The sequence below is a fragment of the Bidens hawaiensis genome, unplaced genomic scaffold (assembly GCF_021521415.1).
Source record: "Bidens hawaiensis isolate Kalapana, Puna unplaced genomic scaffold, B.hawaiensis_p1.1 tig00041263_1, whole genome shotgun sequence".
Classification (NCBI taxonomy): domain Eukaryota; kingdom Viridiplantae; phylum Streptophyta; class Magnoliopsida; order Asterales; family Asteraceae; genus Bidens; species Bidens hawaiensis.
The window spans coordinates 52,507-124,595 of NW_027497310.1; the positions used below are offsets into that span (position 1 = coordinate 52,507).

The 72,089-nt window shown below is 35.7% G+C and overlaps 5 protein-coding genes across 6 annotated transcripts; 3 read left to right on the forward strand and 2 right to left on the reverse strand.

Annotated features, from left to right (window-relative positions):
• Positions 1–2,908: 2,908 nt before the first annotated feature.
• Positions 2,909–3,848, forward strand: LOC143592814 (uncharacterized). The gene is made up of 2 exons (XM_077072632.1): positions 2,909–3,114; positions 3,541–3,848. Exons 1-2 carry the CDS (start codon positions 2,914–2,916, stop codon positions 3,724–3,726), a joined length of 387 nt encoding a protein of 128 aa, XP_076928747.1. The 5' UTR covers positions 2,909–2,913; the 3' UTR covers positions 3,727–3,848.
• Positions 3,849–4,451: 603 nt separating this feature from the next.
• LOC143592810 (protein FORGETTER 1-like) lies at positions 4,452–13,748 on the reverse strand. The gene is made up of 31 exons (XM_077072629.1): positions 13,674–13,748; positions 12,846–12,911; positions 12,607–12,780; positions 12,398–12,528; positions 12,230–12,306; positions 11,959–12,140; positions 11,195–11,272; positions 10,178–10,310; positions 9,984–10,044; positions 9,829–9,910; positions 9,600–9,728; positions 9,361–9,504; positions 9,187–9,289; positions 8,926–9,099; positions 8,748–8,835; positions 8,573–8,666; positions 8,388–8,485; positions 8,164–8,299; positions 7,977–8,083; positions 7,779–7,874; positions 6,525–6,612; positions 6,314–6,428; positions 6,121–6,232; positions 5,926–6,049; positions 5,758–5,835; positions 5,571–5,689; positions 5,433–5,483; positions 5,251–5,353; positions 5,029–5,157; positions 4,822–4,930; positions 4,452–4,735 (listed from the first exon to the last, which is right to left on the reverse strand). The coding sequence occupies exons 1-31, from the start codon at positions 13,746–13,748 to the stop codon at positions 4,704–4,706; spliced, it is 3,288 nt and encodes a 1,095-aa protein (XP_076928744.1). The 3' UTR covers positions 4,452–4,703.
• A 3,862-nt stretch (positions 13,749–17,610) lies between these two features.
• Positions 17,611–20,560, reverse strand: LOC143592815 (polyadenylate-binding protein-interacting protein 5-like). The gene is made up of 3 exons (XM_077072633.1): positions 20,461–20,560; positions 18,776–19,175; positions 17,611–17,980 (listed from the first exon to the last, which is right to left on the reverse strand). The coding sequence occupies exons 2-3, from the start codon at positions 19,154–19,156 to the stop codon at positions 17,825–17,827; spliced, it is 537 nt and encodes a 178-aa protein (XP_076928748.1). The 5' UTR covers positions 19,157–19,175; positions 20,461–20,560; the 3' UTR covers positions 17,611–17,824.
• Positions 20,561–23,367: 2,807 nt separating this feature from the next.
• On the forward strand, positions 23,368–28,972 carry LOC143592816 (E3 ubiquitin-protein ligase At1g63170-like). 2 transcript variants are annotated; one of them, XM_077072634.1, is made up of 4 exons: positions 23,368–23,867; positions 26,028–26,153; positions 27,498–27,789; positions 28,680–28,972. In XM_077072634.1, the coding sequence occupies exons 1-4, from the start codon at positions 23,368–23,370 to the stop codon at positions 28,872–28,874; spliced, it is 1,113 nt and encodes a 370-aa protein (XP_076928749.1). In that variant the 3' UTR covers positions 28,875–28,972. The 2 variants fall into 2 exon arrangements, with proteins under 2 accessions (XP_076928749.1, XP_076928750.1); XM_077072635.1 differs by having other exon boundaries at positions 23,368–23,837.
• Positions 28,973–33,075: 4,103 nt separating this feature from the next.
• LOC143592817 (protein TRIGALACTOSYLDIACYLGLYCEROL 3, chloroplastic-like) lies at positions 33,076–37,490 on the forward strand. The gene is made up of 10 exons (XM_077072636.1): positions 33,076–33,306; positions 34,143–34,259; positions 34,348–34,443; positions 34,767–34,844; positions 34,941–35,002; positions 35,081–35,156; positions 35,289–35,396; positions 36,242–36,417; positions 36,481–36,565; positions 37,277–37,490. The coding sequence occupies exons 1-10, from the start codon at positions 33,133–33,135 to the stop codon at positions 37,313–37,315; spliced, it is 1,011 nt and encodes a 336-aa protein (XP_076928751.1). The 5' UTR covers positions 33,076–33,132; the 3' UTR covers positions 37,316–37,490.
• The last annotated feature ends 34,599 nt before the right edge of the window (positions 37,491–72,089 follow it).

Genomic DNA, 72,089 nt, shown 5'->3' on the forward strand with positions numbered 1-72,089 from the left:
TTGCGTCTTTTCGTCATTGTGTCTTTTCGTCGTTGTATATTTCTGTTTGTTATTGTGTTTTTTTTCATCATTGTGTCTTTCAAATCATCATTATGTTTTTTTTAAATATTAATAATATGGTTGTGTAATAATAATACTTAAATATAATGATAAAATAACAACAAATTATCTAATACATAAAACACAATGATGAATACATATTACACAATTACATGAAACGTAATACACAATGAAGAATACAGTGGCGGAGCCACATGTGATTCACCGGGTTTGGCCGAACCCGGTAAATTTTCGGTTTCATATATAACCTATAGGTACGATTTAACGAATGAACTCATTCTTTTCTGGCGAGCAAACCCAACATCATTTAAAAAAAAGTATTCTAGCCCATTGATTATGAAAAAAAAAATGGTTAAAAAGGTTTTCTAGTAATGAATAATATTCTATAAAATATAAAAACTTCTCAAAAAACTACCAAACAATAACAAACGTTATTAATCAAACAATAATAACCCATCTATGTTATATAGATTATAAAAAAGCCTAACATTATTAATAATATGGGTTAATAAGCCTTACCCAATTAACATAAACATAATACTAAAATAAAAACTAAATAGAAAAATAGTCAAAAAAACAACTGGGCAATTTTTTTATATCAATCAGGTTCAGACTATAGCCTCTTTCACCAGTTCAAGCCGAAAACAACGATGATGTACATTTTTTATGATAGTGATATTATGCTTTATTTATTTAGTCGAATGACCGACCCGACTCATCCGGGCCCAGAAAATTTGACGCCGGAAAAAGATCAAGCACCTAAAAATTTCGAACCCATAAGAGAAAATTTCTTACTCCGCCACTGGAGGAATACATATAACACAATCATCATAAACGTAAAACACAATGGTGAATACACATAACACAATAACCTGAAACGTAAAACACAATGGAAACTACATATTACACAATGACATGAGCGTAATACACAATGACTAAAACACAATAATAAGTAGTAAGACAAATGATGAGCACAAAGACATAATAACAAACAAAAAAGACAAATGACGTAATTTTTGTTTTAATTGCTATCTTTAATATGAGTATCAATTGATAACACGATTACCAAAATCTATAACACAATGCATAGAAAAACCTAATTAAAAATTATAATGAACAATCAATAACACAATAAAAACCCACTAGTTTTTTTTTATTATTTTTATATAACAATATAGTACTCATATTAAAGATAAAAAAAACGCTTGTTATTATGGTGAATTTTTTTTAAAAAATAATGTTGCATGAAAAAGTTATGGATGTTTTAAAATTGTGAAGGAATTGACATGTGTCTTGCATGTGAAAAAAGAAAGTAAACAAAAGTGAGTTATTACCTTTAAACCCTTTTCATCAATTTACTTTCTTAAATTAATCTCCAACATTCAAATCTAACATCAACAGATTAGATTCCTTCTCACCCTTCACCTTTCTTATTTTTGTTGTCCTTTGTAATTTAACTTTACCCAACGTGTTTTTAAATATAATCTAACGTGAGCCTAGCTTCTCAGCCCATTAGTTAGCCCAACAATAAAGAATATTTTGTTAGTTCTTAGCCCATAATATATAAAGTACGTATTGTATACCCACACATAAACCAAATCCGAAGTCTAAACCAGCAATGATTCGATGACAGGAGTCAGAACCGGGAGGTTGGACCAGGAACTAGACCCTCGGTTGGTTTGGTTCGAAGGTTTTGAACCATTCAAATATGGATCGTACAAGTGGGCGGACCGAATTAGTTAGCGGATTGGAATTGATTTCGTTTTTTAGTTTACTTTTTAAAATTTTTATTTTAGGTTTGCGGGTTAATGTTCGTTCAACAGACGGATCATACTGATTTTGTGGGTTCATCGGGCAGATAAGTTAGTTAAAACTTTTTTTAGGTTAGAAGGTGAGCCTTGACCTTTTGATTAAAAGCTCAAGGCTTTAACGAGTTGGTATACCAACTTGTTTTCGTTAAGTAACTATGTAACTATTTTAGCATATGATTATCGAGTAAATTACGGTTTTGTTCTGTGTAGTTTGGACTCGTTAATCATTTTTTTTCAAAAAGCTATCCTTTTGCATATCAGTGGTTTACAAGAATTTCAGTATTTTCTTTAACTTTGAAAAATGGCATACACGCTCCTTGATACTTTAATGGCGGTAACAGTCGTGGCCATTTAAATGGATGGCTTGAAGTTCTTCAACACCAAAGGAAGCTATTTAAAACAAATGTATGAAACCCAACGTCAACGTACGGTCGTCCACTTTTGAAAGCCATTTGAGGGTATTTTTAGAGGGTTTTTAAGATTTAAAAGAAAAAGAATGGTGTTTTTTAGTATTGTGATTAACTAGCACATTTAGTACCTACTTATACTACTAACACAAAGGGGCAAAAAATCAAAAACTATGAAATAACATATATAAAGCAATTACGTAGCGTTCAAAAAATCTTCGATGGCTAGAGCCGGTTCCTAAACTGGTAACTTGTGCAGAATCCTAAACCGACGGGTTAGGTCAATTTGAAACAGGTTTCACCAAACTAGAGGTGCACAAATCAGATATTTCAGAAACTGGTTCGGGGTATGGTCAACATAAGTCTAGAACTGGGTTGAGTAGGAACCGGGTTTTGAACAGTTTTGGCAGGGACGGATCTGGTTTTGACTGATAAAGGTGGAACCGATTCAAAGAAAGATTTTTTTGAGAAACCGAAACCTGGTTTGTAGTTCGTACCCGCAGGTTGGGTGGGTCAAATACACCAGTTTTTTCCCACCTCTATACAAAACCGATTTCAACCAGTTTTGATTCTCGGACCATTACCCATACATCGATTCCGATTCCAATTCCACCGACGAACACCATCAGATTCAGATGTCGATACTGTGGGAGAAAAGCTCCACTTGGCGATGGCTAGTCAGGAAGACCCGAGACTCGAAGCCATTTTTCTTTGGTTTTGCGACGACGTGTGCCGTGGTCCCTTGTGTGGTCGGCTATTACGTCATGCAACTCACCAATTCAAGCAACGATCACCTCGAGGCCCAACTCCGCCGTCACGCTCGCAACGATACCCTTGTTAGTATTACTATTACTACTTTTATTATTTCAATTGATATATGGATTGTGTCCTTGTAAACTTTATTAGGGTTTAGATAGCTTATGCAGCAGATGCCAGTTTAACAGTTCAGTTATTATTATTAGAAAGATATTATGTTAGCAATTGCATTGCTTAAACTTTAGGGCTTGATTATGCGTCAGGCGCGCTTTTTAAAACCAAGCTTTAGGGTTTAGATGACTTGACTTATGCAGGCCAGTTTAACTGTAGGGATCACTTATTATAAGATATGTTAGCAATTGCATAACTTAAACTTTAGGGCTGGATTATGCATCAGACACGCTTTTTAAAACCAAACTTTAGGGTTTAGAGGATGCATCTTCTAGTTAAGACATGAGCACATAGATTAGAGCATAACCAAATGAATTTATATATATGTGAAACAGTTGATGGGAAAAGTGAATAAAGAGAGGCTAGGAGAGTTTCTCGGGGAGTTGGAGAGGAAGGAAGATACGAATGATAGGTATGTTGCTGCTTTGAAGGGGGAAACGCTAACTAGAAATCCATACGTCAGGGTTCAACCTGTACCTGCTAGTGCGCCTAAAGTGGAAGATAGAATAAAAAGCAGTTAGGGAAGATCTGGTGATAATACAGTTTTATCAGAATGCCCTGTAATTGATGAATTTGCAACAAGAAAGATGAAATGTTTTGATGTACCTGGAAGATGATATGAATTGAAGTTTTCCTTGTGTAATTTGCTTCTGTCTTGCCTTTTCTTTGGAGAAATTAAATTTAGGATCTTTTTGAATTCAGAAAAAGTAGATAAACTGTTGAAACTGGCAAAGCAAGTCGACCGGTTTGAGATTTATGATATTTGTTTCACGGTTTGATTTTGTGTTTAGCAGATTAACGGTTCATTTGGAATTTTGAACTGACCGTCTAAAATATAAAATGATGTTTTAACCTTTTTATAGTTATGTACTCTTCATTTTTGGCTGGGAGAATTTCCTAGGGAGTTGTAGAGGAAGGAAGATATGAATGATAGGTAAGTTGCTGCTTTGAAAGTGGAAACTTTAACTAGAAATCCATAGATCAGTGTTTAGCCTGTTGGCGTCTAAAGTTGATGATGGAATAAAAAGCAGTTATGGAAGATTTGATGAGAATACATTTTTTATCATAACTAGTAAACGGCCTGCGCGTTGCGGCAGGAGCGTTGGTACACATTAATTCATGCGTCGTGATGGGACGTTGATAAAACATAAAGTTACTAAAATTTGTACGCACATTTATGACCACAGTTACACAAGCATGTGCTTTAGTTGGAAAGCTTGCAATTTGTAAAGCGTTCACTAACTTCAACACAAGTAAAACTATCACAGGAATTTGCTTGCAGATAATATAGAACATTCATATAGGTAGATCTTACACATTTGACGCCTATATATAGCAATCCCCGCTCAGTAAGCATAATTACCAAAAACACTGAAACCGGGCACAAAACAATGGGGCCAAAATATCAAGCATACTGCAAAACACTTTCCTGTTTGGGAAATAATTACCATTAGGCATCATTAATATTAACAAAAAGGCCTAACAACTGAATTCCATGTTACTCGTCCATGTCTTGAGCGCATGCTAGATCTGTCATATATAAAAGTCACCGTTCATATTCATAGCCACGTCATCAAGTGTGTGTGTGTGTGTGTGAGAGAGAGAGAGAGAGAGACCTTTTAGAACAGATCCTACTTCTGCATTTGGAACAAGGAGTCCAACAATTTTTTCATTATCCGTTGTCTCGACACGCGCAACACGTGTTCTTTTATAGCTTGGGCGCACCTATATCCAATTTTAAAACAATTTACATCAACTCTAAATGATAATGACTAGTAATAATCTATACTTAACAGTTATAACTACGAGAAAACTTTTTATACCTGTTTAGATAGAGCCTTCTGAATAGCCCCCCAAATCGGGAGAATCAAGCCGCCAAGTACATTTACTTCCTGTGAACTTCTGCCAACAGTACAGAATCTTCCAAGCTTACAGTTTGGGCCATGCATGCACTGCCAGGTCAGCAGATACTTGGTTAAGCTAGTCACATGATTTATTTAAACAAGTTGGGATAATACATTAATATTAAATTAATCGTATATTACCAGCTTGGTTGAAGTTTCATAGTCAGCCTTCCATCCTCTTTGCGCCTTTTCTAGTGACGTCATCTTGCTGTACTTAGCCTTCAGCTCAATTATAGGCATCTCCCTGTAAGGTGAAACATACGCCAAACCATTAAAGAAAAAAGTATATAATCTAGAGAGGGACTGAAACTTAATTTCTATACCTGAGCGTTTCCCCAGTAGCAGGACGGTAGATCTTGAATGTTCCAGAAGAACTGAAAGACAGTTGAAGATACATATATTATATTTGTGCAACACTATTAAAATGTTAATTTTCTATGCCTAATAGTCAAGTTTGATACCTTTGGATTGCTAAAAGAAAGTGGCGTCTCCCAAGCCATTCTCTCTGAGATTCATAGAATCCATTAGCAAAGGAACCTGGCCCGCCTTCTTGTTTCTCATTAAGCAATGCAGATGCAGCCTAATAAAATATAAATATATCACAAAAATTTAAAAAATAAAAATAAACTCGGTGAATGAAAACCGTACCTCCCAAGTAATACCACGACCCACGATAAAAGTATATAGTACAGTGGACGCTCCAGACATATGATCTGTATAAACAGTCTGCAAAAAAGATGAAAATTAGCATGGCATATACATTAGTTACATTGTGTGAATAATAATAATAATAATAACTATTATAACAAGTAAAACCTTTGGAGTTCCTTGTAGCTCAACAGAGTTGCCTTTCAAATCAAAAATCCCATTATCTATATGTCCTTCATCCCGTGCTTTAGAAACAAGATGATCAAGAATGCTAACAAACAATTCAAATAGCCTGAAAATAATAATAATAATAATATTAATTATCACAAAATAAAACAGAAATTGAATATTAAAAGACATAACCTGTTTTGGATATCTGGTGGCAATCCTAAAAGCCGATTAAGAAAACGTGCAACATCATGCATATCTGAATCAACTATGCGCCCATATAACTTCCCAGAATCCTTGTTATGTCCTGCACAAATCAATATAACAAGATATATTAATATTATGGGAATAAAACTAAAACTAAGAGACATGTAAAGAACCAACCCACCTGCCACTTTAATAATGCCAATAGAAGCAAGAGCAGTTTTGGCCTTTTCAATAAAATCTTCGATTGTATCAGGATTTCCAGATGAACAGTCTGGTAGCACAACCGGAAAAGAAGCCTGAGAAACAAAGTTATGGCTGGTTAAACCCGGGGGGGCATCAGCTGAAATGGTTTGACCAGGAAAAAAGTCAAAGGGGGATAAAAGATTGAGAACCTTCTCCAGGATTCCCTTATACATTATAAACAATGCCCTCTTCCCATACAAACTATCATAATTATACGCGCTAAGTGATGGTCCAGCCCTGAAAATAAATGACAATTAAATTATTATTCAATATTAATCTTAGTTATATAATCCAAAAAAGGGTGAATTTCATATATACCCATAGAAACCTGATGAAATATCATATATAACCCAACTTAAACTTAAAATGTCATATACACCTCTATAAACTAATTAGAATATCATATTTACCCATTTCATTAAAAACAATTCATAATATAACCATTTAACCCTCATTTCTCTCAACTTAAATTTTTCAAATTTACCCATTTGTAATCTTAAAATTTATTATTTATCTTTTTCTGAAAGTACAGTTACACCCGTAAGTGTTCAACTACAAGTTTTTATTTATTAGTTTAAAGAATCACGTTATATTTCAGAACTTCTTGCGTGAGTGTTAAAAGACAGACTTAAATGTTTATATATATGTTAACAATTAAGAAAGTTCAGTTCTTTTAATTTGGTTTAAATACATGAGTTCAGAGTTGCATAGCAAACCTGGAAATAGATATATTTCTTAACTTTGTCAAACACATTTACTAGAATCAACAAAGAAGTTTCGGTATTTCAATAGTGCATGTTAACTTAATAAAAAGTCAGAAGATAAAACTATTTTTCCAGAAACTCACGATTGAAAGAAAGAACCACGATAATTACAGTTGTATGTGAATAGAGTTTTTTGTTAAGCAAGGGTCATCATCATCATCATCGTACTCAGTGTATCCCACCAATAGCAAAGCTATGGTAGGGTCTGAGGAGGGTAAGATGTAGACAGCCTTACCTCTACTCCATAGGAATAGAGAGGCTGCTTCCAGTGAGACCCCCGGCTCAATAGTGGTTTTGCATCAAGCCTTGGACATAAGGCACATAACACTCAACCATCAGACCCCAGCCGATTGGTCATGTACCCTTGTCTTTCGGTTATCAACGCCACCACATGATGCCTGATTAACCTTCCGCCGCTTTAACGCTATTTTCACGAAATTAGTAAAATAACGTCAAAATTAGTGCAATTTCACTTTTGCCCACCCAAAGGCCCACACATACATACATTATATGCGCGCACCGCAAACAGGGTAAACAAAAAATAATCATAAACAAAAAATTCAATATATGACAATTTATTAGGATATATATGAAATTCACCAAAATAGAAATAAAAAGAAAAAGAAAAAAAAAACTCACCGTCGATCACCCTGTGTTAAAGCTCCAAGTGATGCTAGTCGCTTTGCTACGACAGAAGCAAATCTTAGTTCACCGCCAAGATTTGTGAACAGTAACCTATGAAGTGTTATTTTTACAATTAAATGAAAACTTGATACAATAATATTATCATATCATGCTATTAAGTTATAAAATAGTAAATAGAATGACATATCGTACCTGTACTGAGGTGCAGAAGCTTGATTTGAACGGTGAGTCCTCCCAAATTGCTGAATTGCACGATCAGCACTCCAAGGTAATTCTAAAGTTACATGAACCCTTCTTTTCTGGTACAAAACATTAAAAGTATGAAAGTTGGTATTGATATTAATTACTGTAGGCCCTTTGTGTGTATTTAGTTATTTACCTGATTTAGTGCTCTTCTATCAGCCTGTAAAGAAACGCCTGCTGATCCAGCTTCAGAAATAATGGCAACCAATTTCTTACCACCCATGAAAAGTTGCTTTTCATGCATGTTGACCATTTCCATACTTACATCCTTTCTAAATGAATATAAAAGAGTGCATCAACTGCTGAATGTAAAAGTTACATATTATGTTATCAGCAATCATTAATCAAGCATAAACTCACGTGTTTCGTGCCTGATAAGTGACTCCTTTACCATTGGGAGCCCTGACAAGCATACCTTGCCTCCCTGTTATTTCTGCAACATTATCAGGACCTCCAAGCTGAAAAGTAAATATTAAATAATATTCATGATAACATGATTCATATATAAAAAGACTAAGTATAGCAAAACCTCGATAAATAAATACCTGATCAACTAGTTCATCCAGTGGATTGTTTGGAAGGTCAAAACTACGGATTTTGTCCAAAAGCCTTGACTTACGCTCCAAGGCTGATTCATATCTAACATATTCCAACACATAAGATATGTTAAAACATTCAAGGTGACAATTTACAGCAAATCGTACGCTTATATTACCATACATTTTTTGTAATTCGGCTACAAATGGATGTCTTGTCTGGTGGTGGTCCGCAGACTCGGCATCAGATTCCTGTTCATAGCCAGAATCATCTACTCGGTTGAACATCAATTAAAAATATCATTAGTTATTAGTTAAAAGAATCTTATTCCAAATAATGCATCAAATGATTATAATCTTACTATCTGAATCTTCATCAATCTCATCATTACTTGGAATTTCCCAATCTGACTCGTCACTGCTGTCATCTTCACTTGCAGATTCCCGTTTTGCAGCTTTTCTAAGCCTACCTTTAATTGAAGCATCAGAATTTGCTGAGTGCCTCTTACGCTTAACTTCCTTAACGTTATCTTCTACTACAGGTGATATAATGCAAATCCCATTAGTAAAACTTAAAAAAATAAAATTACAAATATGCCACATGACAAAAAGCAGATTAACACCTGGTGGAGGAGATGCAATTTTTTCAGGCAGAGGATAGTTTTCTTCAACAAACTTAAGTAACAGCTCACGTGGTCCAGATATGAAATCATCAAGCTCAGTCCCCTTTAATAATAAAATGTGCATTATTCATTTAACATGCAAAATAATAGTATAAAGTATAAAGCAAAACTCACATATTTTGATATTGCATCCTCTGTTCGTGCCTCCCCGGTAGTCTGAAGACCAATGACCACACACTTATTCTCCATTAATGCCTGCTTAGAAAGGCTTACAACAGCAGGCACCTTTGCTGACATGCATAGATACCTAAAGAAACGCTACAATATAACACAACATATAAACCAATTAAAGAACTACCAAGGAAACATTCTGGTACAAATACGAAACAAGTTTGAACTGCCAAGTGGCAAACCTGATGGCTCCCCCAGTATAGCCTCCACAGTTGACTAAGACTGCGCTTGTCAAGACTAGTAAGTTCACTTGCAGATAGCAATTCAGTCCTCAGTTCAGTCCAAAATTCAGCAGATTTTGAGTATATCTCCTGCATATCATCAAATATTACAAGAAAGTTAGCACTTAGTGCTAGCAAATACATGCAAAGTAGTAATAATAATAATAATAATAAAATCACTATGTGATACCGTCATTTTAGCCTCCAGTGGGACCTCAACAACTTCAAATTCGGATCCTTTATAACTGAGAGTGCGACATAAGTACATCCCTCTGAAAGGTAAAATAACCTAATTGGTAAGTAATCGTTTACAAAAGATATTTATGGTGTATGATAACTACTAACCTTGCTTTCATTTCCATTGCAACAAGTTCAAGTGCCCCTACTCCTCCTTTTTCCAAAGCAACTGCATGGAGATTTAGATGGAAGAAAAGATGCAAGTTTAATATGAAGCTTTATCATGAACAAGCACAATTTTAAAAATCAGCATTTAGCCAACTATCAGACAAGTATTTGATCATATTAAATGACATTTGTACCTAAAAAATCACGAAAATTCTCAAAAGAAGTTCCAACTCCCCATAGACCAAGCCGGACCATATAACCTAGATTTCTAGGTTCTGATGCACCAGTAGCAGAACAATAAACAGCACGTGCTTCAGGAAGTTGTTCCTGTTAAAATTGAGACAAAAGAAAATTATATCACTAAATTATGTAAAAATATTAGTTCAAGAGGTAATGTGCAACAAATAAAGCTAAAAAAAGCCAAAGTGAGCAGAAATGGGGCTTCTTGGAACATTTAAAGAACAATGTCACTACATGATGTGAAAATATAAATGCAGTGCTACTTTTGTATTCTATTGCTTAGGGATCAATTATGCAAATTTAACTTGATATTGAATATTAACAAAGTATAATTGTGATATCTTAGTGAGACACAACCTTACGTGTTAATAGCATTTGCAGTGAACCTGCGATATGCCTTAAAACTTGTCCTTTTCTAGCACATGTGATGTTACTCTTCTTTTTTTCATTTGTAGAACTGAATTTTGCAGCAATTTGTTTCCATTGAGTGTCAACCATTATGAGATTGAAAACAAAGTTATCATTCCATTGCATGCATATTTAGTAAATACATCAGTACATTCAACATCAAGGTAATACAGATTGGAGTTTAACCATGTCATGTATTTCGCTTGATATCTTCAAATAAATACATTTTTTTTTCATTTTATGCCTGAGTCTAAAACCAGAGAGCTAACTTGTTACTTGACTAAGGTATCAAAAATATATACCTAATTCCGTTGGAAATTAAATAGCATTAAAAGACAAAATCCACTAAAAATTGTTTATTTTTTCTATGGTACTTGGAATATCTACTTACACCTTCTCTTTAGCATACAATTCATTAATCTTTTCCATTACTAGAGGGTGCCATAATAACCCCCCTGGAGTCTAGACAACACAAAAATTAGTTAACAATAATAACAAACAACACTTTCAATATCTTCTATGAACATAAACAGGTTATTTAATGATTTAGTGTGAAAACAAACCTGAAGTTCAACAACAGCTGCACCCGTTTGCGTTGGTCTTCCTCCAGTTTCAGGTACCAGATTTTTTGCCTTGTGGCACTGCAATCAAGCAAATGATCTCAAGAATGTAAGATTTATCGAAAAGCACTCAAGCATTACACATTTTCCTCATTTTTTCTCCTTTGTTGGTAAGAAAATCTCTTTCAAATTCCAGTTATGTTACCGAATGAACAATCAAACTGCTTTTATCATATATAAAAAACCGTGTATAACCACAATTTTCATTCTTAAAATATAAGAATAGATTATATCAAATAGATTTTTAGCAATGAACCTACATATTAGAAGATTTTTAGCAATGAGCCTAGATATTAGAAGATTTTGCTGTTTATTGATCCAAAAAATAACCAGAAAACCGTTTTGTTAGTTGACCAGCAATCAGGTTTTAATGTTAAATCCCTCAAAGCAGACAGACAACTTGCTAAACGTGCGCAATTCCAAATTTCCATTGAATGACTACTGGATTATACATCCTTAAGCAAGTTAAATTAGTTATCAACTACTCACACAAACAGCCCTACTAACTCAAATATAAAGTGTTTATTAGACCATTAGTAATATTAGTGTTGTAATCAGAGTTACATATGGGGGTGCTTATATAAGCACAATTTTTCATATAGCATTGTGCTTATATAAGCACCCCCTCATGTAACAGTAACTATATCACAAGATATAACCAGTTGTCTAATAGTGTTCACCTGTAAAAGAAAAAAAATATCGCGTACCTCATCAAATACAATCAGTCCATCAAATTTTAATCCACACCACTGCACAAGCTGCTTCAACCGAGAGCGACCCGTATCAGAAGAAGCTATAAGACTACTATAAGTCAAAAAAATAACACCTTCATAAATCCCAACTGTCTTAGAATCAAGCTTAGAATATTTGAGTTTGTTCAAAGCATGCACTGCAAAAAACAAAACAAATAACACATCCTTAAGTAAAGATAAGCTTTTATACAAAGAATAATCAAAACCTACAAGTTCACATTAATACCTTCAATACATGTTGCTCCAACATCATCCAAATCTCTTCTTGCATCAAATTTCAAGTCTGAACCAACCGAAATCCACCTGAAATCATCACAATTAACATTACCAACATGACAAACAGAGCATAAACGTATCAATATCAAACACATGCAAGCATCAACAAATAGCTTACAACGCTTTTCTCCTCCCATGCTGCCAATTTTCCCAGATAAGGGCTGCTACTGAACGCCCTTTACCAACACCGGCTCCGTCACCGATAAAAAACCCTGCCCTTGTGCCATTATCAAGATGATGAAGATGCCTCTGTGAAGAAAACAGATTATAACACAAGCACAAACTCAAAAAATGATTACAAGTTGAAACTTAGATTAAGAAAGCAACCTGGCAGGCATAAACTAGCGTCTCAATCTGCAAGCATGATAATATATTTGAAGTTTCAAAATAATCCTTTGTTTTAAGATCATATGTCGGTTCAGGCGGCTGCACTGCAGATAAAGAAGAGGTTTCCACAATAGGATCTGGATGCGGTGGACCAATCGACATCTTCAGTGGACGCTGCATTCCAATAGAGAATTAACATAAGCCAAATAATAATTTCAGGTTAATGTTTAATAACTCACATAGTCAGTAAATGTTTCTCCCACAACACCTCCACCATCTTCCTCCCGTTCCACTTCAATTGCTACCTGGAACAATTTAACTCACCAAGTGAAACAACAATATAATGAAAATCAAAAACTATTTTCAAAAATTAAAATCCTAAGTAAGGATAATAGTAGCCTGTGGTGGATGAGCATTTTTAACCGAATACCTGTCCCATACTGGTCCAGACCAAAACAGAATCGGTATCGGTACCGGTATTCGTTTTTTCATGTTTTTAGTATCAGTATTATTTGTTTTCAGTACTTTCAATGATACCAGTACTGATCGGTACATAACCAGGAAAAAAAAACTGGTACAGTATTCGGTACGAAACCTATCTCATCCAGAGCTGTAACCAAACCGAAAGTTCAACGAACAGTTTGTGAACCGTTTAGCGGGAAGTTCGTTTGTTTAATAAATGAACGAAAATGAACAGCGGGTGTGCTTGTGAACATTCGTTAATGTGTTCAGTTATGTTTATTTGCGTTTGTTTGTTTATCTTCGTTAGTTAAAAGTTTGCTTTATAATTTTATAATAATATTTTGTTTGTAATAACAAGCCTAACATTTAAACTTTATAATTTTATTGTTTATGTTTTATTCAGCTCATTTCGTTAATGACTTGTTTTATAAAAAGTATTGCCTTGACTAACAGCAACTCTAACTTGTGCTTCGCTAGTATTATCATAATAAAACCGATGATTGGGGAATGATTATTATTAACAACAAACTATCATTTTCAAAAATTAACAAACCCTAGCTGATAAAACCACACAAAATGAATAAACCAGAAACCTAAAGGTGTACCTCGTTGACTTCCTCAGGAGGCGGTGGATGATCTTCTTCTTGTTTGTGTAGTGTATGTGTATGATTATGGTCCATTTGGTGGTGGTGGTGGTGGTGGCTATAGGGTTTCTGATGTACGTGAGAGATAAATGGTTAGTGGAATAGTGGCGTTGATTTGGGAAATGAGGAGAAATCGGAAGGGCGGACAGGCTGGGCGGGATTTGTGTGTCATCAAATTGGCGCCACTCTGCCTTGTTAATGCGCCCAAATTTATATATGTATGTATGTATTTTCTCACAGGGGTTTGAGAAGTTTCCATACGGTTTTGTACACGTTATAAATAAAGCCTAAAAAATTATAATAAACACTACAAACAAAAATTGTTATTAACAAACTCCAAACTCTAAAAGGAAATGAACCCGCAATGTTATACTACTCGGGGCTATTTGTCAATTACTGAACCATTAAGGTAGCGTTTGGTATGCAGAAATGGGAGGTGAAATGGAATGGGCCAAGAAAAATGTGTTTGGTTGGCTAAAGGAATGGAATTACCCATTATCTTGTCCATTTCATTCCCTCTATAACACCTCAAATTCATTCCATCCATCCCACTTATTCTTTTTTCCATTCCATCCCCTCTTTTATCCTACTATCTCCACCACCCTCCCACTATTACCATCGATCACCATCACCACCAACGCCACTTCCACCATCGCCTCACACCACCACCACCACCACCACCCTCGCCGCCGCCGACCACCGTCGTCGCCTCCGACCACCGGCGTTGCCGTCGACTACCGCCACCACATTAACCATCCACAACCACCACCTCCACCCACCATCACCTCAACCTACCCACCACGTCCCACTACCACCACCGCTAATACCCACCACCGTGCCTACCGTTACCGCCAACCACCTACCACAGCCAACTACCGTCACTGACCACCGTCAACCACCATCACCAATCGCCTCCCACTCTCGCCACCGCCGCCCACCACCACTACCGCCATCATCACCGCTTACCTCCAATTATATTTTATTCCCTCTGTTTTTTTTTTCCTGACTAACAACATTTTTCATTTTTAGTTTTCTAGATGGTAACCAAACAAGGCAATGGAATGGTAATGATCAATTCCATTCATTTGTTCATTCCATTCCCTTGTCAATTTCATTCATTCGTCCATTCCATTACCCCATACTAAACAGACCCTAAGTGTTGAACCGGTAAGAGGTCTGAATGATTAAGAGGCTCTGAATCTACTTTTTTTAATACTAACAATTAGTTTTGTAAAAAGTTATTGCTACAGTTAGGAATTTACCATCATATACGTACATATCAGAATTTTTAAATCAATAGTCCCTTAATATGTTCTATTAAAACTAGGGATGAGCCCGGTACCGGTACCGAACTAATCCCAAAATTTACAAATTCTTGGTACCGGTATCGAAATATTTGGTTCGGTACCGGTATTGAAGGTAAAATTTCGGGAAATACCGGTACCATACCGTACCAATCCCGAAACTCAAAACTTTTGTACCGATTACGGTATGTTCAATGCTGGTACCGGTTAGGTACCGATACCGCATTTGCTCATACCTAATTAAAACACCTTGGTAGGTTTTGAATTCAAGTTTGATAGACAATGAAAAAATGTTGTGTTAAAGACATTAAGAAATATTTTAATTAGTTATGTTAATTTTGTTATTACATAACTTGCTGTACGATTAAATGTTATTTTTGTAATCTATTTTTAGTAGTTGTAGAGTAAAATACATAAAGTTTGTAGAGTCCGCGAGACAAAGTTGAACAAGTCTAATAAGAAACTAAACCAAATATCACAATTATGTGTTTGTGACAAATCAAAACGTAAGTTAGAATGAGCGTAAATGATGTCTTTACATGATACAGCTAAATTCATAAGTATATGTGGAGAAGATAACACGCTTTTTATATACGCAGGTTGCTTAATTCGGACCCACCAATGCATACAAAACTAGTATATTTGGAGATAGTGATCTCAGTAGGTATCCTTATAGCATCAAATTTGCAACATGAATTAGATACTTCGTGTCTACACTTGTGAAGTTGTGATGATCTTATTGAACTTGCTTAACTTTTGTGCATTTGAGTCAAAGACGTGTATGAGACGAGTGCATATTTTTGGTGTTACATAATAAATTCAGAAAAGTTAAATCTTAAGACAATTTTAGTCACGTACAATTAACACCATGACAAAAAGTTTGATTAAAAGTTTAAAACTAATACATCCCATCAAATAACCCAATATAGAAAGTTTCTTCAAATCAAACAAACCATTTACATAGAGTTTATCGGTATTACCGACACTACGTTGTTGTTTACTAAAGTCGCTCTTCAAACAATATTTATCTGTCAATAAACAAGAAAAAAGATTATTAATTCCAGAACCAAAGGAAGTGATCCAATCAAAAGCAACTTTCTTTAGCAGCCAATTTGGATAACTAATAGGTCATTGACCTACTTGATCATCACCATTCTACTCTTAGTGAAAACTCACCTATGGGTATGAAAACCCCTTGCATAACTTGAGTGCCCTTTGTTTATAAGTGTTTATTTATTAATTTATTTGACTTGTTCTGTTTTTCTTTAATTAAGAAACATTTTTATTATCATGTGGAAATGCCCTTAAATATTAAGGCAAAGAAAACCAAAAACTTAAAACAACTGTTTAGTTTCATAGTATCTTTTATACCAATGAAATATTTAAAAAATTATATTACTGTTTATCCGTTTTGCATAAAGAGATTAATGATTACTAGACTAGTATATGGAAGAAAGTTTGCATGGAGTACTTAATAAAATACCCTTAACATATACATGTGAATGTAAGAGTGATGCAAAGCGGAAACGATGAAACGAGTAGAGAACGATTTCTTAAAAAGAAACGTCTAAGTGAATAAAAAGCACTACAAGAGGCCCATTTATATAGGATTTCTAATTTTGGTAAGTATGCCAAAAATTTGAAATTACAAAACGAGAATAGGAAATTATATATAAAAATGGTAAATTATAGCCTCAATTATTTTGTGACAACTAGAAAACGCGTCAACTTATTTATGGAATGTTTTGAATGTTGTGTATCATGAGCATAAACGTCATATGGGATGAAATCAAAGGCTTAGATGATGGATTTTGGGCTGACAACTGGGCCAAAACGCCTATGAAGTTTGCCATGAGGTCCGGCTGTCGAGACCTTCTGTTGATAGCTTATAGGCCTCGTAATTCCACTCGTAGTTCAACTTACGCCTGTTTTAAGTCTAGGACCTTTCGGCCCTGTTTACCTCCATCAAATTGGTCCATGTAACCCTGTTTACCTCCATCAAATTGGTCCATGTAAGAGTCTGCCAGCTCTTGAATCAACTTTTCATCAAAAGGAAAAAATAAATTCCAAACTCTCTAACTAAAAGGTTTTAGTTTCGACATTGCATTAGTATAAACAGAGAAGACAAGACACTTCTCATATACTCACATAGCCTCACCTGATCACACCAATGAATAGGAAACTACCATATACCTAGTATGACATAATATCTTAGTTGAACTGTGTACTTGTTTGTGCATTTTGGTCAAAGATTTGTTGTACACAGAATAAAACAAATACTACCATATCACATAGGTATCGATAACTGATACATTCAAAGCGACGATCAGTACACAAACCTAGGATAACATATCTTAGATTGAACTCGCATACTTCATTCATTACTTGTGTGTGCATTCCGGTCAAAGATTTTGTTTCACACACAAATAAAAAAAATGAATCGCATGAAATTTTATGTTGCAAAAACTTGAAGTGATGGGACAGTTTCATCAAAACAAGCACATCCTCCTATCAAAACAACCAAATATGGGAATCTATCGATTGTTAAGATCCAGTAACGCGTAAATAGACTTGTTAAAGAGGTCTATTTATCACCTAACCAACCCGACTTCAATTGGAATGAAATCGACATGGGTTACTTACAAACCGAGAATTTTCTTACCAATTTCCAACACAAGCATCAGTCTCCCAATCTATACAAACAATCAAAACAACTCTATATGTTTCTCTACTTGTATAACCGAGAGCCATCCCAAAATATACACAGAAACGCTTAAAGGCCATAGAAAACAAAGCATTTGCAGGTTTTTACTTGGGCGAGGGTGAGTGGTTCCACCAACTGCCTTCAGCAACCACCACCTTCTTCAGTTTTTGAGATCCACCCTCACTAGATGATCCAGCTTCTGACACATCACCAATGTCCAAAGAATCTGGAAGATTCTCTGTAAAGTCATCGCTATGCAGCTGCACAATTACAGTTAATTCGTTGACAAATAGGACAAGAATACAGCATGTAGGGGTGTGCATGAAACCAAAATAACCGAACCGTAACCGGTATAACTAACATGCCCAAACTGAAATAATGCAGCCCAATAAAAAACCTACAGTTCGGTTTTTAATGAATTTTTTTCAAACGTACTTTTCGGTTTGGTTTGCTATAACCAAAAACCAAACTGAAACAACAAACCATAACCGAAAAAATCTATTTTAAGTCATTTACAACAAATTAATAAAAGATGTGGCCCAAATTATTTAAGTCCAGATGTCTAGTAAAAATTAATTTATGATTCACAAAAAAACCTTAGGCCCAATGGTAAAACTGAAACCATACCAAACCCAACAAAAAACGACGGTTAGGCTTTTATGATTTAAAGAAGAACACAATTTTGGTTCTGTTTTGCTATAACAAAAACCAAACTGGACCGTCACCAAGAAAGTAAAATAAAGAAACTAATAAATTGGGTAGCTTAAAAATGTGAAGTCCAAATGTCTAATAATCAGTTATTACTAATTAGCAAAACAAAAAAAAATTAAGTCCAAATTCATTATTTTGGGCAAAGTTTTTATGGCCCAAACTTTTCGAGCCCAAACGATAAAAACCAAAACCGAACCCATTGTAAAAACTGAAAAAAATCAAAACAGAACGGTTTTTTAAAATAAAAGCAGAAACAGAATTTTCGGTGTTCAGTTCGGTTAAAGCACAAAACCGAACAGTGTGACTGTGTGAGAGTGTGCATGGTCAGAAACATTAGCTCTTACCTCAAGCTGACTCAGCATTTCAACAGCAGCTTCTATATCACCTCTGCAAGCAGTGTACACACTAGAAAGAGACTCTTCAGAAACACCAGGAAAAACCATCTGAAGATATGCCAGATTCATGTCATGATCAATATCAGCCTGTTTTCCAGCTAACTCTGCAGTATGTGACGAGGAACCATAAGAACCAAAACCAGAATGGTTCTTAAGTTTCAAGCTTTCAGGACTCTCGGTCACAGCATCATGATTCTCAGAATATCTTGGTGACTGATTTAGTGTAGTAATTCCATGATCATAGCTTTTGGTTTCATCAGTCGGTCCTCTTCTAGAAAGTGGAATGTATGAAGTAGCATATGGATTCAATGTTGATGATCTTGCCTTCATTCTCTTAGCTCACAAATGACTTCCCGTGTACAAGAAAAAGAGAAAAGAAGTCATGAAACACAGATTCAACATAAGTTATAACAATTTAGTAGAATATAAATTCAACTATGATGTCACATTAATATAACAAAATAGCTCTAATGTGTCTTGACATCAACATTCAATACGTTTCCTAATTCATAACATATATGAGTTAAAGAAAGCCATTACCTAGGCCAGTAAACGAACCAAACTGACACGAACGTGGTTTGTTCGTGTTTGTTCATTTAACCTTATATGAACAAACAAACGAGCCTGAACAACAAATGAGCATGAGCAAACAAACAGGTTTTCTTGTTCATGCTAGTTCGTTAAGAAAATGAACAAATTGTATCCACTTATGTGTGTTCGTTAATATTCTAAATGAACATGAATGAACAAACATATATGAGCGAAAATTAGCAAACGATTGAACATAGAAACAAATAAAATGAAAGCGCTCCTCTTCATTCGTTAGTCAGTTACATGAGGCTTGGTTCTAAAATTTGATTTGTTTGATGGCTCACTTAGTATTACCAATTACTAATAAATAATAAATAAAGTTAAAATGGATATTTAAGTGAGCATAAATGAACACACATAAACGCACATAAATAAAGAAACATAAATAAACGTTCACGAGCGGGCACGTATTCATGCCCTTTCGTTAATCAACAAACACAAACGGACTTCCCGCCAAACAGTTTGCTGAACGTTTGGTTCGCTTACAGGCTTATTGAAAATCCACATAACACTACCTATTTAGATACTTTCACATATAACTACTTGATTAATAATAACCTTTATTAACAAATAACTTAAAAAAACAGTTCATCAGCATTTCATTACATGTGTAGCTTCTTGCAATATGAATTACTTGCAAGAAGTCTAGAAGGCCAAACACGACAGTCAAAGTTAACGAGGAAGTATTTCAACAGGTCACATGCTACAATTACCTTCCAATTAGAAACAATGATACGCAAATGTGTAACAAATACGCATAGCAGCAAATAGACACACAAATTCATTAATCTCTTAGGCACTACAAACACTACAGAGCATCAAACATATATATGATTCCAATTCCTAATACAGATATACACAAAACGCACAAATTTCAAATTCAAATTCGTAATAAACGATCACAATTTCAATAATATTACACCTATATTGGATAATCTCAACGCAAAACGAACCAAAAACAATCAAACGGGGAGAAACTAGGTCAAGATAATAATAACGAACGATATAAGAGAGATTCAATTAATATTCCAGAAGCATCGTACATGATGATTGATTGATTGATTGATGATGAAGTGACGACAAGCAATTGACCGATCAAACCTCCAGAAGCCCTAAACTTTTGCAAGCGATGAACAAGATCAACTCTCTATAAATGAATTGAAATTGGGGAGAAGAGAATAATAATCGGGAAGGGAGGTCAGAGTGCGGTTTTGACGTGGCTTATTTCAACCCAAAGCTATTGGTTCGGTTTGTTACGAAAGCACTTAAAAGAGAATGCCAAAAAACAAACATGTAATATCACATGCTTGGTTTGTTGTGACGACGTGGCGATATATGGCTTTGTAGCTTACAAGTATCGTAACATAAATGCATTTGTTAAACCTGTTAAAAATTCAGATTGGGTTATAACTAGTGATACTATTCATTCACGTAAAAAAAGACCTTAAAATTTACTTATAAATGAACTAATTAATTAAAAGGTAAATTGGGTATATTAATAATTACACCTTTTTGTAGTTAATCGATAATAATTTCACCTTATAAAATAATTGTCATTGGCCCCATCTTTCAGAGTAATTGTTTTCATTGAACCTCTGTTAAGGAAAACTTAACGCCGTTAAGTTTTTTTTCTTTCAAATTTCAAAATGATGTTTTAGGACGTTTGATCGCATTTATGAAATATAACAAACCATAATAAAGAATAAAATAATCAAAGAAAGAAATGAATAAATGAGAAAGAAAAGAGAAGAAGTAAAAGGAATAATGAAAAATATAAAGGAAAATTCCATCCCACATTAGTGGAGGAAAGAAAATGGAAGACTTTCAACATGGTATAAATAGGATTTTTAACTTTTGTCCCACATCGTTAGATTACAAAACTTGTAAGCTCTTTATAAGGAAGAGAGTTCACATGATAGTATTCTTATGTGTCAAATCACACCCAGTAGTCCTAGCGGAGGGTGCGAAGCACCTGACGCGCACGGGCTCGGGCGCTTTGATGGCGCACTTTGCATTTCGCACGCTCACATCGAGCCACGTGGCATAGCTAGAGCTGACTCGGCAACCCTACTACGCGAATATGCTCAATTTCGAGTATAAATAGGGAGGCTTATTGGACTGCACAAATCGTTCAAAAACTTTTGATCTCTCTAAAATTTTATTATATAAGGCTAGTATTATACCAAGTAATTGTAACGGTACCTCTCCGATTGAAAGGAACTTTTATAACACGAATCAAAAAACTCTACCTAACAAAGGTATGACATTGTGCTATCGTGTAAAGTTTTATGTCTCGTTATTATTGTTATGATTATGGCTTTATACTAATAGAGATATACTACATTGTGTTTAATCTAGGTGCTTAACACCAGAAGACTTGTTAAATATAGACTTGCAAGGGGATACATTTAAGTTTTTGCACAACTCACATTTGCGTGAGACAACTGATTTCCAATGCTGTCATGATACTTTTCCAAAACCATCAAACTCATGACGGGTAGTTTAAATATTTTCAAATGATTTAAACTACATTACAGTGATTAAGTCTCTGTAGACTTACGGGATGGTTACTACTGGTATTGTGGGGTTTTGTATACAAGGCTTGCCTACTGGCCTATTACACGTTACTTATTGGATAAGTGTTAGCCAATAAGTAAAATGACCACAGTCACAGATACGGTCGAGTGACAAGTACCTTTCGGTAATTTATAAGCAGGCAGATGTAAAGACATCTTAATGCTGTAACTGTAAAATGTGTCATTTATAAATGAATGTACTTACCAATATTTCCTGCTGATCAAATATTTTAAACATGTTTCAGGTGACCTGTTAGAGACAAAGGAATGATGCCTGCGGGCTTTCAGCTTAAATAAGTGGCTTGTCACCGGAACAAAGAAACGTGTTTTGTAAATTAGGATTTATCCTATAAAACTTATGTTTGCATAAAAAATGGGTTTTTATCCCGGTTTATAAAATAAGAATTTTGGTGTTTTTATAACTCTGATTGATTTTCATAACTACGGTTCTGATGAAATATTTCGCTGCAAATTATTTTAATAAACATCGATACCACCACTCAACGTTCACGGCTCCCCTCCCGGGGTATAGGGGTCGGGGGCTGTGACATGAAAGATGTGTTTATAAACCCTAGATTCAATGCTATTACTTTATTGGAGAATGACACTGAATACCGGAGTTTGGCAGGAGCTCTTCAATATCATACATTTACGCGTCCAGACATAACTTATGCGGTTCAACAACTATGTTTGTTTATGCACGCTCCCCGTGAACCTCATTTGTGTCTTACATATTCCAACCTCGTATCAGCATGCTGACATTTTAACGAAGGGCTTTCCTCGTCAATTGTTTCAAGTTCAGTTTGAATGTTATAACTACTCCAACTGCGGGGACACATTAGACGATCAAGATATGCAAAAAGAATATATATCAAAAATGGATTAGTTTATATTTGTATTTGATTTATCTCACCTATATTTTATATATTTATATCGGTATTGGAACACGTCTCCTCTATTTAAAGGGGGGTTAATGGAGATGAAGATTATAACAATCTTTTAATTAATTAATATTGGGTATAAAAGTAACACAAGAGGCGCAAGCAAGCAGGCCATAGTCCTCCGTTGACTCATCTGTGGCTACAACTTACACGTCGCGTGTAACGCCAACAACCACTCCTGCATCACACCACACCACACCACACCACACCACCCACTGCTTTCTTTCAATTCCAATTCCAATTCCAATTCCAATTCCAATCCATCCTTCCTTCTTCCGCTAATGCCTTGATTGATCTCACCGGTTAGTTTTGATCACTGAGGACAATATAATATAATAATATTATTGATCTGTTTAGGCGAATAATTTAGTGTGATTGAGCAATTGCAAAAGATGTGCTTATAAAGCCCTAGATTCCGGAAGTATTAATATTAATGGAGCGAGTAGGAACCCTGAATGTCAGTGAGCAACATGTTATTGATATCACCACCACCACTCAGCAACCTTCACCTTCTAGATCAACTGTTAATAGACTACTCAATCACTCAAACTCAACTCAAGTTGAAGATCATACACCTTCAACTAGTGTCGCAGCTTCCAATGCGAATGCCGGAGTGTCGAGAAACAACGCACCGTTAGGCACTCATGGCCAAAGGAGTCTGTTGAATTCGGGTTACTGGGTGTGCACTGAGTTGGTGATAACTATGAGTCAGATTATTGCAGCTGTTGTTGTGCTGTGTTTTTCGAGGGATGAGCAGCCGGAAGCGCCGTTGTTTACGTGGGTTATTGGTTATGCTTGTGGATGTGTTGCGAGTCTTCCGTTGTTGCTGTGGCGGTGGTTTAATCGTAACCGGGTTTCAGATCAGGATCCAGCTCAGCCTGCTCAGAGTTCTCCTACTCCAAGGTTTTTGGCAGCTGTGTTACTGAGTGCAAGGTAATGTCTTTTTGTGACTGTTCTTCGTAATTCGTATTCTAGTATCCTATGCAGTTATTGTGGTAAAAAATCGGATATTGGTCAAGGACCGATATTTGGGATAAGGTTAGCGTGGGGGGATATTTGTAATTTTAATATAATGCAGAATTTATATATATAGCAATTTAGCACTAACAATTTAGTATACTCTCCTACCATTAACAAATTAACCTTTTGCAATTTATAAAACACTTAACAATTGTAGCAAGTAGAGGAACTGATTAAGACTTCAAGCACGAACATTAAACACTAGAAATTGACAATTATTAAGACTTAAAGCACTAGTAGCAGCAATAAGAAGAAATATGAATGGAAGAACTAAAAAGAAAGGTACTGATATCGGGAAAAGCGGTGATATATTGGCCAAATATCGGTCAATATCGCCGATATTATCGATACCGATATTCTGACCGATATTTCACATGGGGACCGATAACCGGTATACCACTGATATTGACTGCATAGCTAATATCTGCATTTTTGTTTCCATTGATCTTTTAGGGTTCTTAGATCTAACTTAATAATGCTATCTAGATTTGCTACTCGGTTGATCATTATACCTTGATGCTTGTAGTACTTTCATGGCCATCTTACTGGATTTTGAATTTTAGAAGGCTAGTAGATATTTTTGTTTAGGTTGTTGACAGTGCTGTAGAAATCGGTAGGCGTTAGTCGGTGATGGGGTAGGGACTAGCATTAATCAAGATTAGTAGAGATTATTCGGGATTAGTCTAATTGGAAGTTATATGCAGTTTTTCGTATATACATATTTATACAAATTTTTTTCATTTTTGACGGTTCTTGACCAAAAGGTGATTAATCAGCAACTAGTCGGTGGGGTGCCGACTAGCGATTAATCAGGGGCCAATCGGCGCCTAGACGGGATTTTTACAACAATGGTTTTTGGTGGAAATAATGTTAGGGAGATAATTTTAGTAAATTTAGCTCCAAATATAGTGCTGTGAGGAAACCAACATCTTTGAATATAGTCTTTGTATGCAGTTCTTTATAGATGCAGAAGAATAAAAAGTTCATGTTCTCTCACTTTTATGGTATCAGAACATGATCAGCTCTCTACCTCTCTAGAGGAAAATTTTAGATAGAAGACCAATCTTTCTCATCTCACCTTCAAACTCATTAAATCTCAAGAACCATGAGTCATTTTATTTATTTCATAGTGACATATGGGACCATCATGTGTGGAAAATATCTGTGGGTCTAGATGGTTTGTGAGTTTTACTGACAACCATACAAGAGTTAGTTTGAACTATTTAGTGAAAGAAAAGTCGTAAGATGGCCCCATATTTAAACAATTCCTTGCTATGGCCCAAACTCTAATTTTAAGCCAAGGTCCAAGTGTTCAAAACCAATAATACAAAGGTGTATTTTCAAAAAGAATTATGAAACTATTCAGGGACAGGGGATAATTCATTTGATCTTCTGTGTTGACCCTCACAAAAAAGTGAAGAGCATATCGAGTAACTGACTCCTTTTTAGGGAGATAATTAAATTATTTAGTTATTGGTTTTAAAAAGCGCGCACCAGGCGCCACACGATTGAGACACGTGTCCGTGCGCCTCGTGCCTTTTAAAACGAAGTTTAGCTCCAAAAATAGTGTAGTGAGGGAAACCAACATCAGCTTATAAATTTTGACTTCAACTTTGCAGAAGAATAAAGATGTTTCTGCTCTGTCATCACTCATCTGTACTGAATCACCAAATCTGGTAGATTCTTAAGATTAATGGACACTCGACACCAATTTAATCACAGGAAACAAATGCATGCACATAATATTACATGTTTAGCAAAAAAGCTTACATCCATGTGGTTACTACTTATTCTTGAGTTTTATTCTAGCATATTCATATAAGAAAAATACATTTTTTAAGTGGATAAATTTAAAGGAAAATATCAATGAGTTTGACTGAAAGTAGGATCTATGACGTAAGGGACTGTTTCATCTCTAATTAGGCTTCAAATCCAACAGTGTGCTAATCTCTGCACTTATGTATGAAGAAACCGAAACACATTAAGATAGAGTTGGTGATCCATTTATCTAAAATAATCTACATACCTGATGGATATAAATCTGGTTTCTGTTTGTTTTTTTTTTTTTTGCAGATTCAAGGTATTCATTGAATACTACAAAATGGGGTTGGATTGCTTCTTTGCGGTCTGGTTCGTGGTTGGAAATGTATGGATTTTTGGTGGCCATTCTTCTTTTTCTGATGCTCCTAACTTGTACAGGTATAACTCAATGTTGTTAGGGTTGACCATCTCACACATCAACAAAAAAAAACTGTAAATATAGAATGAAAGACACAATATTCATGTAATTTGACATTTATCCTGCATCCATAGTTAGTAGTAGAAAGTGTTTACTTCGTAATAAATACCCTAACTAAATGGATAAGACAAGATGCCAGTTTGGCCAGGATGGGCTGATTGGGTAATGGGCTCAAATTGTAAAAAGTGATAAACTAAATGTGGCAGCTATTACTACAAAAGCTTTAAAATAATAATTGATATTCAATGTTTTTTTTCCAAAAATGTTCTATAAATAATTATTGTGGCAATTATTACTACTAAAGCTTTAAAATAATAGTTTGATATTTTGAACTAAAATTGAGGTAAGGTTATATGCATTAAAATTTAAAGTAGGCCTGCATATGAACCAAATGAACACGAACAAAGCATGGTCGTGCTTGTCCGTTTAACTTTAACCGAACACACAGTCGAACACTGATAGTTGTCAGTTCGAACCCTGAGCCCACTCGGGTTTTCGTCCCACCATATGTTACGCCAGAGAGTTCTGCTCTTGTGGTGGCACAACGATTGTCAAGTGGCAGTCGGTGGTATGGTTTCCCGGGGGGGAATGCCCAAGCCAAACTCTGAAGCCAGCGTGGACCCGGTTAAGACAACATAGTCTGGCCAGAGTGGGGCATCGGGGCTCTCCAAATTTGGAGAGTGCGGTAGCCTAAATACAAGAAAGTCGCCGTTCTAAAAAAAGTTACACCAACTGGTTTTTCTTGCTCATGTTCATTCGTTAAGAAAATGAACGTGTTTTATGTTCGTTCAGTAACAATATAAACAAACATAACTGATCTAAAACCAATTAAATGTAAATGTGAATCAACAATTTGTTGGACCCAAAAAGTTATTGAAACTAGACTAGCTTGTAGTTTTTTTAATGAATATGTTAACGAACGTAAATGAAAAAATTTAAACAAGCGTAAACTAATTGATATAAATGAACGTAAACGAACGGACATCAACAAATTTTAATGAATGAATGCAAACGAACATTCACGAACATAAATGAAGGAACCAAGCATGTGTTCATGTTTGTTCGTTTAACTGCATGAACAAAAAAAGTCTTATTCTTGTTTGTTATAAATGAGCTTCCTGCCGAACGGTTAACTGAATGTTCGGTTCGTTGATAGGCCTGACGAAAAGTACACTTAGGCAACTTCCGACATATTGTTAACGAAATTGCCAAAAAAAGTGAAAATTAGGCTCCACATCCAACTTATATATTTCAGTTTCTTGTTTTTATTATAAGTTATTTATTTATTGTAATTTTGTTGACAGGTTATGTATAGTATTTCTTACCTTAAGCTGTCTTGGATATGCAATGCCATTTATCTTATGTGCAACAGTCTGCTGTTGTCTCCCATGTATAATATCAATCATGGGGTTTAGAGAAGAACAAACACGTAACAGAGGAGCCACTACAGAGTCTATTAATTCTCTACCTACCTACAAATTTAAAATTAAAAATAATAAGCACTCAAATGACAAAAAAACCGACTTCAGTTCTTGTGAAGGTGGGGTTGTGGCAGCAGGAACAGAAAAAGAGCATGTGATATCAGGAGAGGATGCGGTGAGTCTCGTTTTCTACTGGTTTTTTTTTTGGTTAAAATAGTTGATCCTGAAATTCGTTTATCTTGAATTTTGAAAGTTTTGATGAATTAGGCTTTAACAGAGTGGGAATTTGTTCGTTGCCAAGTTTAAGTTACGTGAAAGGGTTAAATTCTATTAACGTACATTAGTTACGTATATTAGACCCGTTACATAACCGGACATGCCCGTTTTGTTAGGCTTAATATCAGTCAACTATTTTAATAACTACAAGCAGACCATCGTTCAAGAGTAGGGGTGTAAATGTGCTGAGCGGGCCCGAGTTTGAGCTTGGCTTGTTCATAATTTATGAAGGCTCGAGCTCAGCCCATGACTAGTCTTTCAAGTTAGAGCTTGCCTTGTGCAACTTATGAGGCTCGAGCTCGCCTCGTGAGTAGTCAGTCTTTCAAGCTCAAGCTCGGCTCGGTTAGTTTATTATTTGATAACTATGTTATCATATATATTTATAATTATAAATTTATAATCTTTAACTTAATGCTTCGAACGTTAATTTCCATTTGTATGTTAACACTCACCAATATATTAATTAGTTATTTTTTATCATATTTTTATATATAATAGTTATTATGTAAATATATTCAATATATTAAATAAAAAGTATATAAATAAGCGGCTCGTTTAGGCTCGCGAGCCTAGTCACGCTCGGCTTGAATCAGCGAGTCATCTCAAGTAGCTCAAGAGCTGTTTGGCTCGTTTACACCTCTATTATTGAGAAAGGTAAGGTACGATGAGTTTTAGAGGTGGCTAACCGGGGAGCTTGGGTAATGGGTCAAATATGTAGTCTTGATTCGGGTCAGGCTGACCACTTTTATCTTTATTTTGTGAATTTATAGTTATGTACTTGTTAAACAGGTGTGTTGCATTTGTTTGGCCAAATACGCCAACAATGATGAGCTAAGAGAGTTGCATTGTTCTCATTTCTTTCACAAGAACTGTGTTGATAAATGGTTGAAGATTAATGCTTCATGCCCCCTTTGTAAGAGCCTAGTTGGTGAGATTGGTTTGAGTCCCCAAACTGAAATAACTGTCAGCAATGCGTCTCAGTGACGGTTTTCGGTGTGTTAATATGCAAAATGTTACATCATGATTGTTGTTTCTTAAGTGAACATATGCCCAAAAGTTAAATTTTAAGGTTTGTTTTTTCATTCATTTTTTGAGCTACATATGGTGTTGAGAACGGAAATATGATTTTTTGAGCTACATTTAGGTTTTGTTTATACAATAGCGAATCAAACAAGCAATATAATATTAATTTAAAGTTGGTCAACTACAAATATATACCATCTTATTCATAAATAACAAATATCAAACTAAAGTGCTATTAAATCTACTAATCTATACCATTGCGATGCGTGTTAATTTTATAGAAATCAAAAACTGTTAAAATGTCGATGATGACTAATAAACAAAAATTAAAATGTTAAATAATAAAGCAGTGAGGTTAAATATGTGAAGTGGTCAAATCATTACTAAATCATAAATCGTGCACACAATGAAGTTGAGACTTCAGAGTGTTTGGACCACATTTTGGAGAAAATGAGAGTAAAAATTGCACACGGTTTTATGGTTCTTCACAATAATGTTCAAGCGGACCCGCCCTAAAGCCATAGAAAATCTATATTGTTTTGTAACAATCATAAGAGAATTGGCCATTAAATTTAAAAATGACGGCCTCAAAAAATATCAATATATAAATCAGTGTATGTTATATTTACTAAAATAAACACTTTCAACTTATTATCAACTTACATGTATAAAACAAATACATAACGGATATATGTCCGGATATGGACATGGCTATACAATTGGCTATGAGAGAAGATTACCAATATCCGCTCTAAACCTGTCACACTGTCGCCCCTACCAGATTCATTTCTAGCAGAGGTCTCATGTTTGGATCTTGCTTCTACTTATTTTCAACCATAACCTTTTAAATGCTATTTGACTGACACAAGTTGCGATTTACCTAAACTTAAACCAACCTACTTGCATAGAATCATAGTTTTTAAAAAATCAAGGGTTGTTAACTAGCAACTAGTGACTTATTTGCTTAGAGTATCCATCCTCATCTACATAATTACATTAAAAATCACTTTATTTCTATCTCCCGTTTAATTAAATAATATTTTTTATACTTTATCATCATTTATTCTCAATTCTTCACTCACAACCACTCGCAACAAATATATAAAAAAAATATACGCAAACAAAGTTTCTTTGAATTTACAAAAAATCACTACATTTTCTTTCTCTTACAACCACTTTGAACCTTATCCTATAATTTATAAATCTCCTCACAAATTTTTAAAAGACGAACCGAAAATGCTGTACGTGGTATAAGTGTCTCATTAAATCATGAGTATAGTGTCAAAATCGGTCATGAGGTTTGTTTAGTTATGCGACTTTTGTCCAAAATTTTGTTTTTGTGCAACGGGACCATCGAGGTTTGTCCAGTTGTTGCCAATATCGTCCAAATTGCTAACTTCGTTATAATTTCAACGTTAAGTGAAGGGCAAACCGTCTTCAGTCATTTTCTTTATTTTGTTTAGATTATTTTAAGACAGAATTACAAAAATTGTCCTTTATCTTTACCTCTAATTTCACTCACGGTCCCTTATCTTCAAAATTGATCTTTTTTGTCCTTTACGTTTCAAAATCCAACAACATTTGTCCTTTCCGTAGCCAACACCGCGGGCCACCGCCTTCTCCGGCCACTCCACCTCCCGCCGCCGTCTTCTCCGGCCACTCAAAAAAAAATAATTATCAGATAATAATAATAATAAGAAGAAGAATTTATTATCTTGGTGGGGATGCTAAGAACCTAAATAATAATAATAATAATAATAATAATAATAATAATAATAATAATAATAAAAATTAATAATAAAGTTCAAGTTAAAGACAGAGAGAGTATGTGGGAATGTGTTTAGAATATATGGACCTTGAAGAAAGAGGTCTGAGATGGGTCAAGACCAGTGCTTCCTGGAGGCACAACCACATTAACAGGAGCCTAAGACCAACACGAGTCAAGGCTCCAACCTTGTACTTGGCAAATTCTTCACGGACCTCCTTCAAGTCACTCTTGGTAAAATCAAACCACCATTTCCCTGCATTTTAAAAGCTCAATACATCAATTCAATAATAAACCATTAAAGGAAGTGTTATGAGTTAATACCTCAAAACACAAATGACTTGAAAATCATAGTGGCACGTAAAAAAGTTTAAACATGTCAAGTATACAACTAGGTTACCTCAATTTCCCATTGTAAAAATTCAAATAATCACAAACATAACAGTTCATCATACTCATTCACCATATCCAAACACCACAATTTATTAATGTAATCACACCTTCAATGGGCGTATCAGAATCCGCAACGATGAAGAAACCCAACACCATTGAATCCGAGGTGTTGGATTTTTAGAGAAGTAGTACCATAATGTTGAATATGAGGTTTCTTCATCTCCATTGAATTGTAAAAACCACCGTAACAGTAACTAACGTCATTCTTCACATCAAGAACCACAACATATCCATATCCGGGGTTAGATCTGGTTTGCGGTGCACCCTTGTGTTCGAGATTTGGAGGTTTAAAAGCAGGCCGGAGAAGACGGTGGCGGGAGGTGGAGTGGTCGGAGAAGACGGTGGCGGCCGGCGGCGGTGGCCGTCGGAAAAGTTGGTGGTGGCTATGGAGGAAGAAGAAGGGGGGATAGAGATAAATATAAATATATATTAATTGTTTTTTATTGTTTTTATTTATTTCTTAAAACACTTTTTTAATTTAATAGGTAAAATGATTAATTTGCCCTCATGACTTAATGAAGATTTTTAACGAAGCTAGGCGAAAAGGACAAACGTTGTTGGATTAAGAAACGTATAGGACAAAAAAGATCAATTTTGAAGATAATGGACAACGAGTGAAATTTAGGGTAAAGATAAAAACTAATTTATGTAATTCTGTCTTATTTTAATAGATGCCATCATAATCAACATCATGTATACCATTATCATCATCTAGCCATCATCAATTCATTATCCTCTCTACCCTACACCCACCACCATCACCACCACAACCTAATCAGCATTTGAGTCCTTAACATCACTCAGTTACTCGCTACTACCAGCTTACCGACGACAACCGGCCACCACCCACTATTATTCATCTTCGTCAATCTACAGTTTCCAACACCCCTAGCAACCTCAATAGGCCCGCCCTTCTTCTCCAACTACCAATGCCTCTACTATTTGTCTTACCTTAATTTCAAAACCACCAAGTTTAAAATCCAAAAATCAATTTAAGCGACCGGCAATGACACCGATCGGCGATCTTGTCAATCGTTTATCCGGAGATGTTGTGAATACAAATCAAGTACGAAATCTTGCTAATCGTTTTTCCGGCGATGGTGTGTGCGCGTGTGGCGGGGATGATGGTGGTGGTGCACTAACCTTAAAATCGGAGAGAAACATGGGTCGCCTAGATACGAAGATGGTGAAGGGTGATGGTTGGATTAGACGGTGACCTCAGATCTGGTAGCGGGTGTAAGGTACAATGATGGTGGTGTCTGATATTTTTCGTGAATGTGGTACTATTCGGTGATGGTTTTTGATGGTTGCCGGAGAATGGTTGTGGTGGTGGTGATCTTCGATGGTGGCTTGAGAGCGGTCGGGGAGAAAGGCTGGGATGGTGGCAAGAGAGAGTGGGAACCGGGAAGAGTTTTATTTGTTTTTTTACTAGTTTATTTGTTATTAGCTGTATTGATTTTTAAAGACTTAATTATTTTCAAAACAATGAGTTATTAAAAAATAAGGATATTTTGGTCTTTTTTAAAAAAATTAACGGAAAGTTTGGATGAAGTTAGTGCTTTGGACGATATTGACAATAACTGAAAAACCTCGATGGTTGAGTTACAAGAAAAAAAAAAGTACAGCCACACCACCATCTTTTTCAAATAGTCGCATTATTAATAAACCCTTTTATTACTCTAAATCATTTAAGTGGTCTAGGTATTAAGTTCCATAATAGTCACTTTATTCTTAAAACACTTAACAAATCTCAGCTCAAAAGTATGTTGACCTACACGTACAGCTACACCACCATCTTTGTAATGATGCATTGGCATTGAATTTAATTTCACACATTTTAAACAAGCAAGCAAGAAAGCCGTTCTTCCGGAACACTATTTCGGCACCGTCACCTCACATCATCCTTTTCTTTCTTTTTAAACAAACTTGTTCAAATTACACCAATTTCCCATGATTCCAAACCCCTCAATGCAATCAATCTAATTCTAATTCAAACAAAACATGATTTCGTTGGTGGGTTCATCTGATTTTGCCTTGAATGTGTGCTTCCCATCATCCGGGTATTATTGTAAAAAGATTGCTGCTTTTTCAATAAGGACACCTGTTTCTTGTAGTCTTGCTCCCCATCCCCACAATTTAAAGCCAGCTGATGAATACCGTCCCTCACAATTCAAAGTAATGATTCAATTTATCTTTCTTTTATGTGTATCTGTAATTCCACAATTGATGGATTGACTTTATACTGAATTTTACTGCAAATATGGTAACTTTTTGATTGCTTGTGATTAGGGTTCATCTTTTAATGTGTTTAATTCAGCAATTGATGAAATTTTTGTGATAATTCAGTGATTTTATGCTGAAATTAAACATCTTTGAATTTGTTTAATTCTACAATTGATGAAATTGTTGTAATAATTCATTGATTTTATACCCCAAAAATGGTAACTTTTTGTTTGTTTGTGATTAAGGTTCATCTTTGAATTTTGAATTTGTTTGATTCCACAATTGATGAAATTTTTTGTGATAATTCAGTGCTTTTATTCTGAAATTAACTGTAAAGATTGTAACTTTATGTTTGGTTGTGATTAGGGGTCATCTTTGAATTTTGAATTTGTTTAATTCCACAATTGATGAATTTTTTTGTGATAATTCAGTGCTTTTATGCTGAAATTAACTGTGAAGACTGTAACTTTATGTTTGGTTGTGGTTAGGGGTCATCTTTGAATTTGCTTAATTCCACAATTGATAATCTTTTTTTAGTGATTTTATGCTGGAATTAACTGTAAAGATTGTAACTTTATGTGTGTTTGTGATCGGGTTTATCTTTGAATTTGTTTAATTTCACAATTGATGAAATTTTTGTAATAATTCAGTTTTTTATACTGAAATTAACCGTAAAAATGGTAACGTTTCTGTTTGTGATTAGAGTTCATCTTTGAATTTGTGATATTTCAGTGTTTATATACTGAAATTAACTGTAAAGATTGTAACTTTATGTTTGTTTGTGATAGGGTTCATCTTTGAATTTGTTTACAGAAGATACAAAGGAGAGTGATGTGCTTCTTGAGTGTAAAGATGTATACAAGTCATTTGGGGAGAAACATATATTGAGAGGTGTAAATTTTAGGGTAAACGCTCAAATTTTGTCTTTTTCAAATATGGATTTTTTGTTATTTATTTTAAACTTTTGTGTTGATTTGATTTTTGAATTGTTAGATTAAGCATGGTGAAGCAGTTGGAATAATCGGGCCTTCGGGTACTGGTAAATCCACCATTTTAAAGATCTTTGCAGGGCTCCTTGCTCCAGATAAGGTGTTTAAATTGAATTATGAAAAAACATTGGTTTTGGGTTGGAATATCTAACCCGTTTAAAAAATGGGTTGTGTTTGGGTTGACATGTTTAACTGAACGGGTCGATTGTTCGGTTTTACCTGTTTAACCCATTCAGCTAAACAAGGTCGACCCACTAATGCGTTTATGAGCCGTTCAACCTGTTTTTACAGCCCACCAACCCGATGAACAAGTTTACAACTTGCTTAATACTCGCCAACCCGGTTGACACGTTTAGATCAATGGGTTAAACGGTTGACACGTTATGCATATATTAAGTACAAGCTGGTTTTGCAATTGAGCAGGGGGAAGTTTACATTCGGGGACGAAGAAGACACGGATTATTAAGTGATGATGATATGTCGGGCCTTCGAATTGGCTTGGTGAAGCGTCTTTCACCTACTCACTAATTTTTATAGGTTTTTTTTGGTAATAAGCATGAACTAAAGTAGTTAATTTTTATTTTATTCAATTATCAGGTATTTCAAAGTGCTGCACTTTTTGATTCTTTAACAGTTCGGGAAAATGTTGGTTTCCTTTTGTAAGTTCCATGTGCTATGAGTAAATTAAATCTTTGTGCGTCTTAGACCCTTATTTTATTTTTTTATAATTTTTTTAGGTATGAGCATTCAAAAATGCCAGAGGATGAAATCAAAGAACTTGTTGCAGAGACATTGGCTGCAGTTGGATTAAAGGTGAGTTAAAAGGCAATTTGGTATAAAAACCGTCGAATTCTGACCGTTTGTGTGAATTTATATTGACTTGGTTGACTTTGTTGACATGTGAATTTGTTATTGTGTTCTAAAGTTGGTTAACTTTGTTGTCAGGGAGTTGAGGACCGGATGCCATCTGAGTTGTCTGGAGGGATGAAAAAAAGAGTGGCTTTAGCACGATCTATAATATATGATACAACAAGTAATACAATAGAACCTGAGGTATTAATAACATTGCTTGATTATTTAACTAACTAATATCATTTTACACCCTCCCCCTTTTTTTTATATCCAAAGCTCGAGCAAGTAGTTTTTCAAGCTGAGCTCGGCTCATTTATTATTTATTAACTAATATGTATACCATGTATAATTAACTTCATATATATTTGTGGTTATAATATTTATATATAACATAGTATATAATTATATATATTATTAGTTATTTTACTAATTATTAATTTGAATATCTAACATAACATATATTGCTAATTTTATTATTTATGAACTAATTTTAGTTTTTATATACAATGTAATATATATCATTAGTTAATTTTATCTTAATTTTGAGCAATAATAATAATTATTATATATGCATAATCTTACCAGATTAAATAAACATTGTATAAATAATAGGCACAATTAGGCTCGCGACCCTACCTGACCCGAGCTCGATAAGTGAAGCTGAAGCTCGGGCTCTTATTTTTATGCTCAAGCTTGTTTAAGCTCGGGTCGATTTAAGCTTTTAGCGAGCTGGCTCACGAGCACTTGGCTCGTTTACACTTCTAAGAAAATGTTGCAATTTTCACCAGACAGAATAGTCTGTATTGGCTTCATCATTATACAGAATTAGAGGTGTGAATTTTGACCCGTTTACTTATGAATGGATCAATGCGGCTTACGTTTTTACTCAAATGGGTCAAATAGAAAGGCTTCTTTTAAACACTTTCAACCTCTTAAATCGATTTATTACAGTTATAGATTATTGTTACTACTAATTTAGCTTTTGTAATCAAAAGATTTATTACTTGTAAAATAATCTGAAGGTCATTTGTGTGTGTTTGGTGCAGGTGCTTTTGTATGACGAACCAACGGCAGGGCTTGATCCGATAGCATCTACGGTTGTTGAAGATCTGATCCGGTCCGTTCATTGCAAAGGTGAAGATGCAGTGGGGAAGCCCGGAAAGATTGCATCTTATGTGGTCGTAACTCACCAGCACAGCACCATTAGAAGAGCGGTTGACAGGTATTATTATAGTTATATGAGTAACATGATGTGTAATGTTTATTAACGGTATTATGTTTTCAGGTTGGTGTTTCTTCATGAGGGAAAGGTTGTATGGGAAGGAATGACTCATGAGTTCACTTCATCAACTAATCCAATAGTCCAACAGGTTCGTTAATTCTGTCTATTTGTTGTTTGGTTTTGGTTAAGGAGTTAGTTAGGGCTGTTCGGTCGGCTTAAGCTTGGCTTGAATTCTTGTAACTGAGGTGGAAGTTGTGCTCTAACTTGGCTCATTTTGAGCTTGAGCCTGCTTGGCTCAGCTCAGCTCATTCAGCTCGTTTTTACATAAAAATAAAATATTCTAACGATCTTATACTGGCTCGAATTTAAACGAGCCGGCCCAGTTGGTTCAAATGTGACAACATGGCTCGGGTGGGTGGGTTGGGTGACTGATTACTTTTAGTGCAGGTCGGATTTGGGCTGGGTTAATCAACACATCTTTGGTCCATTTTTTTAAATTATTTATCAGTTAAATATAATTGCATTAGTAAACTAACATTTCAGATAAATAATTCTAGTGGTGCATTTAAGTACACCAACCCCTTTCCGTTCCAACTCTTTTTTTTTTTTTTTTTTTGAATTCGACGCGTTCGGAATAATTTAAGATGCACATTTAAAACACACCAACCTGTTTCCCTTTCATCTGTAGTTTTCTTTTTTCTTTTTTTTTCTTTTAAACTTGACCCGTTAGAAAGTAAATCATGAACCGTATCAACCCGAATTGATATGGTACGATTAACATTAAAATGGGAAAAGTGTGGATTTATGTGAATTCTTAAAATGAGTTACTGATGGTAATCATTTGTTGTTTTGTTATTAGTTTGCCTCTGGGGACTTGGATGGGCCTATTAGGTACTAAGTCAGAATGCAAAGTTTATGGTAGTTATAGACCTTTTCTTCATCTCAACGGGTCCCTACACGGGTCAGAAACTGGAACCGAGTAGATATCCATTTGACCCGAATCGAGCTCATAATTCTTATATATTTTAAAATGCAAACACCATTTCTCAATTCTGTTTGGGGTGTACCCATGTAGTTAAGTTAATTTGTTATGATGATGCCAGAATAATTTATAACATTTAAGAAATGTGATTTACATATATATACATATTTTCACTCGTGTATTATTTTTCTAGCTGATTAACTACATAAACCGTGAGTATCAAAATCATTATGATTCGTATGACATTTGGTATGACTTACAGACTACATGATATTTTTATAAACTGTAACTTTTAACATGGAAGCGATACATGAGCAAAAAATGGTAGTCTTAACATTTGGTATGACTTACAGAACTTGTTAGCATTTCTCTTGTGAATTACAAATACGGTATCAGAGGTCCTTGACTTGCTAGACGTATTAATAATGACAGAATAGGAGAAACTGAATCAAGCATTAGATAAACGAGACTGAAATTATTAATCAACAGAATCATGATGAACCAAGATCACATAACGAAGATGCTAGAATCAAACAATAAACACAGAGGTAGTTATGGATTAGACAAGATCAAACAAGGCTACAAATCAAACTGTGCTATTAGATTTTGAGGTGAGCTGCCAAGTCAAATGTTTTCCAACTCAAATCTAGTTCTATTAGTGAAGATGCCAAGTCAAACGTTTTCCAACTCAAATGTAGTTCTATTAGTGACGATGAAGGGTATTTTGGGTCACAATATTATGTAAGATTAAATATAGTATTTATATGACCATCATTATCATTTATATAATATTAGATCAAAATATTAATTATACCTATATATTAGTTTGGCAATTGCTGATGGACCATATTACCTTTAAGTGACTAATAAAGGGGTTTCCCTTGACTGTATACAAGGAGAGATAAAGATTAACATCATAACCGAATCAATTTGTGTGCATCCTCTCTCCATAACCGGGTTCTTAAGAACCCTAATCTCATCCTTAATTATACATCTAAAGGGGAGCTTGACCAAGCTGACATCCATGTCGTCTACATCCTTCTCTGTTGCGGTTACTATTCTCCCTATTGTAACAGGTTCATAGGTTTAATATTTATCATGTTTTCTATTGCTTACATGAAGAACTAATCAACATGTGGTATCAGAGCGATGCTGATTATTCAGTTCTTCATGTTTTTCATAAATCTGGAATTAAAATCGAAAGACATGAATTTTAGTTAAAACCCTAATTTTTTTCGGTTTTCTGTTTTCATGGTTTGTTAAGAAAACTGGTTATAATTGCTAAAATTCATATTTAAAACTCTAATATACTCGAAATCTATTAAAAATATGTTTAAGAACTCGATTCAAGAGAAAACTGACTAAAGATTATTTGAAGAGGTTCTTCATGTTCATCATAACTTCGAAGAATCAATTTTATTTTGGATGAATCGTAGGATTAAAATGTGTTGTTTCTAATTTTGATTGATTTTTATCTATTAAAAATTTTGAAACATGATATAGTTTATCAATAAAAGATTTCAAAATATTAGATAATTATAATTAAATCATTTAAATTAGGAAACAAGATAATCTATTAAAATTCGAATTCCATCTTTTTCACAAATTAGTTTATGAGACTTAAACATAATTTATGGGATTATGGGATAAAATAGTTTATGGACTAAGGATTTAAAAATAGATTTTGGTTTTTTCTGAAATGGTTTATGGGTTATCAAATCTCAATAACCTTATAAAACCCGAAAACTCTCATAAACCCCCGAAAACCCATTAAAAGCCGGACTCACTGAAATTCCCGAGAACTTAAAATTTCTGAGAGCTCAAAATTCCCGATAACTAATTTCCCGAGAACTCTAATTTTCTCGTAAACTGTTCCTAATTAAATTTTTTGAAAACAATTAAATCTTATAAAATTTTACAAAACATAAAAAACTTAACTTAAAGGATTTTGATGTATCAATTCTGCTCAAAGGCGATGTGCTACATTCACACTATCATTTAATTCTAACTAAAGCTTTTGTTAGTTTTGTCTAACATGATCCAAATGTCTCACTTTTGCCAAAGGTGACGTGTTACATTTATATCTAGCAAAACTAGCCCATACATAATTAAAATAATTGTTTTACTTCTGTCTAAAGGTGGCGTGCTACAATTGTTTAGCACATATACTTAAATAAATTTTAATTCTGTCTAAAGGTGATTTATTTTTTTGTTTAAGTAGAATTTTAATTGTAATCTATTAGTTTGATGTTAATAATAGACATATCATATCTCTTCAATAAAATATAATAATCATCACATTAATGATCATTTATTAATCTAATAATCATAAATTTTAATATATATTATTTTAATACCCTATAACATCGCTCACTATAACTTTCTTCTATAAATTATTATCTCATCTAAACCACCCACTCTAATCTACAAAACCTAAGATGTTTTGCTTAAGAGTTTCCATAAATTTTGTCTTATTGGCTTATGATTATCCCTCAAGACATGATATGACAATCCTACCGCTCCTTCTGATAATAGTACTACAGAAGAAAACTAAAGCATGGCAAGTTGGACGAGTCAAACATAATGTCTTTTATGATGTCAAGAACTTATTTAAATAAATGCTATCACTAAAGTTATTCTAGATTCAATTTTTCCTAAGACTAATAAAATAACTCCTAAGATACATGCATTCCTTCTAAATTCTAACTACAAGGGCTCACACATGAAAATAAGTATAATTTTCCAGTACATTACATACTATTTTTTCAATAGTATAATTTGATACCTTAATAATCAACTATAACACTCAGAAGTACAAAAAAAATGAGTGTTTTGATAAGCAACATATGTACAAGAAAAAAATGTCTGGCATTGGAAAATAAGATGTTATTCAACTTACTACCACTAAAACCTAAAAGAGGGTAATTCTAAGGTTCATAGACAAAATACAAGTATTACTTCCAGCTTTAAGTTCTCTAAGGAAAAGTTTCATTACAAAACCATCAGACTAAGCATAAGCAACGAGACCATCTATAATTCAAAAGAATAGCCTGCTAAAATAGGTATTCTTATATTAATGATATTTAAGTCTGCTAATCTTAATATTCCAATTAACACATGATAGGTTGAGTCTATTTTTACACGTTTTCTTACCGAAAATCAACAAATAACTAACATAAGGGTTAATGAAAAATAAATGTTAAAGTTATTAGAACCACAACAAAATGTCTTCTTGCTATGCTTTATGATACCTTACAGATTCTGGAGATTAATTAGAATTTAATATCAATACTTAAACTACATGATGACAGTTCTGAGGTTTGCATAGCCAACATAAACTCTTACCTTAAACTCTCATATTATTTTTTATCAATATCTGGATAGAAACATTTATAAGATACAACTAGATGACATTATACACTTTTACAACTTTTGTTATCATGCAAATGAGAATTTAATAAAAGACAAATGAGACTTATATATTTCATCCATTAAAACTAAATTTCATAAAAAAATCATGACATGGTTGATGATGATGATTTTTCATCTAATCTCATTCTCAGTGATTTTAAATCATGTGTTAGATGCCCTAAACATTAACTGGCTTAAGGAATAAGTATGGGTCTATTTCACTAACATTCATGGAATTTATTCCAACGGGAATACTCAGACATAATTTATTAATTATTTAAAGACTATCTACTTATATCTAATCTATCTTCTATGGTTCACGGTTTTAAAGAGATCCATTTATATATATACTCAATAATATTTCTTCTAAATATGTCCCTAAGTTTATTATGATATCCCGGATGTTAAGGAAACCAAATCAAGTCTAATGTATATATGCTAGATTCACACATCACATACATAATTGAAACTTCTCTTGTAGTTTTACAAGAGATATTAAGACCAATGGGAGCCTTAAGTGTCTCAATCATAACTTGCAATATTTGCAAGAGGTGGGGAGTGAAACTTGATATCATCTCAATTTACACCTCTTGTACAAGACACTGCTTCATCATGACACTGTTCAATTAGAACTTATCTCATTCAAATCTAATGCTACTCTTATAATAGTTTTATTGTTGCTTAAATGTGGGCATACTCAGATCTTTTACTAAAATAATCCTTACCAAGAGAAACTACGACTTAAATAATTAAGTTGTTTCTCTATTAGAATCTATTGGTCTTCAAATATTGACCCTAAACATGCCAATTTCCTAAAGGTTTTTAAGGTCAGTGGGAGCAGTAAAAGTCCTTATAATGACTTGTCAGAAGTGCAAGAGGCGGGGGTAAGAGAGCTAATAAATTTTACTCCGAATTTAACTCCGATTACACCTCTTGTACACCATATCGCACCGACTCTTACACACTTAGAATCCTGAAAATGATAGCAACTTAACCAAGAGCTAATCCATAAAACTGAAACTTATAATAAACCCAATAATCAACTCAGGGGGTCATCTAGGTTTTGAAACCTATTAACTTTGATAATTATCTAACCTCCATAACTAAAATTGAAATGAATGTTGGAAATTTGACTGATCCTACCTCTTCTAATCAAACCATTGGCATCAATCAATCTTTTGAATGGAATAAAACTATTATTAGCAAATTAAACGAAACTCCACAAGTCAAAATAAAGTTTTGAGATTTTGTTGAAACACCTAAGGGTGCTCATAACTAAAGTAAATCCTAACATAAACGCTAAGACACTAAGAAGCATGATTGATTATTAAAGGTTATATTCAAGAGGGGATAAATCATTAAGGAATCTTCTTACCTATATTACAAAATATTTCTTTGATCATCACCATTGAAGTAGCTTATAATAGTTAAGAGCTACATTAGATAAACATCAAACTAACTTTCCATAACTAACTTACATATTTACATGTTCATAAACTAACCTAACAGTTCTAAACTGAAGGTCAAAGAACACTTAGTCCGTAAGTCAATAAAATCCATGTGTGGGTTAATGCAATTGTGATGAAATCTTAATACAACTATTTTCATCAAGAACCAAGTGGATTAATGTACCTACCTCAAAATGAGTGGGATAAACTAAAATAGGCTTTTCTTTATTTAGATAACATTCTTTTGACAAGTATATGTTACATAAGTCAAAGCATTGTTCATACATACTTTGATATGATAGATCTCAGCGATATCCCTTATGCAATAGATATCATAACATTCTGAGATAGACCCAAAGGGACGCTAGTCTTGTTCTATAAGTTTTACCTTAAATGGGTCCTTACACATGTGACAAACAATATTGCTCTCCTTTAGAGGATAATAGGATCACTAAGATTATTTCCTTATGCTTCATTATGTAGAACCCTTATATAGGTTCAAGTCTATACTCGTTCAGATATTACTCAAATTGCAACACACTAGATATGCCTAGATTAATGTGAATCATCTAACAGAGTATTATATATCTTTAAAGGAAACGAATGACTATAATATATAGGAAGAAGTAAGAACTCAAACTGGTTGATTACTCTAAACTTTGTTATATTCAAAGATAACATAATATAATTTTTGGGATGTATTCTTATGTCAGCAGATGAATCTATCTCATGGAGGAGTCATAATGAACTAATAACAACCACCTAAGTTATAATGACATAATATGTTGATTAATCAAACGCAATTGTCAATAAATGTTGTTGATAATTTATTAGTTGACTCATAATTTTATTAACTTCATATAAATTATATATTTAAGACTTTTGTGATAAAGTCAATTACCATATTTTCTCAAACAGTAAAAGTTTGAGAGGTGCTGCATTAAATTTTGATATGAAATTAAATATTCATTTATGAACGAATTGAGGAAGTTAAATTTTCATATCAAATGCATTGATATGCTTAAGGATCCTATAACTAAAAGTCTATCACACATAAGTGTTATGAAAGCGCTTATAATAATGACGAGTTTACTGATGACTATGCGCAACTGCATATTGTACTATGGATGATTAACTATTAATTTTCCTCATCAGTTTTGATTTTGTATGTATCTTAATGTGTTTTACATGCATAATGACATAGAGACAAATTAATACAAATAAAACGTTTAAAGGGCTTACTTGAAAATTTTGATCATAACTACTTAGGTTTTAAATAAGGACTGTAGTATGATTAATGAGGGTCTTGAGCTGATGCTCAATTTAATGACTGTATTTCTCTGCTATAATTTGAGTTTAAAGCTAAAATGAGTATTAACTTCTGATCAGACTTATTTAATACTCATAATAAATGATTAATCGGCCAGGTGGGAGAATGCAAGAATAAATATAGTATTTATATATTTATTTATATGGCCATCATTATCATTTATATAATATTAGATCAAAGTATTAATTATACCTTATTATATATTAGTTTGGTAATTGTTGATGGGCCATATTACCTTTAATTAACTAATAAAGGGTTTCCTCTTGCGTGTATATAAAGAGAGATAAAGATTAACATCATAACAGAATCAAAAAATACACATACAATTTTGTGTGCCTCCTCTCTCCCAATCCGGGTTCCTATCAAGAACCCTAATATCCATCCTTAACTATACATCTTAAAGGGGAACTCGACCAAGCTGACAACCATGTCGTCTACACCATTCTCTTTTGCGGTTACTACTCTCCATACTATAAGATGTTCATAGGTCTAATATTTATCATTTTTTTCTATTGCTTACATGAAGAACTGATCAACATATTCTTCTCATCTCACCCGGAGTTTTCTTCCCTAAAATTCAATACAATCTAATTAATATGTTACGATGTTACGTAACCACATGGTTTACAACTCAATCTGTCACAATTATCTCTTTGAAGGCCTAATAAGTGTTAAACATATATGTTCGAGTAACAACATCAAAAACACTGTTAATAAGGTATGACTTAGAGAGTTAATTAAAATTAAATATATGTAATATAATGTATGGCTTCTTGGGGGGAACGCCCAAGTTAACTCTAGAGGCAGCGTAGGTAAATTTAAAACAACATAGTCTGATCAGAGCGGGACAATGGAGCTTTTCAAATTGGAGTGCCGTGGCCTAACACATAATAAGGTATGGCTTAGAGAGTTAATCAAGGCATGACTTAGAAAGTTAATTAAATATATGTAATATAATGTATGGTTTCTCGGGGGAACGCCCACGTTAAATTCTAGAGGTAACGTAGGTCAGTTTAAGACAGTATAGTCTGGACAGAGCGGGACAACGCGGATCTCCAAATTGGAGTGTCGTGGCCTAACACATATGAAAGTCGCCGTTTAAAAAAAATATAATTACAGATTAATTAATTAATAATCATATTAAGATAATCTATCTATACTTTTAATAAAAGACTACCATTGTTTGCCGATATATCGCTTCCACGTTAATCCATACAAATTATTTAATTATTAAAATATGAAAATTAATTAATACTATATATTTGTCAATATTTAAATATTGTATCTTTTAATGCCTTCATTATTTCCTATATTAACTAATGTTTGTTTAGTTTTTCTTTTTTTTATCAAACTAGTGTACTTGATAAAATTATTTACCAATCTAGTATAGTTTTAAACTTATTTACCAAAATAAGTATTTTAATGGGATCCATCACCCACCCACTTCATCTTCTTCCCTCTAAGAGCATTTACAACCATAAACCTTCATAAACCAATTCAAACCTCCAACTCATCGCCACATCATACTCTAATCATTTCTTTAAAAAACCTCACTTTTTACTTCACTCATAAACCAATGAAAACCTCCACCTCATCTTCCACATTATTATCTACTTTTACTATTATTTAATATTTAATAAATTACCTTTACAATACATTTATTTTATAATATTATTCTTTAAAATTACTTTAAAAATATTTAATTTTACCAGAAAAAAATAATAAAATTAATGTTTTAAAAACTTTATATATTTTTCACACATTAATTTTTCTTTTGAAAAGAAAAGACTAAAATATTAAAAGAAAAACTAAAATATTTAAAGAAAACTATACATTAACTGAAATCGGCAAGTTACGTGAAACATAAATTAAACATACATCAAATTGTAAAATAAAATAAACATAACATAAAAAATATACACTCATATATTAAACATACATAAATTAAAAACCTACTCATCATCATCATCTGGCATATCCCACTTCTTACTGATCGCTTCACACTGACGAAGATGCACCTTAAGTGCCTTCCTATCCATACCTGCAGTAGGCATCTTTAGCACGTTCATGTCGTTACTGTATATTATATAGTCAAGTTTTTCATTGAAGGAGTTCATAGCTTCAATCTTCCCACCCACCAAAGTTTGCATTAGTTTAATCTCTTGTTCTTCGGGTTTCTCCTTCACGTCTTTCACCTTCGCTTTCATCCTTGCCTTAGCTTTCTTATGGCTGATTGGATGAGGCAACTCTTCAGACTCTGGAAAGAACTAGGACTTTCCATGTTCGATGTAAAATCATCAAGGGAAATAGGAGTGTCATCAATGTTGGAAGCCAATGTTGTATAGTCCCTGGAAGCTGATGTTTTCGTTATTTTTGTTATCACTTATCCCCTTGATACCATTTTGGGTATTCATGATTGCTCATCTGACATAACGCCCCCCCCATTGTTCCTACTCAAGGTTGTGAATTTCACAAAACCTTGTCAGCACATGAGTAAATTGGTGATAGTGTGATTTTACTTTGTCCACAGTACGGCTTAACTTACTAGTTTCATGACAGAAATAACCGTGAACGCGAGCCCAGAAATCACGTCCCTTTTGGTTTTTTCCGACAATTGCATAATCAGAATGTGAATTTAGCCTTGAAGTAAAATGATTTCTTCCCGGTGAGTCCACCTTTGAACGGAAAGTGTTGGCCCTTCCACTTTTTCCCCTTTTTTCTTTGAATATGACGGGGGTGCACATGGTTCTTGGGTCGACGCCCCTGGTGATTGTTTGTCTAGAGACGGCGGATAAGACATTTGTTGAGGCGGATAAGAGAATTGTTGAGGATGATAAGCCATTTGTTGAGGAGGAAGATTCATGTATTGTGGAGGATAACCACCTTGAAGTGGTACTAGGTTTGGGTTGTCTGATTGGGAAAATGTTGATTGTTGGTGCTGAGAAAACCCAAGTGCTGGGACATTGTATGACTCGCTCGGGTTTGGGTTAGAGCCACTTAGCAAGTTTGGGTTAAAACCAACAATCATATTTTTTTCCCAATGGTCATTTTTGTAACCAACGGTCATATTTGTTACCAACGGCCATATTTGCAACCAACGGTCATATTTTTTTTCCCAATGGTCATTTTTGTAACCAACGATCTTATTTGTTACCAACGGTTATATTTGTTACCAACGGTCACATTTTTTTCCCCAACGGTCATTTTTGTTACCAACGGTCATATTTGTTACCAACGGTCATATTTTTTTTCCCAAATGGTCTAATTATTAAGTTATGTTTTATGTTGTGTAATTATAAAATTAAAACATTAATTGGATAAAACTAAAAGATTACATGGATAAAACTAAAAGAAAAACTATCCCTAACTATGGTAACTGCATATTAGCCCAGATATGTTGTACTAAATCATGTCGGAGGATATGGTGGACATCCTTATTACGCAAATGTTTGTACCTCTCCATACGTTGTGCAAAATCTTCAGATGGTCCAGGTATTGGCAGCTGGACATCCACTTCTACCTCACCGGTCCAGTCGGTTACAAATTCCCCCTCATCCTACACAATCATGTTGTGCAATATAATGCATGTATACATAATATAAGAAATTGTTTTTATGCTCCAAATTCTTATAGGGCCTTTTATAATATGCCATCGACCTTGGAGGACCCCAAACGCCCTCTCCACATTCTTTCTTGCAGACTCATGACGTTTTTGAAAGCTTTCGCTTCGTCAGTGTGTGAATACTTGAAGCTTTTCACAAGTGTCGACCATTCCAGATAGATTCCATCTACAAGATAATATCCTTTATTGTATTGTCTACCATTTACAGTGAAATGATATGGTGGTGCATAACCCTCAACGACGTCATTGAATAGTGGTGACCGGTTTAAAACGTTGATGTCATTATTTGATCCGGCAATGCCAAAATAGGCATGCCAAATCCAAAGATCGTGTGATGCAACTGCCTCGAGCATTATGGTTGGATATCCGTGTTTACCTCGCGTATATTGCCCATGCCACGCTACAGCACAGTTTTTCCATTCCCAATGCATACAATCAATACTTCCTAACATGCCAGGAAACCCGTGGATGGTTGAATGATTCTCCAATATCCGTTGGATGTCATTCTCGTTAGGTCTTCTAAGATATTCTTTATGATAAAGTTCGATGACACACATGCAGAATTTTTTAAGAGATTCCATGGCTGTACTCTCACCAATGGGTACATATTCATTAACTACATCAGCTCCTACACCGTTTGCCAACTGACGTATGGCAGCTTCATTTTTGGTAGGGAGAAAGACCCCGTTGTCCAGTGGCATCCGCTCTTTGTGTAAAGTATTCATAATTGGCCTCCAAATCATTTATGATTCTAACAAAAAGTGGACGCCGCATTCGGAACCGACGCCTAAAGGTCATAGCATCGTACACCGAGTGCTCAACAAAGCAGTCTTTCCAGAGTTGTTCGAACCCTTTCTCACGACCCCTATCTACATTTGCACGTCTCCCCGATCTACTTCTGGAGCTTGAGGTTGCGTTTTCCCTATGTGCACGTCTCTGTTTCATCATCTCGAGCAATTCTTCGATGCCATTGGACATAAATTGTTGGAATTGTTGGACGACTATTTGAACAACCTGATTTTGAATATCAGGATTCAAGTATGGGTTTGCAGTGGGTGGGGTTGTTGGCTTACTTCATCGTTATCACTCGTGTAGTTGGTTTCCTCATCGCTCGCACTCATGGGTTGTGTTACTTCGTCGTTGGAACTCATTTTTTTAGATATATTGGGGTGGGAGTATTTGAGAAATTTTGGTGTGAAGAGTATTGCATTGAGTAGAGAAATATGTTATTTATAGTGTGATAGGGTTAAATAATTTATTTATTTATTTCATGTAAACATAATTCTTATATTATTATTATAAAAGAGCCGTTAGTTTTTTTTTACATTTTAAATTTTCAATTTTAAATAAAAAAGCAAATTGAAGGTGGGACTATCTATCTTTTTAACATTTAATATCTTTATTTAATTCATGTGGACCCAGCTTTATATGTTTTATTGTATTTTATTTATTGGTGCGCCCATTTCAAACTCCATCTTCTACGTTTGTATTCTCCGAAAAATACCCCTCCCCCCATTTTCCTCCGCCGGTAAAAACAACTGCTGCTCCATTTGCTTCAGTTCACGTCAACACAAACCTTTCATTTTGCTCCCGATGGAGATGCTCAACCACCCTCTCTCTCTCTATACACTCACTCTATCTAGGCCACCGCCCAACTAGATGTTCATAACAATCTTCGGCGGCCACCGATACCTACACCGGAACTACATGATGCCGTGGTGGAAAGTTTAATTAGGAAAATGATGAAGACATTAATTATTCATAAAAATAATCTGCCAATAAAATATTATTCATCAAAATAATCAAACCCAACGATTTCCTCATTTTCTTTCAATATTTGCCTGAAGATATTCACCTAAATTGTTATTAGGGTTATCGATGGAACTGACCCCTCAAATTCATTAAGATCCTTATCAAAAAGCTTAACCGGAGTTAGACCCCTCAAATTCATTCAAACGGAGGTCAAGAATGAAGAAACTTCAATACCGGTAAAGATAAGACCACCGTCGGGAAAACACCGACGAACCGATTATTACTACTCGGTTGGAGCTATGAATAATGAGGTGGCATGAAACATATCTCCGTAGGAGAAAACGTCTGGGTTGATCCAGTTTTTGATGAAATTAAATTGGTGTTTGGGATGCTAGAAATTGTAGAGATATGGAGAGTGAACAATGGTGTTTGGTGAAATGAAGCAATAGATTTCTTTCTATATCTCTTCATCGTGTTTTTTATTAATCTTTCCACGACATCATGTATTTTCAGGGGAGGTATCGGTGGCCGTCGAAGATTTTTTTGAACATTGGAGTTTGGTGTTGGGTGGTGTAGATAGAGAAAGTGTATAGAGAGATAAAGGGTGGTTAGAAGGAAGAAGATAAAATGGGTTGGTGGGTGGTGGGTCCTATTAAAATACCCATGTTGGTAAATAAGTTTAAACTATACTAGATTGGTAAATAATTTTACCAAGTACGCTGGTTTGGTAAATAATTTTACCAAGTACGCTATGCTTGTTATTATATTAAACTGTATTTTTTTAAAAATATAATGCAGTTAATTTTGCTAAATTTAATAGTATACACATGATAATTTTTAAATTACATTAATTTTTTAAACTTTCAAGGATTTACGTGATATTGCAATGATTTGCTATTTTATTTACCGCCCAATAACCAGTTATTTACAGAAAATTACTCGAACTTCATGTAGATACGTCACTTAACAACTTTGTTAAATGTAAAAAATACTATTTATTATGTTTCCCCGCTATTTTTATTTAAAAAAAGGTTTTTAAATTTTGTATGTTGTATGCAATCATTTTAACAAAATATTATATATATATATATATATATATATATATATATATATATATGATAAATTTAACATATTTTCTATATTAGATACAATATGCAAGATATTTAAAAACTTTGATTTCCACGTGCTTATTCAGTACATATGCTTAAAATTTTATAATATGTTTTTCATCTTATGACATTTTCAAACATTAGGCATTCAAATTGATTTTTATATTTAACGAGAAAACCATAGATTGAAGATATTATTGTTGGATACCAAAAAAGTAAAAATGGCTCAACCTCCTCGAATATACAATCTCCAAGTGGTGTGTAAGTCCCCGGATCCAGGTGCCCTGCTTGGACGTTGTATTTACTCATAAACACGGTTCTAAATATCATAGTGAATTAAAACTTTTCGCAGAATAAATAACATTCAACCGTATCTTACATAACCGTTCACTTCTTGTCTTAAACAACATTCAACTTGTCTTACATAAATAAAAACATAACAAAATGCAACATTATAACATTTCCTTCATAGATACCAGCCTCTTCAATCCATACCATGTGTCACCCTTAAGCCAGCTGCTTCATCACATTTTCCTGCGTGCATACTAAAAGTCAGCTACGCTGAGTGAGTTCTAGTTTAACAGGAAATTTACTATACATTCACATACTTAGACATACGTATCCCGAGATACATTACATACTTAACCTGCTTAACTTTCTTTCATACATGCATACTTCCATTCATACTTTCGTACTTTCTTACTTTCATTCTTTCATACGATCTTATTTTTAACTTACTTATACATATATAATTATTTCTACGTTTTAAAGAGCCTTTCGCGCTTTAATCTTCGCATATATTATTAGGGTATGCAATCCATTCACCTTCGCATATATTATCAGGGTCTGCAACCCTTTAACCTTCGCAGATATTATTAGGGTCTACAACCCTTCGTAACCATACAACCATACATACATCCTTAACCTTTCTATATTCTTACAACATTCACATAACATACACTTACTAGTTAAAGTAAGTGTATTAACTTATCACATCGAGTATGCACACAGCCCCGAAAACACAAACAAAGAAAGGGGCTAGAAACTCACATGGATCCTGTTTCATTCTGAGCTAATTGTAACACCTTTCTTCAGATTGGCCCGACTCACTGGTTAACAAGTGTAAGGTATTAATTAATTACCTTTCTATTTAAACAACACTACCCAGGTTATTGAAACGATTTAACTTAGTTAATGGGGTTATTGTTCTTAATCGCAATCGCATGGGGTCCGAATCGCATTCGTATGGAAATTCAGAACCGCAATCGCATTCGCATGGAATTCAAAATCACAATCGCATAAGGGTCCGAATCGCATTCACATGGAATTCAGAATCGTAATTGCATTCCATAGAATCGCAATCGCATTCCACTGAATCGTAATCGCATTGCTGTTCAATGCGATACCGTTCTTTGCGATTTGAGCGGGAGCTCATTTATCCGTTTCAGCCATTTCTTTCAACCATTTCCGTCATCTTTCGTTTACTTATGGACCGTTTCACTATCATAACGTGTTTCGTGTCAAACTGACTTCGTTTGACTACCTTTCTAACGTCCTAACATTACCCGATTGATCCCGTTTACACCGATTAGCTCGTATATATCAATGTTTATGTTTTTCCTACTCGTTTTAGTCCGATTTAACATCTTACAAAGTCCTAAGGAGATCTAAATTCAAAAAGATAACCTTTTATCTTAAACCATACCTTTTTCGATTTCGGTTTGACCATGGTTCGAGCTAGAGTGATGATCTTGGTATGTTTCTTGTTATTTGATTTAAGAATGAACATGCAACAACCTTGGTTCACCTCGGATCTGGATCCAAAATCAAGAGAGGAGTGTGTGTGTGTGGAGGCAAAAATGAAATGTGGGATTTAGGGTTTATGGAGGGTTTAAAGGGTTTATATAGTCCAAGCCGATAGACTTAGGCCCAATGTGCACCCTAAGTCCATAATAAATTTCCAAGTCCATCTTTACTCTAAGCCCAACACTCCTCTATTATTAATTTATTTAATCGTAAATAAATAATAACACACAATTAAATAATAAAAGTTTGTTTATTATTTTCGAAAGTAGGATGTTACGAGTCTACCCTCCTTAAAAGAGGTTTGTTGGTGCATGATGTCAGTAGTTCAGTGTCTAGTGTCTGTAATCGCGTTTGTAATATTTTATGTTTTGTATAAGCGAAGTTGCTAACAAGTTCGCTGATATGGGCGAACTTGTTAGTCAAGCGAAGTTAGTGACAACTTCGCCTGAACATGCCAGGCGAAGTTGTCGTGATTATATAAGCCATCTGTTACGGCTTAAAAAAAAGGAGAATTCATTTTTCGTGTATTTGAGTCAGAGAGAGTCTGTAATCAAGTGATCTTCGTATCACGTGTTTAAGGTTGGTATACAACGTGTTTGATTATCGTGTGTTAATCGTATTGTTTTCTATACTCGTAACGTCTTACGTAGGGATTCCGCACCTGCGTAGTACGTGATATCTCGTGTAGATCCGGCTGGGAACCTACAACTGGTATCAGAGCTCTTGCTCGATTGTGTGGTTCGGGATTATCACGCGGGTATAGAAATCGTTCCGTTCGACTATTCGCGGGACGAGTTTTCTGAGTTTTTGTGTCATACTCATCTCCTACAAGCTTAAACAACCCATAACACCTTCACAAACCTCGAAAAACCCAGAAAACTAATCTGCAGAAACTTCGTGTTCATCAGGCGAAGTTGCAGTCACTGTAAGTAGGGTTTCGGCGAAGATATAAGGTTAAGCGAAGTTATCCACAACTTCGCCTACCTCTTCAAGTTCGCTTACTTCAAGTGAAGTTACCCTCAACTTCGCCTACCTCCCAAGTTCGCTCAACTTAAGCGAAGTTATTCTCAAGTTCGCCAATCTAGCGAATTTAAGAAAATGAGCGACGTTACAAATTCACGCGAAGTTAAGCTTTAAGCGAAGTTATCCACAACTTCGCCTACAGTGCTGTTTGAAAATAAAATTTTTATTTTCGGATTTCTTTGAGTTTAGAGAAAGATGTCTTCGATAAACATTACTGAACTAGTAAAGATGGAAGTAGAAGCAGGTTCAGCTACAAAGGTACCCAAGATGCTTAAGAAAACGGATTATGTAGCGTGGAAAGATCGTTTTGAACAATATGTCAAGTATCAAGATGCCAAGATGTGGGTGTGTATACAAGATGGTTACATTCCACCTACTACTGAGTATGAAGGTCGTGATCAGATCAAGAAGTACAAAGAGATGGAAGATGAAGAGAAGAAGATGTATGAGGCAGAAAGTAAAGCTCATGCAGCAATTACAATGGCTCTTCCACAAGAGATACTTCACACCTTCCGAAAGTATAAGACTGCTAGAGAGCTTTGGGAAGCTCTTGAAAACCGTTTTGAGGGCAATGTGGGAATTCGTGCTTCGAAGATTAAACTTCTAAAAACCCAATTCTCGGTCTTCAAGTATCTGAAAAATGAATCACTTGATGATATCATCACCAGATATTATCATCTGATGACTGAACTCAGCAACTATTCAATTGCATACAAAGAAGATGAGATTGTTGAGAAGCTTCTTGATGCTCTCCCACCAAAATGGAAGATGTATACTGTGTTGATAAGAGAAGATAAAGACTTTGCTGACTATGACCTTGAGACAGCAGTTAACAAGCTGAGAACGTTTTAACTGAACATGGTACGAAAGGAGACACCTACCGATCAGGTTCAAGATCCGGGTATGTATGGGGCAAAGGTTAACTCCGGATCAAGTTCGAAAACGGAATCATCTGCTTATTACTCTAAGGGAGAGTCAGGCGTGAGCTCAACACATGAGGGACATGTATCTCTCAATATGAACGGTGATGTGTGCTATGTACCTGGAGGGTCAAATACTTCTCAACCTCAAGCGACCAAGAGTAGTTATTCCCCAAGTGTTTCAAACAACAACTACTCGAAGATGCCCATGAGTGTCAAATATGCTGAACAGCAGTTTGCTCTCTATGCATCTTTTATTGCTTCGTATGAGAACTACATTCAGGGTAAGATCGTTGATCCTGCAGTTTTGGATGAAGATTATGACCAGATCGATGCTGATGATCTGGAGGAGATGGATCTGCAGTGGCAGATGGCCATGATAGTGAGAAGGGTAAAGAGGTTCATGAAGAAGACTGGCAGGAAGTTTGTCGGAGAGAGGACAGGGTTTGATAAGTCTAAGGTTCGTTGCTACAACTGTCAGCAGAATGGCCACTTTGCAAAAGAATGCAATGAACGTGTAGAACGCAGTCAGAATAGATCTACACAGCAAAGTGGGAGTGGTAATGACTATAGAGCCATGATTTCCAGACAGAATGAAGAGTACAACTGGAATCTGCATGTTGAAGAAGTATTTGAACAGGCCAACTTGGCAAACATCGAAAATGCAGATAGTGAGAAGGGAACTGGCGAAAATGAAGCGTACATGGCAGATGTAGCAGACCAGCTCTCCGAGGTAAGTACCGAACTCCCTTGTACTAAGTGTGAACTTCTGTCTGAACAACTGACAACTCTAACTGATCAGTTTGTTAGTTTGGATGCGCAATATAAAACTTTAAAAGAAGATCATCATTTCACTAAAGCTAGAGAAAATAGTTACAAAGTAAAAATTAAAGCTAGTGAAACAGATATTAAAAGTCTTAAAGCAAAGCTTGCTGAAAAAATTAACATGATTGATCTTAGCTATGAAGTTCTAGAAGAGAAAACCAAACTAATAGCTGAGAGGGAAAAACAGATAGCTGATCACCAGGTAAAAGTGGTGGAACTTAACAGGAAACTTGAACAATTCAGAAATTCCTCCGCTATACTTGATCACCTCGTTAGTGATCAAGGGTCTCCAAAAGAGGAGGAATTGGTTATCATGAAGTTCCACCACCTTTCAATCATAATTACACTTTTAACCCTAGTAATCAGAAATCTGTCGATGTTGACTATGGTCAGACAGTTCCAGTTCCAGTTACTGCTAAAAAACCAGAAGTTAGTAAGCCTGTTGCAAGTGTTAAAATTTCTGCTCCGAGTCCTGTCTCATCTAACTCGGACAAGTCTTCTGAGTCGAGTGAGACAAATCAAGAGGAAGTATTACCAAAAAGTGGAGAGAAAAAGAAAACATCTGAAAAGAAGTCTCCACTAAACCCGTATGTCCCACCATATGTGAGACAAACGGGCAGTAATACAGCCTCCACATCTAAGACAACTTTTGATAAGAAAGTTGAAAACAGGTGTTGTTTTAGATGTAATCAACAAGGACATCTTGTTGCTGGTTGCCCTCTGAAGTAAAAATTCAGAGGTGTGAGGCCTTTAAAATCTGAGAAAAGAGCTAACAGTAATCAATTTAATGATAAAACTGAAAACCCATCGAATTTCAGAAAATGGACTAATCCAGGTTTTCAAAGAAATAGATCTCAGTTTTTCACTGGTAACACCCAAACCATAACTAATAATTCATTTAATTCAAGACGGTATGGATGGCCTCATAGACAATCCACAAGAAGGTATCCTGTTAGGACTCACAGAAATGATTATGATACTAACTTTGGACAGCCAAGGTACGGGATGTATCGACCCAAGACCAATCGGTCTTGGGTCCCCAGATTTTAACTCTCTACTTTAATCGTGCAGGAACAGTTGAACAGGGCTGCCAACAATCAATGGGTTGTGGATAGCGGCTGTTCCCGGCACATGACGGGTAACAAGAAATTGTTACAAGATTGGAAACCTGTTCAAGGTGTTAGAGTGAGTTTCGCAGGAGAGAGCGGTGGAAAGATCACAGGAATTGGGACTGTGACTAACGGGAAGATGACGCTAGAGAAAGTTAACTTTGTTGAAGAACTGAAGCACAATCTGCTGAGTGTTTCGCAGATCTGTGACAAGGATTATACCGTGCATTTCACAAAGAATGAGGCGATAGTGTTGTATCCTGGTTTTAAGATACCAGAGGACTGGATTGTTATGAAGGCTCCGAGAGTAAAGAATACGTATATCATGGATATGAGGTCTACTGAAATGGCCACTGAAGAATCGTGTCTTTTGTCGAAAGCGACTGAATCAGAGTCCGAATTATGGCATAGGAGAATGGGGCACATTCATCTTCGTAAGATGAACTACCTTGTCAAAAATGGGCTTGTGTTGGGGGTTCTCTTGAAGAATTTCAACTTCGAAGACAAATGCTTATCATGCAAGAAGGGAAAGCAACACAAGAAATCCCATCTCACCAAGAAGGTCAATTCAATTGTCAGTACCCTAGAATTACTTCACATGGATCTCTTCGGTCCCGTGAATGTAAAAAGTCTAGGAGGAACATCGTACTGCTTGGTGATTACTGATGATTTTTCTCGATACTCGTGGGTATATTTCCTGAAGTCGAAGGATGAAACTGTTCAGATGGTAATAAATTTGATTACCAAAGTTGAGAACATTATGGGAAAAAGAGTTAAATACATCAGGAGTGACAATGGGACTGAGTTCAAGAACTATCAGATGAAGATCTTCTGCCTACAGAAGGGGATTGAACACCAATACAGCGCACCGTACACTCCGCAACAAAATGGAGTGGCTGAGAGGAAGAACAGGACTTTGATTGAAAGAGCTAGGACCATGCTGGCTGATTCGAAACTTCCCGTGGTGTTCTGGGCTGAAGCCGTTGCAACAGCCTGTTATATCCTTAATAGAGTGTTAACTGTTAAAAGATTAAATAAAACCTGTTATGAACTAATGCATGGGAGAAAGCCCAATTTGGTGAAGTTGCCGACGAAGGAATCTTAGTCGGATACGTTGTTGGGACTCCCAACAGACGGGTCTTTAATACATCGACCAGCAAGGTTGAGGTGGTGTGTTACACTGATATCACAAGTTACAAATCACCAAAACCAAGCACGGGACCCGCTGGGGTTTTTGACTATGATAGACTTTTTAAATCTTTTAACATGCCTTATTTGGATTTTGCAGAAGATGAGGAACGAATTGCTACGAAGATGATATGCGATGAGGAAGACACTTTGGTGCAAAGACCACAGTATGATGAATGTCAGCCTTCCTCGTCAAATGCTGTCAATACCCCTGCTGCCTCTACTGAAGAGGAATTCATCAATCCGTTTCACTCTCAACATCAATCAACCATGGATGAGCTATCTTCGAACTTGGAAGATAATCTAAATGTCAGTTCGGTTCAGACTACGAGAATTCACAAAAATCACCCGTTGGAGAATGTGATAGGTGATCTGTCCGCCGGTGTACAAACAAGAAAAAGCGTGAATGAGCACACCTGTGTTTACACAAGCATTAAAGACACGGGTATTATCAACGAATGCTTGTACACCTGCTTCATCAGCCAGATTGAACCAAAGAACTATCAAATGGCTCTGAAGGACAGCTCGTGGGTCGAAGCCATGCAAGAAGAGTTAGCTCAGTTTAAGAAAATGGAAGTATGGAATTTGGTTGAAAAACCAAGAAATGTGCATGCGATAGGCACGAAATGGGTCTTCAAATGTAAGAGAGATGAGAAAGGGGTTGTTATCAGGAATAAGGCGAGGCTGGTTGTTAAAGGCTTTAATCAACAAGAGGGGATTGATTACAATGAAGTATTTGCTCCTGTGGCAAGATTGGAAGCCATTCGGCTGTTTTTGGCATTTGCTGCTCATAAGGAGATGAAAGTTTTTCAGTTGGATGTGAAGAGCGCGTTCCTAAACGGTAAAGTCGACGAGGTTGTGTATGTTGAGCAACCTCCGGGTTTTCCTGACCCTGACTTTCCCGATCACGTATACAAGCTAAGTAAAGCGCTGTATGGACTACATCAGGCACCTCGTGCCTGGTACTCAACGTTATCCGATTACTTGCTTGAGAATGAGTTTGAAAGAGGTAAGATTGATAGCACGTTGTTCTTCAAGAGAAAAGGAAGCGACTTCCTACTGGTGCAAGTCTACGTGGACGACATTATCTTTGCTGCATCAAAGGTCGCCATGTGTCAGGAGTTTGAGGCCGTCATGAAGAAGAGATTTGAAATGAGTGCTATGGGTGAACTAACTTTCTTTTTAGGATTGCAGGTTGATCAGAAGAAAGACGGGATGTTCATTCATCAGACGAAGTATGTCCATGATGTTCTCAAACGCTTCAAGATGGAGGCAGCACTCCATATGATACTCCAGTCTGTGTCAATCACAAATTGGGTGCTGATTCAGACAACGATGCAGACGTGGACCCAACCCAATATCGGGCTATTATAGGTTCTTTAATGTACTTAACTGCTTCTAGGCCTGATATAATGTTTGCTGTTTGTCTTTGTGCACGCTTTCAGGCAAACCCAAAAGAATCTCATTTGAAGGGTGCGAAGAGGATACTGCGTTATCTCAAGGGCAAACCGAAGCTGGGGTTGTGGTACCCGAGAGGAGGAGACTTGGAGCTAGTCGCTTACACAGATTCTGATTATGGAGGGTGCAATCAGAGTCGGAAGTCTACAACTTGTGGATGTCAGTTTCTTGGTGGCAGATTGGTGTCGTGGCAATGCAAGAAGCAGACTTCAGTCGCAATTTCAACCTGTGAAGCAGAATACATGGCAGCATCCAACTGCTGCTCCCAGGTTCTTTGGATTCAACAACAGTTGCGCGACTATGGTCTGAATTTCTCACTTACTCCTATTTGCATTGATAACACAGCTGCTATCTCAGTAACTAACAATCCCGTGAAGCATAGTAAAACTAAACATATTGACATACGTCATCATTTTATACGGGATTGTGCTGAGAAGAAGCTGATTGAGCTCGAAAAGGTTGATACGTTAGATAATTTCGCTGACTTATTCACGAAAGCGTTTGACAAAACTAGATTTCAAAACCTTGTTGAGCTGAATGGGATGATCAATCCCGAGTAACCATGCTTTGTGTTTTTGATTAAAAAAAAAAAACCGTCACTATCGCTTAGAACTATGTCAGTTGCCTCAGTTTGAAGGACATGTCTTAGGATATGTTTGGTCCTCATTTCTACTTGTAGAATATGAGGATAGCCATTAACAAGATGACTGAAAGTGACCGGGGCGGTTTATGATGAGTTTTCATTCTTTCGCTGAAAATTAGTCGATCATACTTAGTTAGAAGGACACATACTAGTATGTGGTCGGTCCAGCTGATCCATTGGATCTTCGGGATAGCCGTTAACCTGAAGACTTTGATCTGGTCGGGGCGATAGAAGTTAAATTTTTCTTTTCGGGAGATGAAATTATTTTTCAAGTCTACTACTTCGTAAGAAGTTACTTTACTATGTTTAACAGAAAATTGATCCAACCTTGGAAAGTGATAGATATACTGATTCTGTGTGCTTAACTAGTGAAGTTATTAGGCTTAAAAATCTTTAGAACAGTCATTGTATGTCATGGTAGCTTTTTATGGTGCGTAAAAGTAGAAGTGATACTAACTAAATCTACTCGATTTTTTGTGGAAACTCCTTAAGAGTTGTGCATGTCTTCATACATATCTTTCCGAATGATAGCAGAAAATCGATTACCCAGTCATACACGAGCCCGTGAGTGTTCTGATTCCCGTGAAGATAGAGTGTCAAGACGCTGCAGTGATCCAGATTCGGGACTTGCAGTTATTTTCTTCTTGAAGTTGTGTATATACGTGTTAATAAAAAAAAATAAATAATAATAATAATTTCTAGAGTTCATAATGATAATGATTATCAATCAAGACACAAGAAGGTGAACGGGAAACAGAGTCTAAGATCGAAGAGTAATTACAACTTAATCAGACACTACGGGTTGAGGTCAATTCGGGGTGACTTGGGAAAATCAAATACGCCTTGAGAATAGATAGGAGGCATCATAATCTCTGAGTTGTTTCCCACTTAAGTTTTGAGCTTAATTGAACCTAACTCGTATCACAGAAACGATGAAAACCATTTTAAGTATATTACCTGCTTACAACCTGTTTCTTTATGTCATAATACAGCTGAACACGGATCTGTGTGACAGTCACGAAATTAGTATGATTCCTGTTCGGATCCTTTCCAAAACATGGTAGTCCCTGTCGAGACTGAAATTTGATCCCGTGTACTTTAATTTTTCAAATTTTTGTTACTTTTGTAATTGTTTGATTTTATACCTGGTTACTTGGTCTTGATCGTTTCATTTAACGCTTTAAAGGATGTTTTCTAACTTAGTTGCAAATTGTTCAAATTATGGGGTTTGTTTTGAAAAATTTTTAATTTCAGCGAAGTTCTGCATAACTTCGCCTGATAGGCGAAGTTATCCACAACTTCGCCGATACATCTGTGACCCTATATAAAGGACTTTAAAGGTCAAACTGTTCATTTATTTCAAAACCCAGCGAACTTATACTCACAGAAACCTCGGCGAACTTATCGATTCTATTATCATCAATCATTCTGTGTTTCTTTCTCGATTTCATTGTCGATTAAAGGTGTGTAGGGTTCCATATTCGTATAATCATTGTCGTTAATGATTATCACAGGTCGATACGACCCGTTTCGTGACCTCGATTATTTGAAACCAAAAAACCCGATTTTCAAACTTGTTTTTACGTGATAGTAAACCACTTGAACGTATAAAACTTCATAAAATCATGTATTTCGGAGTCCTTGATCTCCGAAATCATCATCTACACGTCGTTCAAATCCTAACTGTTGCCGATTCAAATTCGGCGAAGTTACAGTTTAGGCGAAGTTATCCGTAACTTCACCTGAGGTTTAACTTCGCCTGATTATTGATTTTGAAACAGTTTATGAGGCGATGTTGTGATTAGGCGAAGTTATCCGTAACTTCGCCTGGACCATTTTACTTAACTATTTTCAGACGAAGTTCAAGTTGAAGCGAAGTTGTTTTCCAACTTCGCCTCACCTTTAACTTCGCCTATACAGAATTGATCACAACTTCGCTCATGGTAACAGGCGAACTTGTGATTCGCTTTGACGTTTATCTAACTTAACCTGTTTGTTGCAGATATGGCTGCTATTGCTGGAGCAGGTGGTGCAGGCGGTGATGACGGAGGTGATCAACAAAGACAGTTCTTCCCGGGTCACAACATGTATATCACCTTAGACCCGGAAGCGAGCGAAGTTGATGATTTCCGCGAAATCATCACATTTCTTTTACGCTCAAGGATATTCCACGCCATTACAACAACTCTGCCGATATCCTTACCCAACATTGAGGATTTCTGGCAGACTGTGGAATACGACTGTAGAGTCGAACCCCCGGTGATGCGAGCAACAGTAAACAATCAAAGAGTTCAGTTCTCTTCTGAACATATCCGGGCGGCTCTGCAGTTTGGAAACGAGACAAGGGATGACCCGACAGAGTTTGTAGCTCCTTTCCGCGATGGAGCATTTTTGAGGATGGGTTATTCAGGTCCCTTGGGGGATTCGCAGAGAAGGAAGGGTTTTCTGCTTGACCAGTGGCGCTTTCTCATGCATGTTATGATAGTATGCATGTCAGGGAGAAAGGCGGACACTGATGGCATGGGCGCGACCATGCAGTCAGCGATGACTGCTCTGACATACAACAAGCGATTCAGCTTTAGTCAGATGGTCTTTTATGAGATTGATCGTCAACGAAGAGCGATGGCGCGTGAGCGATTCATCATGTATCCAAGATTCCTACAAATGATCTTGAATCATGTTGCTCCAACACTTCCTCAGCGTCGTCCGATCCGATATGTAGAGAGTGTGAACAAACGGATCTTCGCCCAGTGTCGATCCTCCAGTGCGAGGAGCAAACCTGAGCTTCGTCCTCGCCATACTCCACTCTTTGGGTACTTAATCAACCCGGGGTATGTGCCTGCTCGTGGGGTTGAGTTTAGGGACCCGGCACCACAACAGGCAGGAGCACCTCAAGCTATACCTGCTGCTCCTGTTGTGTCACCGGAGGAGAACGTGGACCTTGATGCAGAATTTGGTGGTCAAGGCTTCTTTGATATGGATCGGGTGGATCCAGAGGAGAACGTTCAGGTCCCTGTTGAACGTGCCTCGACTGTGCATGTTACTAGGGCAGCTACAACGGTGGCTGGCTCAGATTCTGATGATGAAGTGGCAGAGGCGAGAAGGATTATGGTGACTCGAGAAAGACTACATGGGAAAAGAAAGAGAACAGATGATGATGACGAGTCAGACTTTGAGGAAGAGGTACAACAGTTGATAAGAAGGTCAAGAAGGGAACGGATAGGTGCAGGATCAGGAGCCGGTGAAAGCTCTAGGGTGGTACGTTTCACTCCACCAGCACTATCCGGTATGACAATGGTTCCCTCATCCCTACAGGTTACAAGGCCAAGCGCTACGGGTGTTCCCGAGGTGGCTACCTTGTCTACATTTGGCCTCCCATCCACTACTTTCCAACTTTCGACTCCCGTGATCGTTTCGTTGCCGCCTCCGACTGTTACTCCATCGGAGGTCGTGGCACGCTCTATTGAGTCGACTGTTGTGACCACTGCAGGGTTATCAATGACGATACCACCTGCGGTTACGTCTATTTCTACTTCTGAGGTCCCGGGTGACATCGGAAATCCCTCCTCAGTACACTCACGATTTATCGCATATGAGATTCGATTTCGATGCAACCCTATCAGACTCAGAACGAATAGCAGCACTGGAACGGGTCGTGGCAGAGCAGTCAAAGATTAATCTTATCCAGACCCAGGCTATTCAGCGCCTAGTTACAGAGAATCAGATGCAGTCGTCCCTCCTGGTACAACATGGAAAAATCATAGATGCTTTCAAGGAGTTCTTGGAATCTCAGGGGGAGACGAGCTGTAAAGGCGACGAGTTGAGGACGAAGAGAAGAAATGATAGAGACGATGATCTCAATGCGTCGAAAGATGCAGGTGGTGAGCTACCAAGAACTACTCAAGCTCTTGGAACTTCCACAACTCAGGGGGAGTCGACATCTGCAGCTGGTGATGATGTGGTGGTGGTGGACGTAGAGGAGGTGGTTGATGACTTGGTTGGTGATGATGATATTCTACCGAGTGATGTGATAGAGAAAATTGGTGAAGAGATTGTGATGGATACAGAGATTGAAGAGGGAGAGATAGTAGAAGAGAATGTGGAGCATGACATTCCAGATGTTGAGAAAGCCGATATGAGTGAACAGATTGGAAGCGATGAGTCTGAATGGGAAGAGCAGCCTAGGTGGAAGGAAGGCTATGCTCAGTGGTTCGTCAAAACGAAGAAACCGGCGGTCCCTACAATGTTTAAGAAGAGTTACAACATTAAAGGCTATGCTGAAGCGAAGAAAGGGATTATTTGCTGGATCTATGATGAGCAGTTGAGGCTCTTCGTGATTAAAAGGTATGACGGTGTTCAGTATTTTAAAAGACTGTTAAGATCGTTTAATACACTGCCGGAATGTGAAGTGAAAGACTTAGCCAGATTGGGGTTAATCAATCGAAGTGACGATAATATGGCTAGAGTTATTGGGAAAATTGTATGGAAAGAAAGTATAAACGAGAAGAAATTTGAGCTATTAAAACCACATAAGGGAAAACTTGTTGAAGACAAGGATAGAGGTTTGAGAGCTGATGGAAAGCCTTGGATGGTCATGAAGTATAAACCGATCCGGTGTTTGAAAGAAGTACCGATGAAGCTTATGCCCAAGGATGTGCTTAAAGACCTAAAGTGGTGGTTTGTAGATTGTGAGACAGCTGAGGCAGTGATGGAAGACGAGGATGAACAAGAGGTACTAAGAGTTTACGATCCGATGCATTTGGTAAACTTATCGCAAGCTGATCTGCAGGTGCTCAATGAGAAAAAAATCTTTTATATTCCTGCTTGGAAAGACGAAGCGAGGAAATATCAAAGAGTTGTGTCGGTTTGTGTTAGAGAAGGAGTGCATGCGTGAAGATACAAGGTTGAAGATTACAAGACACGTGTTTGAAGCTAAAGAGATGAAGCTACTGCCAAGGGGGAGTCTGTTGGTGCATGATGTCAGTAGTTCAGTGTCTAGTGTCTGTAATCGCGTTTGTAATATTTTATGTTTTGTATAAGCGAAGTTGCTAACAAGTTCGCTGATATGGGCGAACTTGTTAGTCAAGCGAAGTTAGTGACAACTTCGCCTGAACATGCCAGGCGAAGTTGTCGTGATTATATAAGCCATCTGTTACGGCTTAAAAAAAAAGGAGAATTCAGTTTTCGTGTATTTGAGTCAGAGAGAGTCTGTAATCAAGTGATCACGTGTTTAAGGTTGGTATACAACGTGTTTGATTATCGTGTGTTAATCGTATTGTTTTCTATACTCGTAACGTCTTACGTAGGGATTCCGCACCTGCGTAGTACGTGATATCTCGTGTAGATCCGGCTGGGAACCTACAAGGTTTCGTCTCTGAAACTTAACTATCACTAAACATAGTCGGGTAAAACTTGCGTATCTCCTTTTCAACTTCCCAAGTGGCATCTGATCCCTTACGATGCTTCTATGCTACCTTAACTAAGACAATAGCCTTGCTGCGAAGATGCTTCTCTTTCCTGTCTACTATCTACACTGGTTACTTGATGTAGTTCAATTGCTCATCAACCTCGATGTCTTCTAATGGCACGAGAGATGTGCCAGTAGCTAGACATTTCCTCAAGTGAGAAACATGAAAAATGGAGTGAACTCCTTCCAATTCATCAGGTAAATCAAGCTTATATGCTACTTCGCCCATACGATCCATGATTTTAAACGGTGTAATGTACCTTGGTGTAAGGCCCCGAACCCCGGGAGCCCCACAGCTGGTATTCATACAAAATAATTATATAATTAAACTTGAAAACGGTTTCTATCATTAAAACAAACATCTCAGAGTGTAAATTCAGCGGAAAACATAAATAGTAAAGTAAGTTCCCTAAAACCTGGGAATTTTGCCCAAAACCAAATTTTAAATATAATTCATGAAACTATTTAAAATAAAATTGTTCAAAATACATTCTTCCATCCACGTATGCCTTTCACCGTCCAAGTAGCTTCGTGCACGACCAAGTGATAAGGCATCCTCTTCCTAACCTGAAACTCACACTAATATGCACACAAAGTCAGCTTGAGCTGAGTGAGTTCAAGTTTTAAGTAAATAATATCAGTAATAACAATTATGATAGTCATACCAAAAGTTTAAAAATAAAAAGAGTGCATTCATTAAGTCATCATTACCGAAGACTAAACATTCTCATGCATACATATACAAAATGTATATATAAACATCCTTTCAACTACATCCCTATATATATATATAACATCCACGTATAACATCAGGGTCGAGTAAACGTACAACCCAAACACGTAACATCAACGCATGCAAACACAAAGTAGGTATACGCAACATCAGTAGTCGAAATGACTACAACATCGCCAAATATAGGCCAAACAATAATGTGTGTGTATATATATATATTTAACATCCCAAGGCCTACCATATACTAGCAAGCCTATATAAAATCGTTTAAAACATTTCATCAAGTAAGAAAAACACTTAGGTGTGCATGCTAGCCCAAAACTTAAAAAAGAGTAAAAATGGCATCATGAACTCACCTGAAATCAACCAAACACCAGCAACGAGCTAGGAAATCTCTAAGTGCACACTCACAAGTAAGGGCCTGTAAATTGTACACAACGCGTTACTAAACTAGACCGTAAGACTATACTTGCCTAACGGGCTGTTCAAGCCCAACAGTTTGGCCCAAGGCCCCACCCATACTCTTTTCCTTTACCTCAGCCCCTAAAACCATTCAATTAACCAAATCCACCTTACGATCATGGTCGGGGCTAATCATGATGCACAACTCACCCGTCGGTATGCAAATCGAGTCGAATACGCGCGTAATAAATCTTAAAACCAATTGTCAAACAAATCAGCCCCAAATGGACCAAATTCCCATCTTAACCTTTTCATACATCATAATTATGTCACCCGAGTTGATAGGGTCGACGGTTCCTTTTTACAACACTCACTTTAATGTTTAAACGACAATTCGCGCACAATCGACTCGATTGACTAATCACCAACCTAATCAGCCCCGAGTACCAAAAAAATAATTTTACCACATCCCTTAAACCCCCCTAGGGCTATGCAAATTGATTCGGTGGGTCATTCAATCGATTAACGCATCAAACTCAACAATTGATGATTCTACACCTGATAAACCCTAGTTTTCGAACTAAAATCGATTGACCGACCTAAACACCTCCAATGGCCACGAAATTTTAATATGATGTAAATGCCATATCTGGGAATCTTTCTACACCAGAAACTCTAATTTTTATCCACGGGAAGCGGGTCAATTGCACCTTGGCCGAAATCTGTCCAACGAAAAGAATCGGATTGAGCATCAAAACGATTAGGGGTGAACGAAAAAAGTGTTGGGGATTGTAGTACATACCTTGAACTACTTCTAAACGCCTTGGAATCACTCAAAAAGTCAAAGCAAAGAAGGGGGGGGGGGGCTGTCTTCTGGCCGATCGCAGCTGCTGGAGGGTTAGGGTTAGGATTAGCTTTTTTTTTTTTTTATAATTATAATAAAAGAAGTTACATCCAAGTCCCTCCAAATTGAAGTATAAGGCATTATGGAAGAAAAGTTAGATGGTTTAACGTACCGGGATGACGTAAAGGCTCCTGAGAAACGTCGGTTAAATCCCGAGAATAATACATACTTTACAAGCTTTAACTCTTGGAACCGAAATTTACGGGCGTTACACTTGGACTCAACTTCCCTCTCTTTCTGAAACGAATAATTCCCTTCCAAGGCGAGACGTTAAGCATCACGCTGTCACCAACGTTAAACTCAATTGGTCGTCGCCGCTTATTAGCATATGACTTTTGATGATCTTCAGCAGCTTTCATTCTTGCTTTAATTTGATCAAACTTCTAAGAGGTTTCTTGCACAGCTTCTAGACTTCCAAGCTCTTTCTGACCAATATCTCCCCAACATACAGGAATTCTACAACGTCTACCATACGACATCTCAAATGGCGGCATACTAATACTCGAATGGTAGCTATTGTTGTAAGAGACTTCTGCTAGATGTAAGTGATCATCCCAACTTCCTCAAAAGTCTAATACATAAGCACGTAGCATATCCTCAAGGGTTTGGATAGTCCTTTCAGACTATCCATTTTGTTGAGGATGTATGCTGTACTGATGTTCAGTCTTGTTCCCATTGCTCACGGAATTTCTTCCAGAATATTGAAGTAAAGCGAGTGCCTCTATCTAACATAATTGGCAATGGTACCCCGTTTTTTTTGCCACCGTCTCACTTATGAACACCTTTGTTAACAATTCTGACGAGATAGCTTCTCGTATAGGCAGAAAGTGAGCACTTTTCGTTACACGATCTACAATCACCCAGATGGTATCATGATTCTTAGCTGTACGTGTTAGCTTAGTTTTGAAATCCATGGTGATGTGTTTCCAATTTCCATTATGGTATATCTAAAGGCTGCATCTTCTTGTACGGTTTCTGATATTCTACTTTGACTTGCAAATAAGTCAAACACTTACTAACATATTTTACTACTTCGTTCTTCATTACCGGCCATCAATAGTCTCTCTTCAAGTCTTGATACATCTTGGTGGATTCCGGATGAATCGAGTATCTTGACTTATGAGCTTCATCTAGGATTTCGCCTCTAAGATCTCCATGGTGTGGAATCCACATATAACCAACAAATTTGGTCTTTACACCATAAGTGTTATCTTTCAACTTGTTTTGCTGCCCAAAATTTCTTTCCTTCTTCATTAATCCCTCGTCCTTAAGGACTTCTGACTAAGCCTTGCTGATTTCTCCAAGAAGTCTGAGTTAATGATCAACTTATAAGACTTTATTGTTGCGATGACTTCTTTGTTCCTATGGCTTAGCGCGTCAGCCACCATGTTAGCCTTACAAGGATAGTACTTGATATCACAATCATAGTCCTTTATCAATTCTAACCACCTTCTCTGCCTCATATTTAATTCTTTCTGCTCGAAGAAATACTTTAAACTCTTATGATCCGTATAGGTGGTACACCCAGTACCATACTATAAATGCCTCTATATCTTGATAGAATGTACTACTACTATTAGCTCTAAGTCATGTGCTAGGTACGTACTTTCATGAACTTTCAACTATTTGGAAGCACAAGCTATAACCTTACGTCGTTGCATTAACACACAACCTAACCCTCGATGGAAGCATCAGTACAAACCACCAAATCCTCATCACCATCGGGTAAAACAAGGATTGAAGCTTGTGCGAGTATTTTCTTCAGTTCTTCAAAAGCTTCTTCTTGATATTTACCCCAATTGAATACTATAGCCTCTCGGGTCATATCGGCCAATGGTGTGGCTACCTTGGAGAAGCCTTGAATGAATATCCTATAATAGCCAGCCAACCCTAGGAAACTGTGTATCAGTCGGGTTTTGCGGAGTCTTCCGATTCATTATTGCTTAAATTTTAGCTAGGTCTAGTGATCCCTTCAGTATTAATTATGTGACCTAGAAATTGTACCTCGCGCAACCAAATTGCGCATTTCGAAAACTTAGCATAGAGATTCTCTTTCTTCAAAATCTCCAATACTTCTTTAAATGGTCGGCATGGTCAGACTTGCTCTTTGAATAAATAAAATATCTTTAATGAAACGATAGTTGATTTGTCCAACATCGGCCAACATACCCTATTCATCATATCCATAAAAGCTGTTGGAGCATTCGTCAAACCAAATGACATCATGAGAAATTCGTAGTGTCCATACCGCCTCCGAAACGTTGTCTTAGGAATGTCCGTCTCTTTCACTTCAAATTGATGATAGCCTAATCTGAGGTCTACACGCGAGAACCAACTAGCACCTTAACATATCATCAATCCGTGGCAACGGACATCTGTTCTTCACAGTGTGCTTGTTCAACTCCCGGTAGTCGATACGCATTCTTATACTTCCATCTTTCTTCTTAATGAACAACACCGGCGCACCCAATTGGGAAACACTCGGTCTTATAAAATCTTTATCAAAGAGTTTTTGCAATTGGGACATCAATTTCTTCCTTCATTGTAGTGTCATTATTCGACACCATAAACATTACCTACTTTATTTATATTGTGTTATATAAATAAACATACAAGAATAATTGTTGTTGTAAAAAAGTATTAATTATTATACGTAAACTAAAATGATAACATATTAATAGACGTTTATAATATTATAAAAAACCAATTTTTTTTTACTATAATACAAATTTATTGATACTTTTGTAATCAAATATGCTATATAGATATTAAACGAAAAAGATGAAATAATAATTTTTATCCATGATATCGTTTATATTAGTCGTGATAATAATAATTCTAGTGGTACAACTATAAATGCAGTATACAAGGAGATATAATAATAATAATAATAATAATAATAATAATAATAATAATAATACTACAAATACAGTGTACAAGGAGATATTTAGGTAACTGTAAATTACTATTTTTTATTTCCATACATAATGTTTTTATTGTAATATTAAAAATTTTAACGTGTGTTATGCACAGGAATTAACCTAGTTTAACAATATACTTGTTATACAAAGCCTTGATACATTTACAACAATTTGATTTTATATTTTGGTTTTACATGGGCGTTTTGATGCGTTAATACGCCATTAAAAAGTAGCAACATATTTAAAAAAATATGAGACTTCACACGTTTCCCAATTCCCCTTTTGTGAAGTCTTCTCGGAGGCTTACTCCCAATATCCTAAATGTAGAACCTAACAACTTTTACACTCCAATTTTATGGGTAACAACTTATAACTCAATGTAATATTTTTATATAATTTTAAATTATAAAGGATTTTGAGACAGTGTTAATGATTCTTTGATTTTAAATGCAGATAGGATATGCTAGTTATTATTATTATTTGTATTTTACAGAGGCAAAACGTGTGTTTGTGGTGAACTATTATTATTAGTCATATTACTTTTATTGGTATTATTTTTCATTCATTGTATGTTTGGCTATTTACAATGATTGTAGATTTTAATGGCTAATTCCGTTTCTATTTAACAATCTTTAGTGATGGCGAAAACAGTCGGAAAAATTTGGTTTATTTGATAATGAAAACAATATAATTAATAATTCTCTAAATACTTTATGTGATTAAAATTAGGTATCGCGTGTAATAATAAAAATTGAAAATTTATTGTTCACAAATCTTCAGAAATACAAATAAGTTGCAAAGTTTTATATATACAAACTAGTTTGAGGCCCGTATATTACACGGGTAATTGATAAATATTTTAAACTTTAACTATTAAGTGAAACACAGTCAACAAAATGATCATATATAGTACATATAATTACAATTTACATTAAAGCTATAGAAATTACATAATTAAGATTACACAAATATGTTACAAATAAGTAAAACCTTCCTTGTACACTACATTTGTGATTGTATTGGTTTGTATACAATGTTATTTATCAAAAATCAAAATCTTTAGTCCATGTCTGCTTGTAACTCTTGATAAGGTAACATATATGTCTGCTTATAACTTTTTCGTGTGACAAATAAGGTTCTTCAAGTACATACCAACCCTAGATAAACAATAATGTATCTATGAAACTAACAAAATATTCATGCACATAAAATATCATATCTTTTAATCAATTAATATGATGTCATTTGAGATTATCTGCTGATGTTTATCCAAAAAACATCATTATCCCAAAAACCATATTACATGAACTTTGATGATATAATCATTCTTGGAATCTTTAGAACTTGAAATTGATTGATCATGATACATTTGTTGACTATTTTGCCCTTTAACGGATTTCAAACGAATTGACCAGTCAACACCTTTCAACCATGGAAATTGATTGATGGTTATTGACTAGGGAATATGTAGGAGTGATGTTACAATTCACAACTTACCCGGAAAATGAAAGAATTAACCGCAAAGTGGAATCAAAGATCAATATATTAGCAAAGCCAATTAATAAAACTTGTTTCATCAAAAACAATGGCCAAACCGAAGAAGTTTATGATGGACAGGAGATGGTGATGGCTGGGAACGCTCAATTAGGGTTTAGTTAAAGTTTGTGGCAGATAATATAAGGTTTGTTTATATAATATATGCTAAACGAACCAATTTTGGTTATTTTACTCGTTTAAGTAACTAAATACGCATTTAATGACGAAATCAATATAATGATCAGTAAAATTCGTTCTTGAGCAAGGGGTAATGTATATGGACATGCATTTAGTCTATGTGAAATTTCTTGGGGCTTAAAATCTAGATATAGTCCAAAAATAAACGATTTCGTACCAAAAACGAACTAGGAAAGAAAAACAAGCAAATAATCTGCACAGCATAACCATGGCGGCACTCGGCGCCCCGGCCCCAAGGGGAGAAATTTTTGGATGTTGGCAATATAGGTCCTTGTATTTCATAAAATGCTTAAAAATTGATATTTTTAAAGTTTAATTGAAGAATAAGCAACCTAAAGATTATAAAGGGTATAAAATGAAAATATAAATCTTAAATACTTATCAATGCATGATAATATTAATGATCGAGATCCGAATAATGTTCGCAAATCGGGTTTTATGTAAACGAATACGAATTTGAAAAATCTGAGATGTTATAGTCTCCCCTAATTTAGGAAATTTCGTCCCGAAATTAAGGAAAACTAAAACATAATCGTTTTTGAAAATAATTAAACTTTTAAGGAAAATATCATAACATAGAACCTCTAATAATCGAAGCAACGCTCCAAATGGCAATCCGATAGGGGCACTTATATATACGATGTACTAGTGGCGTATCCACCATGTCCTTATTATCTTGTCATTCATACCGTTACTCAAACTACTTTCGGTTCTAGACTATGACACACAATTGTACGTATTATGATTTCCATGCGAGGACTTGGATAGTTATGTTCCAGATCATAATTACTTTTATCGTCGGATGGTTCACATCCGTTCCATCATGTGAGTTATAAAACGTTGAAAACCATCATTTTGAAAGAAAGCAAACATTTTGATAAGTTT

Coding starts and splice junctions, on each gene's coding strand:
- LOC143592814 (XM_077072632.1), top strand. CDS start 2,914: ATGTCGATACTGTGGGAGAAAAGCTCCACTTGGCGATGGCTAGTCAGG. Junction 3,115..3,540: donor ACGCTCGCAACGATACCCTT/GTTAGTATTACT, acceptor TATGTGAAACAG/TTGATGGGAAAAGTGAATAA.
- LOC143592810 (XM_077072629.1), bottom strand. CDS start 13,748: ATGGACCATAATCATACACATACACTACACAAACAAGAAGAAGATCAT. Junction 12,781..12,845: donor GAGAAACATTTACTGACTAT/GTGAGTTATTAA, acceptor ATTGGAATGCAG/CGTCCACTGAAGATGTCGAT. Junction 6,233..6,313: donor TGGCATTATTAAAGTGGCAG/GTGGGTTGGTTC, acceptor TGATTTGTGCAG/GACATAACAAGGATTCTGGG.
- LOC143592815 (XM_077072633.1), bottom strand. CDS start 19,156: ATGAAGGCAAGATCATCAACATTGAATCCATATGCTACTTCATACATT. Junction 17,981..18,775: donor AAATGCTGAGTCAGCTTGAG/GTAAGAGCTAAT, acceptor GTAATTGTGCAG/CTGCATAGCGATGACTTTAC.
- LOC143592816 (XM_077072634.1), top strand. CDS start 23,368: ATGGAGCGAGTAGGAACCCTGAATGTCAGTGAGCAACATGTTATTGAT. Junction 26,154..27,497: donor GATGCTCCTAACTTGTACAG/GTATAACTCAAT, acceptor TTTTGTTGACAG/GTTATGTATAGTATTTCTTA. Junction 27,790..28,679: donor TGATATCAGGAGAGGATGCG/GTGAGTCTCGTT, acceptor CTTGTTAAACAG/GTGTGTTGCATTTGTTTGGC.
- LOC143592817 (XM_077072636.1), top strand. CDS start 33,133: ATGATTTCGTTGGTGGGTTCATCTGATTTTGCCTTGAATGTGTGCTTC. Junction 35,157..35,288: donor TGGCTGCAGTTGGATTAAAG/GTGAGTTAAAAG, acceptor CTTTGTTGTCAG/GGAGTTGAGGACCGGATGCC. Junction 36,418..36,480: donor ATTAGAAGAGCGGTTGACAG/GTATTATTATAG, acceptor TTATGTTTTCAG/GTTGGTGTTTCTTCATGAGG.